General features: G+C 36.2%; 5 protein-coding genes and 1 long non-coding RNA gene across 10 annotated transcripts in view; 3 read left to right on the forward strand and 3 right to left on the reverse strand.

The window, feature by feature from the left end:
• The first annotated feature begins 19000 nt into the window (after positions 1-19000).
• Positions 19001-30212, forward strand: rad21b (RAD21 cohesin complex component b). Of its 4 annotated transcripts, none has more exons than XM_067412321.1 (14): positions 19001-19292; positions 20732-20919; positions 21807-21936; positions 22017-22116; positions 22204-22310; positions 22925-23134; positions 23215-23340; positions 23419-23550; positions 25775-25998; positions 26225-26378; positions 27715-27860; positions 27951-28115; positions 29083-29166; positions 29271-30212. In XM_067412321.1, exons 2-14 carry the CDS (start codon positions 20776-20778, stop codon positions 29460-29462), a joined length of 1914 nt encoding a protein of 637 aa, XP_067268422.1. In that variant the 5' UTR covers positions 19001-19292; positions 20732-20775; the 3' UTR covers positions 29463-30212. The 4 variants fall into 4 exon arrangements, with proteins under 4 accessions (XP_067268422.1, XP_067268425.1, XP_067268424.1 ...); XM_067412324.1 differs by having other exon boundaries at positions 23422-23550; XM_067412323.1 differs by having other exon boundaries at positions 19220-19256.
• A 135-nt stretch (positions 30213-30347) lies between these two features.
• mterf3 (mitochondrial transcription termination factor 3) lies at positions 30348-36365 on the forward strand. 2 transcript variants are annotated; one of them, XM_067412325.1, is made up of 8 exons: positions 30348-30418; positions 33622-33946; positions 34030-34182; positions 34254-34443; positions 35108-35255; positions 35396-35467; positions 35552-35713; positions 35965-36361. In XM_067412325.1, exons 2-8 carry the CDS (start codon positions 33640-33642, stop codon positions 36157-36159), a joined length of 1227 nt encoding a protein of 408 aa, XP_067268426.1. In that variant the 5' UTR covers positions 30348-30418; positions 33622-33639; the 3' UTR covers positions 36160-36361. The 2 variants fall into 2 exon arrangements, with proteins under 2 accessions (XP_067268426.1, XP_067268427.1); XM_067412326.1 differs by having other exon boundaries at positions 30387-30418; positions 33602-33946; positions 35965-36365.
• Positions 36366-37603: 1238 nt separating this feature from the next.
• On the forward strand, positions 37604-41061 carry uqcrb (ubiquinol-cytochrome c reductase binding protein). The gene is made up of 4 exons (XM_067361497.1): positions 37604-37691; positions 38107-38175; positions 38270-38436; positions 40873-41061. The coding sequence occupies exons 1-4, from the start codon at positions 37673-37675 to the stop codon at positions 40948-40950; spliced, it is 333 nt and encodes a 110-aa protein (XP_067217598.1). The 5' UTR covers positions 37604-37672; the 3' UTR covers positions 40951-41061.
• A 229-nt stretch (positions 41062-41290) lies between these two features.
• Positions 41291-47803, reverse strand: lrrc14b (leucine rich repeat containing 14B). The gene is made up of 3 exons (XM_067361496.1): positions 46741-47803; positions 43099-43458; positions 41291-42011 (listed from the first exon to the last, which is right to left on the reverse strand). Exons 1-3 carry the CDS (start codon positions 47643-47645, stop codon positions 41699-41701), a joined length of 1578 nt encoding a protein of 525 aa, XP_067217597.1. The 5' UTR covers positions 47646-47803; the 3' UTR covers positions 41291-41698.
• Positions 47804-51021: 3218 nt separating this feature from the next.
• Positions 51022-55249, reverse strand: LOC137037163 (naked cuticle-like protein 3). The gene is made up of 8 exons (XM_067410980.1): positions 55124-55249; positions 54781-54829; positions 54492-54604; positions 53579-53674; positions 53380-53503; positions 53191-53278; positions 52173-52297; positions 51022-52036 (listed from the first exon to the last, which is right to left on the reverse strand). The coding sequence occupies exons 1-8, from the start codon at positions 55247-55249 to the stop codon at positions 51612-51614; spliced, it is 1146 nt and encodes a 381-aa protein (XP_067267081.1). The 3' UTR covers positions 51022-51611.
• Positions 55250-70139: 14890 nt separating this feature from the next.
• LOC137001962 (uncharacterized) overlaps positions 70140-71893 on the reverse strand; it is a 6533-nt gene continuing 4779 nt past the window's right edge. The window contains exon 3 of the long non-coding RNA XR_010891753.1: positions 70140-71893. This exon is cut by the window's right edge and continues 884 nt beyond it. This is a non-coding gene — a long non-coding RNA (uncharacterized lncRNA).

The raw sequence follows: 71893 nt of genomic DNA on the forward strand, positions 1-71893 counted from the left end.
AAAAGCTTCTTCATGATGGAAAGCATGAAGAGATTCTTCTGCGACCTTATTCACACTCTGTGAGTGCTTCTTCACAGTTGACTGGGTATTTTTTTAGGGGAAAGGGATCTGTAAATCTACTTGCATATATATGAGGAGCATTCACCACCTATATTTTTGTGCTATATATTACCACATGGGAGACGCCAAGAGAGAACGATTCTATCAAGAGTTTATAAAGAGATTCACATCGACCGACACATTACTTTGTACGGTACACAAAGTTTTATTTACAGCTTATTCACAGTCATTCCTTGAGCTTCAGTTCCTAATGTCGCCAGTGATTGGACATTCTGTGACGTGTATGGGAAAACGTGAGAGAAAAAGTGATGTGTTGTTACCTCCTGAGGATTTTTTTCTTAAACAATTGTTATAGATCTTTGATATTAAGTATGTATGTCTGTTGATAAGCACCCATCTTCAGTATGGGCCGTAGGACAGATGTCAGCATTCTGACCTGAAGCCTGCAGATGAATTTCTGGTAACACTTTACTTCAAGGATTAGTTGACTTCAGAATGAAAATGTCCTGATAATTTACTCACCTCCATGTCATCCAAGACTTTCTTTCTTCTGGTGAAAAGAAATTAAGGATTTTGAGGAAAACATTCCAGGATTTTTCTCCATATAGTGGACTACGTCACGCATGACCTTTCCAACATGATTACGTAATGCGTGGCACATCGCAGAGCAGTGCAAGATGAGCATTTTTTTTTTTTTTTATTGACCAATGGTTTCTCTAGATCAGACTCTTATTCCTCGTCTGGGATCATGTAGAGCTCTTTGAAGCTGCACTGAAACCTTCAACCCCAGTGAAGTCCACTATATGGAGAAAAATCCTGGAATGTTTTCCTCAAAAACCATAATTTCTTTTCGACTGAAGAAAGAAAGACATGAACATCTTGGATGACATGAAGGTGAGAAAATTATCAGGAAATTTGAATTCTGAAGTGAACTAATCCTTTAAAGCCTTTATATATAACGCATTAGAAGTATTTGGTAACACTTTACTTGAAGGGGTGTGCATAAGACTGACATAACACCTTCATAATCATGACATGAGACATGTCATGAATATGAAGGAGGTTTTATGAATGTTTATGACAACTGTCATTAAGTGTCATTCGCTCAGTTATGTCATTTTTAATGCAAAGATGACATTGTTTGAGATGTCCGAGTTATGACAACTTGACATAAACCAATACATCATAACCTGTCAGTGTCTTTGTCATGACAACTTGACATCATTTAGCTTTATGGGTTAACATTACATTAAACTGTCATGTGGTTGGTTTTGACATTGGCTGTCATGAGGCCATTGTAATAGTGTCATGAATATGTATCTTGAGCTCAAGTACAGTGGTACAAATTGAACTTGTCATTAAAATGTCATTAAGTGACAAAACTCTGACAAATAATTTTATAACAGCGTCATTTCATGTTTTTTTTGTTTTTGTTTTTTATTTTTTTAAGTTTCCTCCAACAGAAGGTCAGATAATAGACAATTTCAAATTTCGTAAAAAAGATGACACTGTTATAAAATAATGGTAACACTTTATTTTAGGGTCTTTTAACTAGTTGCTTATTACTATTAGCATTCATATGGCTAAAATATTGGCTATTTATTAGTACTTATACAACACACATATATGACACATATTAATGCCTTATTATGCATGATCTTATTCTACATTCCTAATCCTACCCAATACCTAAACCTAACAATTAACTATAATAAGCAGTAAATTAAGAGTTTATTGAGGGAAAAGTCATAGTTAATCGTTTATATGTGTGTTCCCTATACTGAAATGTTACCAAAATAATGTAATGTAATGTTAACCCATAAAGCTAAGTAGTTTTTTAAGTTTGATAATTAATCTGCTATGTCATGTTTATGACAGGTTATGATGTTTTGCTAGTGTCAAGTTGTCGTAACAAAGACATCTCAAACAATGTCATCTTTGCATTAAAAGTGACATAACTGAGCGAATGACATTTAATGACAGTTGTCATAAACATTCATAAAACCTCCTTCATATTCATGACATGTGTCATGTCAAGATTATGAAGGTGTCATGTCAGTCTTATGCACACCCCTTCAAGTAAAGTGTAACCAAGTATTTTTATAATCTTATAATGCACTGTACGGTCTCATGCATAATTGTAACCACATTTAGAAAGTATAATTCAATAAAACACATGATGACAAACAATTGGTATAACAAGGAATCTGCAAATATTATAATGCATTTTAACTTTTATTTATGAAAAGATATAATGTGCATTATGAAAACCTTTATAATGCATTATACATGAAGGCTTTCAGGGTTACCGAACTTATCTTATTGATTTTTTTCCAGTGAAGAAGTTTCATTGAGCTCCATTTGTATTTGGTAGACGAATTTGATATGATAATTTGGTCATTATAACAACTTGCCATTCTTATTATATATATATATATATAAAAAGAATTTGTATAAAATGAAATGCACTTGACATTTATACAGTATACTTTTATATAAATCTCAGATTACATAAGACAAATGCATGTTTCTTAAATATGGTATATTGATATATGGTGGCAACAATATGATCATATCTATCGTGTACATATGGCCAACGAAACACATTTCCAGTTATGTCTGACCTTGTGTCATACGCCAAACACGTACATACAATCGTAAGTCGAGGATAATGCATATGATGACCTTAAAAAAGTGGGTTTGGTTAACCTTAATCAAACAAAGCTCTCATACAGAAAATTGTAGACGCATGAGAGATGCACTAAAAGTGTGGTACGAGATGAAATTACAAACATTTTTAGTCATAACAAGCAGGGTCGGACACTGTTGGTCATGTGTTTCCAGGCCTGCAAGCTGTGAGATTCATTCCAGTGCCTTCTAAAGTACTCACCACCACATGTTTCTAAACAGGCCATATGAAAGGATAGTGAAAATGACTACGTGTCGGTAGAACGAGTGAGATGTCACAGTCCAGGTACGCTCTGTTGTGTGTCGCAGACTTCAGGAGGTTATGCTGACATCATTGTCCTGGAGTTCCAAAATCTAACAAACCAACCTGTGATATTTTTTGCATTCATTTTTGCACTCAGCCATAGGGATTTGCAGTCTTGCACGCCATTGACTGATTTACTTTGTTTTATTATTTATCTATGGGATTTTTAAAAAAATACATGGCAGATTTTTTACACAGTGCCTACCAAAAACCATGTGACCCAGGTCTGCTGCTTCCTCACTTCCTCTAGCTCATTCTTCACCTCTGCCACATTTGGTTCATTATTTTAATTCCTCCCTGCCAGTGAAACGTGTGGTTCAGAAGTTCAGTTTTATCCAGCGCCGCAGCCCGTTCCAGACATTTTGAGTTCCTCTGCCAATCTGAACTTATTTGCCAACAACAGCTTTTGCTATAACTGACTGCAATAAAAGAGAAAACACACATTTATGATAAAAAAAGGACACTTTTTGATCAAACAGATGAATATGTGCAGTACAGCTGGGTACTCCTCCCATGTTAATGCATTCAAAAGAGATATAAAAAGAGGGTAAAAAAAAGAATAAAAAAAAAAGTTTTGTAAAGAAATATATTTTTATGAAGAAATTATTTGTAAAATGTATGAAACTATTATGTACATTTTCAATGCAATGTAAGATTAAAAAGGCTAATTCCTTTTGTAATGAGTGTTGTGTCTTTTCATAGTTTCAGGGTTTTTCTTGTGGATTCAGTAACACAAGCTGCAAAGATAAGCCAAAATCAACAGACCAAAGATATTGTCATGTTTTAAAGGCTTTAAATAATCCATCAGATCCTTCTCATAAGCTCAGTGTGAGCATTGTTCTGCTCACAACATGACTGATTAGGATTTCACAATTAAACATTGCTGTTTACCCCCTGCTTAAATGTCACACTTGTTGTCTTCAGTCACATTTGTGTTGCTATGCGACCGCTTGATTGACACCTTCTATCACAATTTGATGCATTGAGTGCAGGAGTTCGAAGCTGCAGAAATCCCTGTAGGGTGGACCAATCTCATTTCCCCTTTGACACTGTCTTTAATTGCAGCAGCAGTCTGCAAATTAATAAACTCCGCCCATGACAGCTGGGATTGACACATCCATCAAGTGACTGGCTGCGTCCGAAATCGCATACTCTCTTAAGAAGGCACTTATTTTGAATAAGTATTTACTATGCCAATACATTCATTGCCCTTATCATGTGACCTACCAGCATCAGTTACTTCGCTTCACTGCCATTCACAAATCTTCTCCCATGGCCTCATGGGATAGTAAAGTGTCCATCGTATGCACACTTTAGGATCAGAATGATAGGTCATCCGGTTACTTTTTGCCTACTCATTTATGAGTACTGTAAATTCGGAAATACTTCTTTTGTCACATACTGTTTTTTGCCTACTATATGGTAGGGAAGTATGTGATTTGGGATGCAGCCAATGTTGCAGAGTTCATGACTTTGTGGGAAAATCATACTAACAAGGAAGCAAACATATATATATGCAGTCAGAAGCAGTGAAGCAGTGTTATTTTAATTTTTATTTTAGTTTATTATTGTTTTATAAATATTTTTAAATTAACTTTTTCTATTTAATTAAATTTTAGTTTAATCTTTATTAATTTCAAGTGCTTTTTCCATTTCATTCTTTTTTTAAATATTGCTATATATGGTTTAATATATTTTTATTTTAGTTTTAGTTTATATTTATTTCCAGTTAATCATTTTAATGTTTCAACTTAAAGGGGTGGTTGATTATGATTCAACTTTTTTAACTTTAGTTACAACATCTGCAAAGTTACGACACTCAAAGTTCAATGCAAAGGGAGAATTCTCTGTTTAAGGACTACAACAGACGGCTGGTAGGGACTACAACAAGCTTCTTCCTGGGTTGGTGACATCATTAACCCTAAAATTTACATAAACCCCGCCCCTGAGAACACAAAACAAAGGGGGCGAGGCCATGTTGGGCTGCTTTAGAGAAGAGGAAGAGTTGTTGTAGTCGAGTGTTGTTGTCGTCATGTTACGCCGGACTGCTTCACAAACGAGGGTCAATTCAACACTGGATTTGAACAAAAGATTAACATGACGGCACATGCTGGATGCACAGCATCTACATCAATTTATCCACTAATCATTCAGAAACGTCCAGTTTCACTCTAAAAGTTGTAACTTCTTCCTGAGTCTCTCCATCAGTGTCGACTCCGGTCTGAACAATGTAAGGCTGAACACCGTCGTCATTTTGGCTGCGTGAGATTCTCCAGCTTTGTTGTTGTTGAGCTGTTAAAGCTCCGCCCTCTTCTGGAAAGCACCCCAGCTCATTTGCATTTAAAGGGGACACACACAAAAACAGCATGGTTTTGCTCACACCCAAATAGGGGCAAATTTGACAAGCTATAATGATAATAACCCTGGTCAGAAGATCCAGCCACAAAATTCTAGTGGCCCTTGAATGTGAATCAAGGTATATTGGTTTTGTACCTTTTTTAAAACATGAATGTTGTTTGCAAAAATTTTGTCAGAAAACATAGCTTCGAAAGGCAGTAAATGGAAAAACAATTTACTGTTGAAGCTAACCGGCCAAATGACCCCAACCAAAGTCATGAAGATCCATCTTTAAGGTGTTAAAAGTCTGAAATGGACTTGCATGTGATTAATGAACATGAAATAAATCTTCCTCGTCTTTGTGCTCAACTGCATCATGGGTCTGGATGATAGGCTACTCATTTGTGTATGAAAATTCAAAAGATGTTCATAAAATTGTCCCTATGTTTGAGTGCAATTCACTCCTTTGTTAGTGCTACAGTATTATTATATAGGAGGAAAAAAACAAATGAATCAAGGAATATAGATTTACCCTGCTGTCTGAAAGGAAGATGAAAGAGAATAGATGAAACAAACTCACGCTCTTTTCTTGAAAGTGTACATTCCCGACAGACCTAGAGATACTAAAACTTATGCAGTGATGAATGTAGGGCCAATCCCAGTTTGGCAAGAATTCAAACAAGGTGAAACACTGCTGAGGTGCAACTCTGTGAAGGAGCAAGACAATTTGTCCGTGCCAATGTTTTATGGTTATTGTAATTAAAGCATACTGTTGACTAATATGATTAACAATGTTTCCTGAAGAAGAAAAATGTAGAAAAATGTTTTAACTCACCTAAACACATTCTATAGCCTACATATGAGATTAATCAGATATATGCACATAAACATCATAAGAGCACAAAATGCGAAGTCACGTTACTTAATAAAGCAACAAGCCCCGTGAAGTGAATTTATAACAGCTAAGGGCGTTTTAGGCACTCGGCTCCCCGTCGTGCCTGACAATTAACGCCCCTTAGCTGTTATAAATTCACTGTAAACCACAGCTTCACAGGGCTTATTACTTTTATAAAATGATTACCACACAATACAAATATTAAAGCCAACAAAATATGTATCAACGCAACTATCATGAAGTAAAATCACTAAAAAAACGTACTTCCGCTGGAAAAACTAGTCCCTGACCGTGAACTGCAAAAGAAGTTACATTATTACGCCATTAGATGGCAGCAATGACCGTCTTTATAAGCGAGTCAGTCAGTAGCGAAGACTTTTAAATTGAAAGGACTAAAACTTGTGAACGCGACACAACTGGCAAATGCTTTGACTAGCGCTGTCAGTGTCAGGGCATTAACTGTTAAAAGACAAGATATTGCAGTGGACATTCAAACAGATTTTTTATTATGAAAATAGGACTGACCTTAAGTAAACCGCTATATCTAAATTTAGGCATCGCTCACTCGATCTCTCTCTCACAATACTGTACTATAATACTTCAATGAACAATATCAATGAGAAACATTTAGCTACTAAGAGTGGTTGCTAAGGGTGTTGTATAGTGATACCACAGTCAGCTACTGAACAATCAGAATCGAGAACTGGAACTAAGCGTTTTATAACAATGCATTTAAACATAGTCAACATAGATTTCATGTGTTTTTGAAGTAAATTTTGATTTACATGTTGTCAACTAAACTTAGATGACATTTTAGTGACTAATATTAATGTGAAATGGAGAAATATTGGATACATTTAAGGGGTATTTTCTTCAAAAGACAAAACACGACTTAAAGGCATGCTGAAGTGTCTTGGAAGGCGCAGCATTTTTCAGGAAACAGGAAAACAAGGCGATATATCGAACTGCCCTGCCCCTTTTTTAAAATAGCCAATAGCGTTTCGTTTATCACAGCTCGGCCAAAGCCATTAAACTCAGTAAAACCTCTGTTTCCTTTTAATATCTAACCATTTCTCCTCCTAATCTCCTCTAAATCACTTTAAAATACAGCGTTCTGTGCAGAATTTAAATGGGTCCCATACCTTTCGTGGTCTGAGCCGACTCGCAGATATGATCCGCTCTGTGCTCTCGTGTCACTGGGCCAGAGCAGACTGTGCTCGTGCTGTGGCAGTTCACGTGACACTAACACGAAAACAGACTTCATTCGCATCAATGGAAAGCATATTTACACTGTCTGAATCGTTCCTTATCCTCTATATATGTGAAAACCACCATATAGAAACTAGTAAACGTGTGAACAAATGACCAATTTCAGCCTTCAGCATCTGTTTATAGTGCAGGAGGGGGGCGGGACTTCAGATTCTAGAGAGCATTTGATTGGACAGAAAATTTGATGAGAAGCTGAAGTGCGATGTGATGTCATGAAAATCTGTGATCCATTTAGCGGAAGTGAGAGAATGCTTATATCTCCTAAATGCGAATTTTGTCACTGTTTTGGAACACACCAGCTTATTCATAACACTAAGGCTAACATATTCCTACTAAAAGCTAAAAAACTTAATTTTTCGATTTCAGGGGGACTTTAAAAATGAACACTGTCATTCAGTGGCAGACACATGCAATGTATTCATCATCACCACCAGATTTTATTGTTCCCTCACCTCCAAAATCCCAATTTAACACCTCGAGTATAAACATCCTTTATTTTAATCTCCAACCTAACAGAAGCCACTTCAGAACACAAAGATGCAGTAGTATAATAATGAAGTCTAATGCTTATCCGTCTGTCACAGTAGAGCTGAGGTTCTCTTTCATCTCACCGCGGCCATGTTTTATAGCAACAGCTTCAAGCGTATTCTCTTCTAGACGAACCAGCAATTTTCCTCTTTCTACATCATTTCACGCCAATAGTGAGATCAAGGTTACTAGTAAAAGTTCTCCTTTGCCACGGTAAACCGGGAGATGACACCGCAGCATTTTGTAGTGCTCCTAGCATACTTTAAACCCGGATACTGAATGGGATACAGAATCACAGGCAGAGAGAGAGCAATGATGCTAACCAAGACAGGCTTGAGTACTTACTTACTTTCACACTTAAATCACGTTTCATCCACCCTTTCTAGCACATTTTGCCTTGGCGTGAACGATTTGTTCTACTGAGTCGAATCTTTTCAAAGAATCAGTTGATCTGCCTCACAAAACAAGTCTAACCTTCCCAAGAGCATCGTGAGTCTATGTTGATCGAGAAAACCATTTGTTTCACAAATTGGTTTTCATTCGTTCATGAATCCTCTGATTCTTTTCTGTAACTCAATACAATAACTGCTCACTGAATGGGAGATTTATCATTGAAGAATGACTTTAATATGGGTCTGTTCACGATAACAGTTTGATACTTTTATGGAGCTTCTTAAAGAGATCTTCAAATGAAAATCTTGGTGAATCCATATAATGCAAGTGGATAACCCAAAACTCGGCTCTTCAAAAACCACACAAAGCGAACTAGTGGATGCATCAATGTCTTAAAGCAAAGCAATGTGTGTGTGAGAAAAATGCTGATATTCTAAACTTTGAAATGTGAAAAGGCGCTATCCAAACGTAAATGGTTGTAATTCGTGACTGCTTTGGAAATATAGACCTAAGGTTGGTGAAAGTCACTCTCACAAACACACACACTATAATATGCTGTTATACTCCATATAACTCCATATAAAAGCTGGGAACTAAGCTTTTTTTGCACAGGCCTATCTAAAGGGTTAATGGTGCCACCAGGTGATCAACTGTAAAAATGACAAATTTTACCTCTTCCCAACAGGGAAAACCACCATCAATCAAGAATGCATGATTATATGGTGTCATGGCTTTTTAATCAAAAAATGTTGTTATAATGGAAGTCAATGGGGCCCAAGCAGCCACGAACAGTATATGAGGGAGAAAAAATTAAAATCTGAGGCTGCACAAAAACTAACAATGCATCAAAACCAATGTTGTTACTAATCTTTCACAAGCCCAAGACTGTGATAAAAAAAAAATCCAGTCCACAATCACCTTTTATATTGAAAATAAGTCATTTTGTGTGTTTTTTCCCCTCAAATCAATGCCATCATTTACAAACTTGGCAATAAAAGAGTAAAATTCCTGGATTTTTCAAAAAAGATTTAGTAGTTTTGATCAGGACTGAGGTTGATTAACAGATTTATGCAAAAAAAAAATTGAAAAAAAGATTTATCTGATATTTTTTACAGCAGTTTAATTTAGTGGATGTTTTCATCCACAAACATAACGAAAGGGTAGTAAATTTGAACAATACACAAGGGTTAAATTTGATATCACAAAGATTTATTTTGTTTAGGTGTAATACCAAAAATAGCCACCGGGTGACATCCACAAAAAAATGTATGCGTTCTCCTGATAATAAATCTCTGTCACAGTATCACTTCTATCACAAAACAATCCACAAATATGGAACCTTGAGTTTCATACCTTTCCAATGACGTGTTTTGTCAAGATTTGAAAAAAATTGATTATAAAAGGGTTAAAATAAGTTTTGTAATACAAAACATGACACTGTCCACTAGGGGGAGTAGCCTGCTAAAAGGATTTACAGTACAGTTTCTATGGTAACACAATGTCTGATTTTAAAACATTTTCACATTTTGAGTTTTTAAGCTTTCGAATACCTAATTTATGATGATAGTAAAAAAAAGAGCGCCAGGTGACAGTTAAGGAGTTAAACTATAACCATCGCTTCCAGCCAACATGTGTGTCAATGTGCGTATGACAGTTGACCGAAAGTAATGGTTTATAGTTTAAAAGTTTAAAATATTAGATTTCCCTCACACACACACACGCACCTATCGTTCCGCTTCTGAAGACAGTGATTCATCCACTGGGGTCATATGGATTACCGTCATGTTCGCTTTGCGTGGTTTTTGAAGCATCAACTTTTGGGCATTATTATATTCACAAAGATGGATTATTTTCATCTCTTCATTTGTGTTCATCAGAAGGAAGAAAGTCATAGGACAGAATGAGGTTGAGTAAATGATGAGAGACTATTCAATTTTGGCTGAAGTGTCCCTTTAATGAAGCTTGAGCTTCAGGCCCCAATTCATTGTACATGCATGGAAAGAGTGACCAGCACCATCTTTATATTTACTCTTTTCATGGTCCACAGAGGACTGAAAGTCTGGTTTAGAACAAGATGAGGGTGAGTAATTTTCATTTTGGGGGGTGAACTGTCCCTTTAACACCTTACCCTTGCTGTACTGTGTAGAAGTAATCACTCAGTCATGAGTTTTCATCTCTGACATGCCTCGCGATATCCATTCCTGCACGTCTACAGCAGATCCCATACTGTTGTTCTCATTTCCCACTGGCTGCAGATTCAGATTGCAAATGCACTCATGGTTACTCAAGAGAGCGAGTGCAGATGTCTCCGCTGTGTTTCTGTCTTTCGTCTGCATCTGCCTGCATCCGTGCGCTAATGAGATTCTTAGAGGCCTGATTAAACACACTGCGCTCGAACCTCAGCTGTGACAATGACAGGCCTATCCAGCGCCGGTGGAGGACATGACCTGAGAAAGGCCGGTGAAAAGACTGATCAAGAAGGATGGGCAGAGACTTGGTGAACGAGAGAGAAGTTTCACTTCCATTGTTGCTCAAGGTCACTTTCCTTTCCGCTCGCTGAAGAACAAGTGTCTCCTGCCCTGAGACTTGATGGATGTCTCATTCTGGGATGACACTGTGGGCACCATATGAGAATGAATGCATGACAAAGCCCCCCACAGTAAAGCTCACAAGAGAGTTATGATCATTTCCAATTAAAAGTAAGCAATTCGGTTGTCATGGGGGAGTAATGGAAATTCATATTCTCAGACTCGGAAACCCCTCACCCTAAAGGTAATATGCTGGAAATTACTGTCCCTATTCATTCCTCAAAGCGCCCGTGATTTATGCAAAATACTTTAAGAGGTGGCGCTATTGTCATTAAAAGCAAAGGACAATGTAAGGGCATCATGCATGGCTCATATGCACCAAACAGCAGAACACATTTACCTTAGGTTCACTCTACATGTAGATGTTCGGCTCTGTAGAATATGTATTTGTTACTAAAATGCATTAAAATATATATACAGTGTGTATACATTTATTTAAATAATTGATTTGCTTGTTAATTTTTCCAGATGAATGCAAGAAAGCCGTGCATAACATGCATATAACATCAAATTTAGGCTTGCGTAACCCCTCCTGTTCGAACCGCCCACTCTAAGTGGGACTCGAACCCGGGTCCACCGGCATGGGAGTCAGGTGCTCTAAAGTCAATCACTAGAGCGCCTCTTGAGATCAGAGGAGTGAGATTTACATGCACAGCTCTTACTGGCCTACAACCGCACTCCCAATCGGGTCACGGCACCAATGTAAACCCTCCTATTCGAATCGCCTACTCTAAGCGGGACTCGAACCCGGGTCCACCGGCATGGGAGTCGGGCGCTCTAACAAGGAGGCTAAAGACTTGCGTCACTAGCTTCAGTCGCTAGAGTCACTTTACACGCACAGCTCTGGCCTACGACAGTTACACTTGCAATACAATTATTTTACATATTTTAAACAAATTATTATTTGCAGGACAATTAACTCATATTCCAACAGTTAAAATCATTATCTTTAATCAAAATAACTTCCCCTCCCTCTTGCAGTGACTTCTCTGATGATGTGTTTACTGGTGGGAGGGCGGGGCAACCTGTCACTCACATGAGATCAACCAATAAAAATCCATCCAATCATTTCCCCATGGACAAAATCAAGTTTTTTCTTGTTCAAGGAGCAGACATCCATCACAATAAGGGCAAAAACCTGTCGCAATTTACGTTCATGTCAACTTTAATGACTTGAAGAAAGCATGACAAGAGTCACGGTAAGTTTTGTTTACCACCAATTTAGGGGAAAAGGAGTACATGTATAAGAATTCCAAAGATCTCCAGAAGTAACAGGCGATCAATATGCATCAAGCTCATCTTTATTCTGTTCTTTATTCATCCATCCAGGAGGTGCATAGCACAGGTAGATCTTTAATCTGGAAAACATCTGTTGTGTACAAACTAACATCTGATAAACATCCTAGAAAAAGCAGTTTTACATACATTATAATCATAAACATCTTAAAGACATTTTCTAAATGTCTATTTAACATCTGACAGGAAATGTCTTACTGCATTTGAGCAAACACTAAAAAATACATCTTGCAGATGTAAATGCAGACATCAAATAGACATCTCTGATGTATGTGTGCTATCAGGGACAGTAGTGTGAGGCTATGCAGCATTAAACTGCAATGTTACTTAGGATGGAGTGCGAGCACCATCTGGTGGATTTAAACTATGATTTTCTGGACATTAAAGGGATAGTTCACCTATTTACTCACCCTCAAGTTGCATCAAACCTGTATGAGTTTCTTTCTTCTGCCGAACACAAAAGAGATATTTTGAAGAATGTTGGTAACCAGACAGTTGACGGTAGCCATTGACTTCCATTGTATTTTTCTTTTTTTCTACAGTGGAAGTCGATGTCTGTTTGATTACCAACATTCTTCAAAATATCTTCTTTTGTGTTCTACAGAAGAAAGAAACTCATACAGGTTTGGACAACATAAGGGTGAGTAGGCCTAAATGATGACAGAATTTCATTTTTGGGTGAACTCAATTTTGTGAAAATTGAATTTTAAAAATTGATGCAGACTTCCATTTTAAAGTGAATTTTCTCATTGTACTGCGGGTTTATATTTTATTTTCAGTGCTTGTGATTTAAAGTCCATAACACTGCAAACTGTAGATTTCCTGTATGGAAGTAAAATAATGCCAAATGTTTTTGAAATAAAAAGCTTGTTGAATTGCACTATTTGAAAAAAAATATGCATTACATTAGCTGTGCTTGCATTTAGATGCACTGTATTTTTAAGGCTTGCATTTTTATGGGCTGAAATACAACATGGTCGTATATTTAAGCTGTAAATATTTCAATTAAAAATATTTCACACACATTTTCATTATTAAAAATTCAATAATTCATATTCACCTTTTAGATTTCACTTCCAAAATATTCATTCTGTTTAAAAATACAACCTATAAAATTCGACTAGCAATTTTCAGTCCATTTTATTTCGCTTTACAAATTCGCTTCCACAAATTCAGTGGCTCAAATTCGGCAGAAAATTCAACATTTCACATCCGGGAACTGCAGGAAGAGCAGTAGAGTGCCGATGCATCATCTCTATCTGCTGTTAGTCTTCTTCACCAGCAGGTGTCGCTAGCGGCTGTTTAGGAAGACCAAAGCAACGCTAGTAAGTCATCATTCATTCATAAAAACGGATTTACAGAAATGGAGCAAGTGGTAAGTGAATGTGTGATGATTATCAGGGCCAGTATAAATGCAGAAAAGCTGATAAAGACACAAAAGCTGCATTTATGTTTAATTCAGTGTATTTACGCTTACTTTCCCTGTGTAGCTACAGCTTTCTCTCCAGTGAACAAGATAACGTTATTGCCCGATGCTGGTGTACAGATCAAACGTTAAATCTGAGATATACATATATTTCTCTCTGTTGATAAGTTTCCTTAACTTTATATCGCAGCGCGGTGTTGTAATAATAGGGTTTCCCTCATCCGTCATAGGATTCCCCTGCCATCAGGACATATAAAACTCTTAACACAGCTTAATGGACTCGTACAGTGATATAAAAGACCAAACTCGCACCTCATTTGTGATGTAGGTTAGACTATATAGGCTCCAAGAAAGCAGATACTGGCATTAAGTTGATTTGACGCTGAACGTTTGATTATAATATTCGCAAATTTAGGGACCGTCTCTAAAGTTACGACATTCTGTATTCACGTTTCTACCTTCAATAGCATTTAAAGAGAATGACTTAGTCACAAAACCAACTCTAAAGTGTTTATCTAGGTGTCAGGTATAATGCAAACCTTTTAGATTATTGATGTTTATTAAAATAAAAGGTAACACTTTATATTAAATAGTTGATATGAACGAACAATGAACTGCACTTCTACAGCACTTACTAATCTTTGTTAATGTTAATTCCAGCATTTACTAATACATTATTAAAATCAAGAGTTGTATTTGTCAACTTTAGTTAATGCATAGTGAAGTAACATGAACAATGAACGCTGTATTTTTATTAACGTTAACAAAGATGAACAAATACAACAACAAATGTGTTGCTCATGGATAGTTCACATTAGTTAATACATTATGAACCTTACTGTAAAGTGTTTCCAAATAAACTGTCAAGTAATATGTAAAGATTGCTATGTATTTCACTACTGTATTGGATAATTAGAAGCTCAATAACATTTGATGAGAATGATTTACAATCACCAAAACTACCTGTGAAGTGTTCATCTATAGGTGCCAGGTCGAAGAGTGATGCACCCTTCTCTCTCTCTCTCTCTCTCTCTCTCTCTCTCTCTCTCTCTCTCTCACACACACACACACACACACACACACACACACACACACACACACATTCAAACACACTCAACTCAAAGTACATGCACATATACTTTTTCTTTTTTTTACACATTCATCACACAATTAGTTCTACTTTGTTAATTTTATTTCTAAATTTTATTTAAAATTTGTATAAGCAGGATAATCTATGATCAGGTAAAATAAAAAAATGAACAAAGTAAAAAAAATTGTGTGATGAACATGTAAAAAAAAAAAAAAAAAAAAGAAATAGTATATATGCATGTGCTTTGAGTGAGGTGTGTTTGAATATGTATATGTGCATGTGTGTCTACAAGATTTTGGTAGAAGGTAGAAACGTGAATACCAAATGTCGTAACTTTAGAGACGGTCCCTAAATTTGCGAATATCATAATCAAACGTTCAGCGTCAAATCAACTTAATGCCAGTATCTGCTTTCTTGGAGCCTATATAGTCTAACCTACATCACAAATGAGGTGCGAGTTTGGTCTTTTATATCACTGTACGAGTCCATTAAGCTGTGTTAAGAGTTTTATATGTCCTGATGGCAGGGGAATCCTATGACGGATGAGGGAAACCCTATTATTACAACACCGCGCTGCATATAAATTTAAGGAAACTTATCAACAGAGAGAAATATATGTATATCTCAGATTTAACGTTTGATCTGTACACCAGCATCGGGCAATAACGTTATCTTGTTCACTGGAGAGAAAGCTGTAGCTACACAGGGAAAGTAAGCGTAAATACACTGAATTAAACATAAATGCAGCTTTTGTGTCTTTATCAGCTTTTCTGCATTTATACTGGCCCTGATAATCATCACACATTCACTTACCACTTGCTCCATTTCTGTAAATCCGTTTTTATGAATGAATGATGACTTACTAGCGTTGCTTTGGTCTTCCTAAACAGCCGCTAGCGACACCTGCTGGTGAAGAAGACTAACAGCAGATAGAGATGATGCATCGGCACTCTACTGCTCTTCCTGCAGTTCCCGGATGTGAAATGTTGAATTTTCTGCCGAATTTGAGCCACTGAATTTGTGGAAGCGAATTTGTTAAGCGAAATAAAATGGACTGAAAATTTCTAGTCGAATTTTATAGGTTGTATTTTTAAACAGAATAAATATCTTGGAAGTGAAATTTGAAATGTGAATATGAATTATTTAATTTTTAATAATGAAAATGTGTGTGAAATATTTTTAATTGAAATATTTACAGCTTAAATATACGACTGTGTTGAATTTCATCCCATAAAAATGCAAGCCTTAAAAATACAGTGCATCTAAATGCAAGTACAGCTAATGTAATGCATATTTTTTTTCATTTAGAGCAATTCAACAAGCTTTTTATTTCAAAAACATTTGGCATTAATTTACTTCCATATTCCTGTTTATTTGACTATTCCAGTGTAAATTAAATACTATAGTAATTTATAGTAAATAATATAGTGTTCCCAATGAAAAAATACTATAGTAATTTATAATAAATACTGTAGTAAAGTACTTGAATTAATTTGTTGTGGTAATTCTATAGTTGCTGTGATAATATAACAACTATAGTAATATAATCAAATTACTTTCCCCAAGTTTTCTACAACTATAGGGTATATTATACTACTATAAATACACTACTACAGTTTACTGTAGTAACATTATTTATTACAGTTTATCAGTTCACTATAGGTAATACAGTATGCTGTAGCGTTCATTAACAAAGCATTGTAAATACTATAATATATACAGTATACTACAATTTACTATGGTTCAAAAACAGTATAGTATTTACTATAGTAGTTTTTCACCTGGGTTTTTTAACCATACTATAGTAAATTGTAGTATACTGTATATATTATAGTATTTACAATACTTTGTTAATGAATGCTACCTGTAGTGAACTGATAAACTGTAATACTGTAGTATACTTTAGTTTTTACTACAGTAAACTGTAGTGTATTTATTGTAGTATAATATAGCTGTAGAAAACTTGGGTAAAGTAATTTGTTAATATTACTATAGTTGTTATATTACCACAGCAAGTATAGAATTACCACAACAAATTAATTCAAGTACTTTACTATAGTATGGTTCAAGAACACTATAGTATTTACTATAAATTATCACTAGCCTAAAGTATTTTGACCTGTTTTGTCATAAACCCAATCATTTCTGTAGCTACTTTCCATGTAAAAAATACAACTTTTATTTTTCTGAACGTGTCACAGTTCCAAGAATAGACCTAGAGATAAAGCAAGTCCTTTCTATAATCATAATTCTCTGTTATTAACTTAAAAATAGCAACTTGTTCTTCCTGAGAAAACTGTGCCTTATTCAATATAGAGCCCATCATTGAGTCTAACGTTAGCTCAACCGATATTACATAAATTAATGATAGCCTAATTCATAGAAAAATTAATGAGACATTAATTTGTTTTCTCTGTATTTTTCATTCTCTACATGAACTGTGTTTTTCTGTCATTCATGCAGCAGAAACATGCAGGAGGGAGGGGGCGTCGCCATTTTGTTTGTTTTAGTGAAACTGCACGGTGGGAGGAGGGTGAGAAAGGTACCCTAGATACGGTTGCTAAATACGGAAAGCTACGATAGGACCGTTCCGCGTAAGTACTTTCGGCGAAAGCATAACTAAAAATGCATTTAAGTGCATGCATTGGAATCATCACCATTCGTTTTCGTCATGAATCTTACTAGAAAAATCCCATTCTCCCTCCCTACCCCAGCGACAAGTGACAGACGCTGTGCAGCATCAGCTCTTCATGTTATCACAAAATTTACCTTAACGCTAAAATGACAATGTGAAGAATGCGTTTGACGCCTTTGCGCGTGCAAAATCCGCACATGGCGCGAGCCGCAGCACAAATTCCAGGCAGATGTTGATTGTTAGCTTGTTAGCTCTTCTTTTAGCCATATAAAACAGTTGTCCTTACATTATTAACGCTAATTAAATCCAACATACATTTCATAGACTATTACAACCCAGGAATAAAGCCATTAAGAGTTTAAATAATAAAAGTGCAGGGTGTGCATCACACAGGCCCGCCATCACTTACAGTCACACACCCATCTCTGTGCTGATGGGGAGATCTTTATTTTATTGCAAAAACTATATAATTAGAATTTATAAATATGAATGAATATGTGTACTTTCAGCTTGCATCAAACATCCAAGTAGTATATAATTACATTACACTCTTAAAATGTAAAGGTAATCTATAATGTCACCATTTTTGTTTACATTTTTGATAAAGCAGGCACTTAAATAACTAGCAACTTATTACAATTAAAAACGAATTGATTACTAGCTACTAATTACATCTTCAACAGTGTAGTTGGATTACTTTACTAACAACTCTCTCTAAAAAGTATTGGATTACTTGTTACTAATTACTTTATAATTCCCATATCAACCTTGACCAGTTCAGACATGAACCGGCTCTTTTCTTTCAAATAAACAATATACAATTGCATAAATTATTCTTGAGCTTTGACCAAAACATTTAAAAGGAGAATGTTACATTATAAACATGCATTTTAACATTAGATGTTAAATTTTGATGCTAAATACGGAAAGTTATGATAGGACCGTTCTGTAGTACTTTCTGCGAAAACATAATTAAAAATGCAGTAAAGTGCATGCATTGGAATCAGATAAATATGGAATCGTGGTATAAATGGAAACCTGGACCAAAAAAACAGTCATAAGGGAAACATTTGTAAAAATTGAGATATATGTATAATCTGAAAGCTGAATAAATAAGCTTTCCATTTATGTATGGTTGGTTATGATAGGACAAGATTTTGAAAATATGGAATCTGAGGGTGCAAAAAAATCTAAATATTGAGAAAATCACCTTTAAAGATTTCCAAATGAAGTCCTTAGCAATGCATATCCACTCACAAAAAATACATTTTTGATATATTTATGATAGGAAATTTACAAAATATCTTCATGGAACATGATCATTACTTAATGATTTTTGGCATAAAAGAAACATCGATAATTTTTTTGACCCATACAATGTATTGTTGGCTATTGCTACAAATAGAGTGCCCCAGGGATGACGCGTTTTTGTAGGCAAAACCAGGAAGTGAGTTAGCATTTTAGGACTTCCGGTTCCAACGCCGTAAAGTCTATGGGTTTTTTGAATGGGTTTTTGCTAAATCGCCTGAAATAAGGTATGTGGTTAACAAAGCCACTAAATACTTTCACGTTTTGATCTATGACATAAAACATACCAGTTATAACCCACTTGTGATTTTTTAAACTTTTACTGTGTCTTAAATTCGGCGGTTGCTAACAAATTGCTAAAAGGGACTACTTCCTTTGGCAGGGACTTTAGACGTCATCATGACAAACAGGACATTTGGACAGCATTTCTCATGAAAAAGTGGATAAGTATTCATACACAGCGCATATATAATCAGTGAGCATGTTTTTAAATAGAGTTGTTTTCTAAATAAAGTTTGAAGATGCTTGGTGGTGACGACGTTGATCCGCGACCATGGTGTTCTGTAGTCCGTTTATAGCCTACTGTTAGCCTTTTATATCTTTTAAATCTATAAATGTTGTGTTAACTTGTAAAGATTATCTTGATATACAAAACGTGTAAGTGTCATAACCCTTTGTTAAACACAGAGCTTATTTTCTGCGATTTTCCAAAAGTCTGTGGGAAAAATGAATAGGCTTTTAGTCGAGGGAACCCGTGCGCTGCTAACTTCCGGGTTGGCCTACAAAAACGCGTCATCCCTGGGGCACTCTATATAACTGTGCGACTTATGACTGGTTTTGTGGTCCAGGGTCACATATATGTGTATTATATAGAATTTTTCTGTAGTCTATACCGTATTGAATGCAATTACATCAGAAGTAAATGTAATTAAAGTACAGAAAAATAAGAGTAATCCTTTACTTTTTCAAGGGAAAAGTAATTAGATTACTTAGTAATTTATTACAACCAACACTGCTTATAACTAGCACTCACAAATAACTAGTGATGTCCGTCCGATCTACGAATGCTTCATTCCTCTGAATTGAATCTTTTGGCACACATACTGTATGAAAGCGAGTTAGATTTAGTAATTTATTACTTTAGCATTTTATTAAAACGTGCAAAAACATGCTTAATCAATAGTGATGTAAATGCAAACTGCAGAAGGCTCTAGATCACTTTTTTTAAATGTGCTGCAGCAAACGAACATGGATACTAAGGCTGCACAACGATTAATCGTTTGCAAAATAAAAGTCTGTGTAACGTATTATATGTGTGTGTTCTGTGTATAATAATTATGTATATATAAATACATGCACATACATGTATAAATTTAAGAAAAAAATTATATTTATATATAAAATATTTATAAATATGTATATTTATTTACACATGTATATATTTCTTAAATTTATACATGTATGTGCATGTATTTATATATACATAATTATTATACACAGAACACACACATATATTACGTTACACAGACTTTTATTTTGCAAACGATTAATCGTTGTGCAGCCCTAATGGATACATAAAATTACAGAAACCAAATTGAATGTTGACTTTTTAGAGCATGTAACTTGCTATGCCAGGAGGTGATGAAGTACGTCATGTCTTCCATTGTTTGGTCAGACTGACACGACGACAATCCGGTATAACCTCAAACAAACAGCAATGTTTTGATACCGCCACAGTATTTACACTTTTCAAGGGCATCAAACTACACATGGCTTGGTTAAAGTTATCTCTACATATTATGCTGGGACAGAGGAAAGTTTTAACATAAACAATTACACATATCCCCTTTAAGAAATCAGTAATTAATTATGATGTAGTGTTAAACCTAACACCAGTGCTATTTTATTCTGCAGGTTCAGCGTCCCCCTCCACCTCAGTGTGAGAAGGTGCAGGGACGATGTTCTACGCCCACTTTGTCCTCAGCAAACGTGGGCCGCTGGCCAAAATCTGGTTGGCGGCCCACTGGGATAAGAAGCTGACCAAAGCACATGTGTTTGAGTGCAATCTGGAGAGCAGCGTAGAGAGCATCATCTCTCCAAAGGTTAATGGATTCTCTTGAAATCACGCTGTTTAGGTTTTTTGTGGATTCCATTTTTGGTTTGTGTTGTTTTGAAATGTATTTCAGACCTATTTAGAGTAATATTACTAGTGAGTTTTAGTCCTAAGACCCAAACACATTTGAGGTATGACTGGGTATGTTTACATGCACAAATTTTAATTCAGAATTTTGCTGATTCTGAAAGTTCTGTTTATATGAAGCCTAAATGCATGCATGTAATGCGATGCACATATTCATTTACATATGCATTGTTATTATGTGTGTGATCAGGACTAAACTTCATAGTGCACGTTCAGCACTGGAGCCACAATGAGTACAGATGTCATTTTTGCCTTGATAACATCTATAAAGAAAACTGACTGACAGCCATGTCAGAAGAGCTTTTTTTTTTTACAAATATTTAGTAAATATTCAGTCTCATCCAACGGCCAGACATTATATGCGAAACATGCACATGTTCTTGTGAGTAACATACGCATTTTGAATCTGAATCCGAGAAAATAGTCAGATTCCTGTGTTTACATGCTTAATTTTTTTCCTGTTGATCTGATTATTTCAAGTCTACAACCACCCCTTTCAGTTCGATCAAAATTTCATTTGGATCGATCGAAGTGTTTACATGAAGGCTTTTCAGCGCAGTTGAGACATAAACCCAATTATAAACAGATTATTTGGGTGCATGTAAACGTTGCTATTGTCATCTATGTTTAGAACAAACCGTGAAATCTCTTTTAGTAATGTTCACAGACTTTTACTCATAAATCAAAAACCGTTCTAAAATCACATTAGATATTCCCTCTGGGATGCTTGCAAATTGACATCATGACTGAGCCACTCCATTTACTTCTAATATGTGCTTAATTTGATAGGTAAAAATGGCTCTCCGTACATCTGGTCACTTACTCCTGGGCGTGGTGAGGATCTACCATAGAAAAGCCAAGTACCTGCTGGCAGACTGCAATGAGGCTTTTATTAAGATTAAAATGGCTTTTCGCCCAGGTAAAGTTGTGTCTGGACTACATAAGAAGTTGATCCCTTTGCACTGCAAGAGATAATATATTGTGTATTGTTTGACACAGGTGTGGTCGACCTGCCTGAGGAGAACCGTGAAGCTGCCTACAACGCCATTACATTACCCGAGGAATTTCATGACTTTGATCAGCCTCTTCCGGACTTGGAGTAAGTGCAACTTTAACTTGCTGATATCATATAACTGTAGTAGTTGCTGTCAGTGTTGACCCTTCTTCCCTGTGTTGTGGATTGCAGCGACATTGACGTTGCACAACAGTTCACCCTGAATCAGTCCCGTGTGGAGGAGATCACCATGCGAGAAGAAGTGGGAAACCTCAGTCTACTGCAAGAGAATGATTTTGGTATGGCATAAAAAGCATCCTCTTTTCCTCTTTAGAGCTGTTTGTGTTATTCATACTGTTTATGTAGTGATATTTTTGAATAATTTAAAGGGGTCCTATTCTGCTTTCAGCTTTCTTTAGTGTGTTATGTTGCTGTTTAAGCATGTGTCAAAATATCTGCAAAGTCCCTCCAGCAGGAGTTATTCTCCGAATCAGTGTCACTGTTTCTGAACTCCCTGAAACGCCTCCATTGTAGTCTTGAGTTTTCTTCCAGGAACAATATTCCTCATTTAAATAATTCCCGCCAAAGACATATGCAAAATAAGGGGGCGGGGCCTGGTTGAGTTAGTAGTGTGTTGAAACTCATGGTTATGGTAAGGGGCAGAACATTTCCCAAACATGCTCGAAGCGCTTGACCAATCACAACACACTGGTCCAGCCAACCAATCAGAGCACATTGTGCTTTTCAGAAGGAGGGGCTTCACAGAGACAGCAACTAAACAGTGAAAAAGCTTGAAAAACTATCCTAGTAGAGCCCAAAAAACAAAAAAGGGCATAATAGATCCCCTTTGAAATGATTATGCACCCACATTGCAGTCAACCTCAAACCATAGCCAACACATTTTCCTCGACAGCTGATTTTGGGATGGATGACCGAGAGATGATGCGAGAGGAAGGTGCATTTGAAGTGGACATCATCCACGGGGCGTCCGCATCTAACCTGCTGCTGGAGTCAGAGTCAAGTAGCGTGCAGATGGCTGACAAGCCCAATCACCTAGAGTACGACCAATACAAGGACGACTTTGGAGACAACCCTATGGAGAGCACAGAGGGAGGCATGCTGGGTAAGAGAGACATTCATAAGCACAAAGCTGCATTTAATAGCATCCGTTGAGACTGAGCTGTCTGCTTGCTGTACTTACAGTGGACAAGCTTCTCAGTAACGAGGATGGAGGTGGTATTTTTGACGACCCTCCTGCCATCGCTGAGGGTGTGATGATGCCCCAAGACCACGGTGGTGATGATGATGATGATTTTGACAACCTTTCACGTAAGAAAGCATGTGATATCATTAACATCTATATTACATGTTTGCATAATAATAGAAATGTTGTATTTTGTCCAATAGCAGCAGGAGGTCCAGACAGTCCTGATTCTGGTCCTGTTGAGCAGCTGCCCACCATGACAGACCAGACTGAACAGACCACCCTGGTCCATAATGAGGAGGAGGCTTTTGCTTTGGAGCCCATCGACATCACAGGTCAGCCAGAACAGATAAATAGTAGTGCAGTAATACAGGGCTCAACCACCACCATATCTTGCGTTCACTGATCCTATAGTTTCTGCTGATTTAAATATGTCACCAAGATAAAGTTATGTAGCTGACTGACATGAACCACATTTTGTAGGTATGTAACGATACACTCATGTCACGATTCAATACATATCTCACAAAACAATATTAGTGTGATACTTCAAGACATATGGTAAAAGGTTAACAAAAAATTAACTATTGATTAAATGCTAGATTTGGTATTACATTGGGGGTTGAAATGAATAGACCTGCACTTGTTGCTGGTAACCCAATGCACAGGACAGTGTTGATACCAAAATAAAAAAATATTCATGATCCTGAAGCTGAAAATACAGAAAAATATGAATATGCTTGTACTCTCTGATTGACTAGATATATTTAAAATAATGTAGGCCTCATTTTACTGGTAACACAAGACATCATGACCCACAAATATTCCCCCATTGCATTATTATACATTATATTCAACATTATATAGTGGCATGAAAAAGTATGTGAACCCCTTGCAGAATCTGTGAAAATGAGAATTATTTTAATAAAATAAGAGGGATAATAAAAAAAAAAATGCATGTTATTTTTTGTTTAGTACTGTCCTGAGTAAGATATTTTACATAAAAGATGTTTGCATTTAGACAAAACAATAGCTGAATTTATTAAAATAACCCCATTCATAAGTATGTGAAGCATTGATTCTCAATACTGTGTGTGGTCACCTGATGATCCACGACTGTTTTTGTGTTTTGTGATGGTTGTTCATGAGTCTCTTGTTTGTCCTGAGCAGTTCTCAAAATCATCCAGCCACTGCTGGAAAGGGTTCAAATATGCAAAAATGCTTGAAAACTGAAATTTCTGCAAGACCTGGAGGATTTTTCTGAAGAACAGAGCTCAGTTTAACTGCTCAGGACAAACAAGAGACTCATGAACAACCATCACAAAACACAAAAACAGTCGTGGATCATCAGGTAACCACACACAGTATTGAGAATCAATGCTTCACATACTTATGAATGGGGTTATTTTAATAAATTCAGCTATTGTTTTGTCTTGTGAACTAAATGCAAACATCTTTTATGTAAAATATCTTACTCAGGACAGTACTAAATAAAAAATAACATGCATTTTTTATTATCCCTCTTATTTTATTAAAATAATTCTCATTTTCACAGATTCTGCAAGGGGTTCACATACTTTTTCATGCCACTGTATATAGGTAGTTTAATGTAGTCCTGACACTTTGTAAACTCTGTAAAAATTAATTTTTTCTCACTCAGTAATTTTTATTTTGGGTGAACTATATACAATACATATCATCACTATCCACGATACGATATTGTTGCATTTTTGTATTGCGATATATTGTGACACCCCTAACATTTTGTCAAAAAATTATAAACAAGTTTTATTGTGTAGTATATTATTTTATATTCATATATTATCAATATTCCATATAACATTATCAATATATACATGTAATAATCTGGTTTATATTTTCTAATTATTAAATTAATTAAATTTAATTATGATTATCCAATTACATTTAAAATGATAATGCCAGTATTTTCCAACAAATGTATGTTTTTAGCTGATTTTTTAGTTATTTGTATATTTTTATAGGTGTACAATTTGCTTTGTCTTTTTTTTATAGTGTTTCTGACATATAATTTGATAAAAATAAAAACTTGATAAAAATACAATGTAAATGTTTGTAATTGTTTATTAAAGGGACAGTTCAGTCAAAAATGAAAATTATGTAATAATTTACTCACTCTCATGTTGTTCCAAACATGTTCTTTCTTCTGTGGAACATAAAAAAAGAAATTTTGAAGAATGTTGGTAACCAAAGAGTTGACTTCCATTGTATTTTTTCATATAATAGATGTCAATGGGAACCAGAACAGTTTAGTTACCAACTTATCTCCTTTTACGTTCCAAGAAGAAAGAAAATCATACAGGTTTGTAACAGCATGAGGGTGAATAAATAATGACAGAATTTTCATAGAATTTTCCTATCCCTTTAACAAAAACAAAACAAATAATTGATTAGGTTGTGAAACAATAAAAAAAGTTAGTTATTTAACAGCATTTTGTGCCAATGCACCTGAAGTTCTCTTGCAAACAAATTGTAATCATCTTAGATGTCTTTCATCATGCCATACTCTTATATTACCAGTGAAAGAAACCAAAGCAAAAAGAAAGAGGAAGCTGATTGTGGACAGTGTGAAGGAGCTGGACAGTAAGACCATCCGTGCCCAGCTGAGCGACTACTCCGACATTGTCACCACTCTGGATCTGGCTCCCCCTACCAAGAAGCTGATGATGTGGAAGGAAACAGGAGGAGTGGAGAAGCTGTTTTCTCTGCCAGCTCAACCCCTCTGGAACAGCAGACTGCTCAAGGTCAGGACAGATCCCTGGAACAAGCTGTGAGACATTAACACAGGCCTTAATGCAACAAAATACATAAGTATCCTTGGATATGTCTGTTTCTGGCACTATCTCGCTCATTATTATACACAGAAATCTGTTAAAACAACTTATTTGGACAGTGTTTCTGCAGTCTTGCCATCAAACAGTGTAGTTACACAATGAATTGCTTCAAAAAGAGCTGTACCCCTCTTTGCAGATGTTCACACGCTGCCTGACCCCTCTGGTGCCCGATGAGCTGAGGAAGAGGAGGAAGGGTGGAGAAGCAGACAGCTTGGACGAGTTCCTCAAAGACCTGGAGAACCCCGAGGTTCCTCGAGAAGAGGCTCTGTCTCAGCAGAGAGACATCATTGGTAAGAATGGCTGACTCATGCTGCTAACTACTAGAGCTGCACAATTTATCGTTAAAAGATTGAAACACCCATGTGATCTTATTCCAAAATGACACATTCGGCTAGATGTCTATTTGACAAGCAAACATTCAGATCTGCGTTCTGACCCAGAGAGAGCTGTTGTCATGTTTAGTCATGAAACAGCTTCACAAACAGTCTTTTCAACTACACAGTATTATTATTTGTATTACAATAATTCAAAGTAGTACTGAGATAAAAGTTTATATATCGGATATAAACACTGATGTCTATGGTAGCGATCAAAATAGAGAAAATCAACTTTTGGAGTAACTTGATACTTCAAATAAAGGTTGTATCAATTACATGTGATGTGACTGTTAAAAAAAAATATTTAATTTTTTTTTGTAATTTTCAAATTATTGTTTATAAAATATCTGTAACTTTGCAATTATTGTTGATAACACTTTATAGATATCGTTTTTTCCTTCTGTATGTTGTAACACACTTATTTTTATATTTTATTTTGTTTTTTTTGTTCGAAATTAAAGAAAGAAAGAAAGAAAGAATCATTCATTCAAGAGATTCGTTCAAGATCGCTGATTCATCCAGTAATGTAACAAGTGAAGTCTTTATGAGTGAGTCATTGAATCATTCATTCAGACTGATTTTTATTAAAAAAAAAAAAAAAATTAATTCAAATTAATTAAATGTTTTAAATAGACTGCAGCAATTAACACCTTGTCAGAACCTCTAGTAAATTACATGTTTATTTATGTATTATATTTAGAATCTAGGGAGAATCATGATCTCTGTTTGGAAAAGGAAAAAAGAATGGTTTTGATTCCCAATTTATCCAGAATTGTGCAGCTCTACTAACTACTAATTGGATCAATAGGCATGTGATACCTGACTGTAAATCCAACCGTAACTGATAGACTTTTCTTTTGATGTTCAAAAGATTGGGAACAGTAATCCTGAAAAAAAAAATTATCACAGTTTTCACACAAATCTTAAGCAGCACAACTGGTTTCAACATTGATAATAATCATAAATGTTTCTTGAGCAGCAAATCATCATATTAGAATGATTTCTGAAGGATCATGTGACACTGAAGACTGCTGAAAATTCAGCTTTGATCACAAGAATAAATTACATTTTACAATATTACATATAAAACAGCAATTTTAAATTGTAATAATATTTCATATTGTATCAGATAAATGCAGCCTGACTGAATTGATTATTTCAAAAAAGTTTCAAAAACTTTTACTAACCCTAAACTTTTGAACAGTAGTTCTCTAGTTTGTGACTAATGCCCATGTTTGGCTTTTTGCAGACCAGACCATCTTGGAGGAGCCCAGTGTTCTGCAGGCTTCAGCCATGGAGGGTAGTCGCACAACGCTCGACGAATCAGTCATGCCTCCTCCATCTGGACACCGTGGACAAAAGCGCAAAGCTCTGGACACAGAGCCTGCCTTACCTGTGAGATTTTGAACCGCAGGTTTTCAATGTGGCTTTTGACCCCAGTGTATGTGGTTTTCTAATTCTGTGCTCTCACCTATTTTCCTACAGATGCTCGAGGATGATCGCTCCTCCATTGTTTCCACGCGTCACGTGAACATGCAGCAGGTGGACCTTCCCCCTGAGGAACCAACCAGCATCTCACAGCTCATCCCTGAGCTCGACCTGATAGGAGAGAAGAGCAAAGAGAAGAAGGATGATGATGAGGAGGAGGAGGTGAGGAAGCTTTAACATCCACAAATCAAGGGATTAAAAGAGGAAAAACTGATATCATTCTTACTTTTTTTAATAAGCAAACCTGTTTAGTACAGCCAAACATTCTGCAGTCACTTTTAAAGGATTAGTTCAGTTCAGAATTCAAATTTCCTGATAATTTACTCACACCCATGTCATCCAAGATGGTCATGTCTTTCTTTCTTCAGTCAGAAAGAAATTTTTGAGGAAAACATTCCAGGATTTTTCTCCATATAGTGGACTTCAACAGGGACCAACGGGTTGAAGGTCCAAATGTCAGTTTCAGTGCAGCTTCAAAGAGCTCTACATGATCCCAGATGAGGAATAAGAGTCTTATCTAGAGAAACAATCGTCCATTTTCAAAAAAAAAAAAAAAAAATTATATACTTTTTAACCACAAATGCTCATCTTGCAATAGCTCAGCTATGCGCCACGCGATCATGTTGGAAAGGTCACGCATGACGTAGACAGAAAAGTATTCTCTATATCAACGTGCACTGCTTCTGAACTCCCTGAAACGCCTCCATTGTAGTTAGAGTTTTCTTCCAGGAAGGAACGGATCATAATATTCCTCATTTAAATAATTCATACGCAGAATAAAGGGGTGTGGCCTGTTTGAGTTAGTTAATAGTGTGTTGAAACTGGTGGTTATGGAAAGGGGCGGGACATTTCCCAAACACGCTCGAAGCGGTTGACCAATCACAACACACTGCTCCAGCCGACCAATCAGAGCACATTGTGCTCTTCAGAAGGAGGGGCTTCATAGAGACAGGAACTAAACAGAGCGTTACTGACAGACTGGGAAGAGAGGAGCTGCAACAATGCAGAATATGTGAAAAAATAAGGAGTTTTTTGAATATTTAAGCATGAAAATCTGTTAGATCTGTTAATCTAGTAGAGTGCAAAAACAAAATCAAGACTTTGTAAAATGTTCCCTTTTGTTTTAAAGGAGGAGGAGGGTCAGAGCGGAGACCAGGATCAGGAAGAGAGGAGGTGGAACAAGAGAACACAGCAGATGCTGCACGGTTTACAGGTTTGGCAGAATTGAAACATTCAGTTTAATAAGAAGCATAAACTGATTTTACATCAATAAATACCCTTTTTATTCCTCTGACTGCGTCCTCTTGTGTTCTACAGAGAGTCATTGCTAAGACTGGAGCAGAATCGATCAGCTTGCTGGAACTGTGCAGAAACAACAACAAGAAACAAGCAGCTGCCAAGTTCTACAGCTTTCTGGTGCTAAAGAAACAGCAGGCAGTGGAGCTCAGGCAGGACGAGCCCTACAGCGACATCATCGCCACCCCTGGCCCCAGATTTCACATCATATAGACTCTTAAAGCTCAACACTGGCAGATTGTATTCTTTTTAATGGTTTTGTTTGTATATGATGTGTTATGTATATCTGTGCATGTGCATACTACATGTGCTCTCTGTCTGACTGACATGCGAAAAAAGTGCTTCTTATAGCGACTTGCAAAGGCTTTGAGCCTTCAGCTGGTTCTCTTTAATCATGTTTTACAGATGCTTCGGTTTCATTTTATTTAATGAGTCTTATTGTTTTGCATGCTTTGAATTACATGTTGACATGCAACATAATTGTTTACTTTCATGAAAGTGTTTTCGTTGTTAAAAGAGTAACATTTTAGCTGCTCCAAAGATAAACAATTAAAAGTTTATAGTTTTTATGTGTGGAAAAAAATACAATGAAAGGTCAATGAAAGCTACTACAGTAACAGTACTATTTCCTTAAAGTCTCAGTGTTGTGAACATTCACCCGAAAGCAGCTGTAGTTTTGCTTGTCAGCCAGACAAATTAAAGCAAATGTTATATATTGGTTAAAATAATATTGTGCCATTTGTTGTAAAGATGAATTTTGTAATTGTGCAAGCACTTTTTAAAACAGTCTCACAGACTTTGGTTTTATCGATGTTAGACTCAGTTTTGTATGTCACAGTAATTAAACACTATCTGTTAAAGTGCAGTACAGTCCTTTATTTAAATGCCTCGGAAACTGCTTGTTTTATTCATATTGGTATAAAAACAGGTTATATAATTATAATCTTACACATTTGCCTGTAGCCCTGACTTGGTACGACTGTGTTGCGTAATTTTTGTAATAAACCGTAATTAATGAATCTCTTTGTCCCCTGACTGAATTGATTATTGTATGAATCATCCGTGCATTAGGGGGCGCTGTGACTCACCAGCGAAGAGCAAAGACTGAAAACAGCATGTGAACTCGCACCAGTGAAGACTGAAGAGGTTTGTCCTGCTACAGAAAACAGGTAATGTCTAATTTTTTGGAGATGTCAGTGATATTTACAGTATGCGCTGTAACAATGCTTTAATATAAACTGCATAATTTGTCCCAGTTTTCACCTTCTCTAGAGATATAGAGTAGTAATGATGACATTGGAGTCATTCACATCTAATGCCCACTGACGCATGCGTTATTTAATCAAATATATATTTTCACAATATCCTAATGAGACCCAGATTACTTTTTTTCTTCTGTAGAGGACATTTATAATTTAGCGAATTTCACTGAGACCATAATATCACTGTTTTAAAGGGTTAGTTCACCCAAAAATGAAAATTCTGTCATTAATTACTCACCCTCATGTCGTCCAAATCCGTAAGACTTTAGTTCATGTTCGGAACACAAATTAAGATCTTTTTAATGTAATCTGAGACCTTTCTGTCCCTCCTTTGACCCTTTTCACACATTGTGATGGCGCGTTTTGACTGTCATCAATATCGTATATATATATAACGTTATGTATATTAATTATGTACATTCATAAAACAATACTTAGTATTATATTATAAAAAATATATAAATAGATAAAGGTACAATATGTAATATTTTTGCAGTAAAATATCCAAAAACCACTAGGCCATTGTTATATATTTTGTTCACTTGAGTACTTGCAATATCTCAAATGTTTCCAACTATTTTTAAAGCGTGAGAAAATTGCAATTATAACCAATGCTCCGGGACGTGTGAGGAGTCGCCTGTCAATTGCGTCATACCCGCGTTACCCTCGGTTTCCGGTTTTATTTTGTGGAAACCATGGAAACAAAAAAAAGACGCTTTAATATATTATATGTTTTAATAGACAAGGGAACAACTGTTTTGATATATTTATAGAAAGAAAACGATTATTTTTATATAGCTTGACATGTTTACTCTTATTGTTTAAATAAATTTTCTTGATTTTTTTGCGAGTACCATGCTTTACCATGCCTCCGAGAAAAACACTATTTTGTGAAGTAGCTAACGTAGCATAATCAGATGCAGCTTTATTTTTAGTAACAGTAATACAGCATTTTCTCCATCATACAATACGTTTTAAAATTAATTGCATGCCATTTATCAACACAAGCATCCAGCATTTAATATGATATTCTAATATCGATCTATCTTACTGCAGTGTGCAACAGTTTCTCACAGCAGCCGCCGAGAGAACGCTCAGAGTAACGTTATAACATTTTAAACACACTCAAATGTATCTAATAATAAAACAGAAAAAGCGGAAGCTGCGCTGGCGACTGTGTCATAATAAAAGTCTCGCTGCTCGTGAGGCGTGTGTTGATCAATTGCTCCAGCGGCCTCGTTCAGCTCCCACAACACTCGCTCCTGCTCTGCTTCATACTACAGTAACATTAATAATCACATCCATGAACATGATTTCTTCCCGAGTCCAATCCCTATTCTTTTGCACCGTCTGTTGAGATGGAGACCACATTTCCCAAGATTCCACTCTCAAACTTGGCGTCATCAAACTACGCCTTTGTTGTGAATAGGCTTCTAGCGACCTCTAGCGGACAGAAAATATTACATATTGTACCTTTAATGCTGCTGTGAGGGTATTTCTAATCAAAGTCCCTTTAAGACAAGTCATTTCACTCGGCGGCCATCTTTGAAACGCCTCTCGGCCATTCGCCTATCTCTTTGAATGGGGAAACATCAAATTCTCTAAAGTTGTTTGCCAAGCTTTCGATTCAATTTCATATATGAAATCACCAATGAAATCTGACATCAATTGTGTCATAAATTTTGTTTCTAAACGCTCAAATCTTGACAAAAAACTGTATTTTTCAGGCTGGTTCAAGCTAATGCGCAGTCCTAAATGCGCGTCTCTTGTGCCTCATTTCGGACGCGCGCGTCTGACTGTTTCTATAGAAACCGGAGCTTCGGCTGCTGCAGTGACGCGATGACTTTACCCAAAAACTAGGGACTTTGCTTTACCAATCGGCGATTGGCCCTTATTTAGAAGGCGGGCCTTATTCTGCCATATTGCGTGTTGCACTTTCTCCCATTCAAAACAATACGAGTGACGCGTCTTGTGTTATTCTATAGTCTTTAGTCTTTGTTCTAATAAAACTATGGAAGTGACAGTAAAAATTACATATTTCTCTCTTCTGACTGCCGTTATCAATCGCTCTCTATATTTTCCCTCTTTTTGAAAGTTATGAAATCACTATTGTGGAGTTTTTCTTTTGCTATTTGTGCAAATGGAAACACAAAAAATATATTTAACAAAGTCTCTCATTCACCGCTATAAAAGTTTACCCAACTATGACGACTTCCGCTTCTCAGGAACCCGGAAATGTGAAAATGGTCTATTTACGCATCTACCAATTTCAAGCCCCAGAAAGGTAGTAAATGCATCATAAAAGTAATCATGTGACTCCAGTGGTTTAACCTTAATTTTATTAAGTGACGCGAGTGCATTGTTTGCACACACAAAAAAACATAATTTACCACTTTATTTACAAAATATTAATCTCCAACACGTCCATGAGAGCACGATGATGCATGCGTGTTGTGTTGACGCAACAGATGTTGTTGCATGAACGCGCAATATAATGTTTTGTAATTATTATTTAAATCTGATTATCTTTAAAATTGTTTGTCAGTAAAAGTTATGGGGTTTCAAATCAGAACATCAATTTCACACATGTCCTCTGTAGAAGACACCAATACATTTCAATCAGGCATTTTGGGTGAATAGGGAAAGAAATTATATATCAATATTCCAATGATATATGTGATGTTCTTATTTCTCCCATTATTACACTTCTTTTTTCGTTACATGTTGCCCCAAGAACACAATATAGATTGCATATTATGCACCCATTTATGGCCATTTTACACACATATTGCATAAAGTAAAATTGCATATCAAATCATTCTATTATATCTTTCATAACAGTTTAGAATCACCTTTTATACAAAGTTTTGTTAAACATAAGCCTGATACCTAAAAATTGATTGGTAAATGTTGTATGTCATTTTATTTTTTAATAACAGAAGACATAGCATAAAACATGAATGAAATATCTTTTATTCACATTTCTCCGTTTGTTTCTTATGCTCCAAACAATGTAATGACATAAAAATAAAAAATAAAACCACAAAAAAAAAAAAAATCTGGTTCTTAGGAGGATCTATAATCATGTAGCGCAATCTTATTCCTCCCAGGAAAACGCTTGAGTCGTCATGCATCTTTGTCGGCGATGTGTGAGTTTGTTGCTCTCGAGGCCCTTATCTGCAGCTCTCCAGCCGTCGACACACGCACTGCATCAGCGCTCGCATCACATCCTGCTGCAGCACAGCCGCGGACAGCCGTCCATCCGCAGTCTCACACAGAGACACAGTAGAGAGACATGGACATCGTGTGGAAGGAGAAACTTAACGGACCACCAGGCTGCTTCCCCAGAGGTCTATAATAACAAGACTGATCTCGCTCAGAGAGAGGTTGGAAAACATATTGTGCATCAAAGCCAAGCGTCTCTTACGGATATAGGTATACCCTATATATACCCTATATATAGTTATACATGCATGTGAATCCCTGATACTTAAATTGTCATGCTAACTATACTATAGGCTTGGAAGCAGCTGTGCGTCCTTCTCCGCTTCAGAAAATCAGTGAGGAGGAAGCAGTCCAGATCCAAGTACCTTCCGCCCTTCCGCCAGACTCTTTCACACTCAGACCTTATGTGGATAAATCAGAAACTCTCAGCAAACTTGTTCAGCTTGGTATGTCTCATATCTTTAGTATGTTATGTTGGATTATTTTGGATTTGTCTAATCTTTTGGTCAATTTCCAGGTGTCAACCTGTGGGAACTGGAGCGGAGACCCAATGTGGGCTCCATGCTGGTTAGGCTTGACTTCCATGCTGATGTTGCGCCCAAACTACTCTTCCTCAAAGATCTGGGAGTTGAGGAGTCTAAATTGGGAACACTGCTCACTAAGAACCCCTTCATCCTCACAGAAAGCCTGGACAACCTTGAAGCCAGGTTAGAGAGAGAATTTAAAGGACCTATTATGCTTTTTTGCATGTTCATCTTTCTTTAGCATGAAAAATGAAATGAAAACAGTCTCTCCAGCGGGAGTTATTCTCTATATCAGTGTCACTGTTTCCGAACTCCCTGAAACGCCTCCATTGTAGTCTTGAGTTTTCTTCCTGGAACAAACATGTCACAATATTCCTTATTTAAATAATTACCGCCCAAGGAAAATGCAAAATAAAGGGGCGGGGCCTGGTTGAGATAGTTAGTAGTGTGTTGAAACTCACGGTTGTGGTAAGGGCATTTCTCGAAGCACTTGACCAATCAAAACACACTGCTCCAGCCGACCAATCAGAGCACATTGTGCTTTTCAGAAGGAGGGGCTTCATAGAGACAGGAACTAAACAGAGCGTTACTGACAGACTGGGAAGAGAGGAGCTGCAACAGTGAAGAATATGGGAAAAATTAGGTGTTTTTGAACATTCATGTAAGATAACCTATGATAAAAACAAAATCAAGGCTCCACTAAAAAAAAAAGTACGAAATAAACTAACTTGCAGCATTTAGCAAGCGATTTGAGCCTTGACTTGGGCATTGAAACACTTGACGTGTGTCCGACTGCTTCATTTGTTGATCATTTTCTTCTAAATGTTACCTTCTTGTTCGTTTTAAGGGTGTCCTATTTGAAAACAAAGAAGTTCAGTCAGGAGTCTGTGGCCGCCATGGTGAGCAAAGCTCCATACCTGCTTAACTTCAGTGTTGAGAGGCTCGACAACCGCCTTGGATTTTTTCAGCAGCATTTGGGACTCAGTGCTGAGAAGGTGAAGTTGAATTGCATATATTTTGATCCCTTTTTCTAATACTGAAATAGAATTAAATTAGAATTTACATGATTTTCATACTGATCTTTAGCATTTGCAGAAGGGCTACATTGACCATTGATAATGATTTATGCTTTCAGATCCGAAATGTTGTGACTCGTCTACCCAAACTACTGTGTGGAAGTTTAGAGCCAATTAAGGAGAACCTAAAGGTCTGACACTTTATTGGTCTTGCTTAATTTTTTTAAATCGTAATATTGTGACAGATATTCATTTTTTTTTTTTCTCCCTTCCAGGTTTGTGAACTGGAGTTTGGATTTCGTGGAAATGAACTCCAACACATTGTCACCACTGTTCCTAAAGTTCTAATCGCCAATAAAAGAAAACTCACTCAAATATTTGACTTTGTTCACAACACCATGGATGTTCCACACTCACTTATTGCAAAGTTCCCACAGGTGCATATTATTTAATCCTTTCATACACAAATTATAATCACAAATTTAAAGCCGTGATAGGCATTTTGCATGGTATTTCTATTGCATGTAATGCATGGTTTTGTATACTGTAATTTTTATATAAATTGCTTTTTCAAAGAGAAATAATTAGTCTGTTCTGCTGAATTAAATGATAAATAATGTCTTTGTTCTATGTAGCGTGAGGTTACTTTGTTGTTCGACATGCTAATTATTTTTTTGACTTCTCAAAGGTCCTTAATGCCAAATTCCTTCGCATCCGAGAGCGGCACTTGTTTCTGGAGTATTTGGGCCGGGCTCAGTACCAACCGTCTCAACCCAACTACATCTCTTTGGATCGCTTGGTGTTCCTGCCTGATGATGTTTTCTGCTCAGAAGTAGCATTAGCCACTCTTGAAGACTTTGAAAGATTTCAGAAAACATTGTAGATGTACAAAATTAAATTAAATTACTTTTTTATAGTTGGGTTGTTTGATCATAGTTTTATAAATAAACATTTAACGTCGGCATGAAACTGAAGTTGCGATAGTCTTTTCTTCTCTATTGTGATGTCTATCCGAGTGAAACTGCTTCTCAAACAAGAACAAATGTAGGGTGGGGCTTGATTTTGTCCATGGAGAATTGATTAGATTGTTCTGTTTTGCTATTGGTGGATCTCATGTGAGTGACAGGTTGCCCCGCCCTCGCCCCAGTAAACGCGTCATCATCAGTGAAGAGATGTTGCTGCAAGAGGGAAGGGAAGTTATTATAATTAAAGATTATGAGGGCACATGGGTTACACAAAAATATACAAATACTGCAATATTCCATTAAGAAACATGATTTCATGGTGAGTTTAAAAGTTGACCTACCCTTGTGCACACCTGGACATGCCACCTGTTCATCTCTTATTATATATTCCGGTTTAATTGGAGGTTCATGATTACCCTTGGTGCACTTGTGTAAGTTCAGGGTTAGTGGTTGCACTTTATTTTACAGAATGTCCACTTACACAATAAAGTAAGATAAGGGAACTACATGGGTTAATGTTAGATTTAGGGGAAGGTCCAGGGTTAGTATCTAGTTATTACGCAGCTATACTATACTAAGTATATAGTTTGTACATTCATTACATGAAAATACATTTCTACCAGCCTATTTAGAAACAGCTAAAACTATATTACTCATGAACAATTTTGTCCCTAAAGTTTCTTGCATTTAAATATGTGGGGGGAAAATGAAGAAAACTGCATAATAAATATGAATCTTTGTATTGTGTGTCATTTACAATCAAACTCCAGTTTTGTCAAACTTTGCACTAAGTGTGAATTGTGTATATTTAATATAAATAAAATTATAGCTAAAGAGTTACCTAGATTGATCAAGAAAAACTATAAAATTTGTGGCAGCCAATGACAACCAATCACATGCTGAGAGAAGAAGATTGTGTAATCACATATTAAATCATGATGATATGGAAAGAATGAAGGTAAATCATTAATTATAAGCAACATTAACAATTCAGGTAATAGAGAACATTACAATATAAAAAACCAAAACAAAGCATTTCTAAGTAGAAATAGAAATCTATTCAAGACTATGGTTAGGACATACAATACTTAAAACGTTAAACAGATTTGCAAATGCAAAGAAAAGGTAAATGCATTTAAAATGTAATAGTGGGAAATTTAGGGGGGGAAAAAGGAATCTTAAAGAATGCATTATTGAACTAGGAAGGAAATGGGATATATTAATGGTATATTAGGAATAGATAATTCTCAGTTTAATGAGTTTAATTTAATGCTTTAAATTAGGTTTTTGTAGGAAAGTAGAAGTCATGAAGCCATGATTTTGCACACTCCAATGCAGTAGGTGGCGGTATACCCGCCATAAAACTAAACGAAGAAGAAAAAAAGACGTCACATATCCCACAATACTGTGCAACTTTGCTAGTGAACAGAAATGGCGTCGAGGGCACCAGGTAAAATGTGTTTTTGTGTGAGATTTTTTAAATTGCGAGGTTATGAATTTGTTGTCATCATTTTAAGGAGTTATTTTAGAGCCTGCCTCCATTCTGTGCTGTTAGAATGACTGTTAGTTGACGCAGTTGTTGGTTTTGTCTTGTGAAGCTCTGATGTCCTCTACTGTGTCCCCGTCTGGACCAGTCCAAATGTGTTTATATTCCCTCATCGCTTATAATAACTGTTTTTGTGTGTGTGTGTTCTTTGTATTAGAGATAAATAAATGATCCGTGATTCACTCTCTGATAGTACAGACCGTTAACTGAATCTCCTGTCAGCTGTGACAGTGATTTTTCTGCTATAATAACCCAAACAACACTTAAAAGTCTCCATAAACGCCACATTATTAAGTCATTTGTTCCTGTTTTTGTACAGCTGCAACCGGCAGGCTCCTGGTGGGCTTCAGAAAGTGGTATTACAATGCATGCGGTTTCAACAAACTCGGTAAGCAGTGCCATTGCTGACAGTGCAAAGTGTGACCTTCATGCAGTAACAATATATAGTGTGCAAATGTACCAATTTCTGCCCTGTCATATAGGTTTGATGCGGGATGACACCATCTATGAGGACAGTGATGTGAAAGAGGCCGTTCGTCGGCTCCCAGAACCGGTTTACAACGACAGGATGTTCCGCATCAAGAGAGCTCTGGATCTCACCATGAAGCAACAGATTCTTCCCAAGAACCAGTGGACTAAATATGAGGAGGTGAGAGAGAACCGGGGGTGAATAACATGCTCAATTATACTTAAAGGGTTAGTTCACCCAAAAATGACAATGTAATTTATTACTCTCCCTCAAGACCTTCGTTAATCTTCAGAACATAAATTAAGATATTTTTTGATGAAATCCGATGGCTCCGTGAGGCCTCCATATCCAGCAATGACATTTCCTCTCTCAAGATCCATTAATGTATTATAAAGCCACGAGAATATTTTTGGTGCGCCAAAAAAACAAAATAACAACTTATATAGTGATGGCAGATTTCAAAACACTGCTTCAGGAAGATTCAGAGCGTTATGAATCTTTTGTGTCGAATTAGAGCACCAAAGTCACGTGATTTCAGCAGTTTGACATGCGATTCGAATCATGATTCGACACAAAAGATTCATAACGCTCCGAATCTTCCTGAAGCAGTGTTTTGAAATCTGCCATCACTATTTAAGTCGTTATTTTGTTTTTTTGGCGCAAAAATATTCTCATCGCTTTATAATATTAATATTGAACCACTGTACTCACATGAACTGATTTAAATATGTTTTTAGTACATTAATGAATCTTGAGAGAGGAAATGTCATTGCTGGCTATGAAGGCCTCACTGAATCATCGGATTTCAACAAAAATATCTTAATTTGTGTTCTGAAGATGAACTAAGGTCTTACAGGTATGGAACGGCATGAGTAATTAATAACATTATTTTCATTTTTGGGTGAACTTACCCTTTAAGTGAAAGTACAGATACTGTAAGTATCTGGCTAAAAACATACTTGAGTAACTTTACATTGTACTCCTAAAGGGTTAGTTCACCCAAAAATGAAAATAATGTCATTAATTATTCACCCTCATGCTGTTCCACACCCGTAAGACCTTCATTCATCTTTGGAACACACATTAAGATATTTTTGATAAAATTTTATGGCTCAGTGACGCCTGCATTTACAGCAAGATAATTAACACTTTCAGATGCCCAGAAAGCTACTAAAGACATATTTAAATCAGTTCATGTGACTACAGTGGTTCAACCTTAATGTTATGAATCGACGAGAATACTTTTTGTGTGCCAGAAAACAAAATAACGACTTTATTCAACAATATCTAGTGATGGGCGATTTCAAAACACTGCTTCATGAAGCTTTACGAATCTTTTGTTTCGAATCAGTGGTTCAGAGCACGTATCAAACTGCCAAAGTCACGTGAACCATTGAAATTTTGAAACGCTTATGACGTAACAAAGCCTCGTTTACTGAAATCACGTGACTTTGGCAATTTGATAAATCACTAGATATTGTTGAATATTTTTTTTTTCTAGATTTTTTTTTTTTTTTTGGCGCACAAAAAGTATTCTTGTCGCTTCATAACATTAAGATTGAACTACTGTAGTCACATGGACTGTTTTAAATATGTCTTCAGTAGCTTTCTGGGCATTTGAGAGTGTTAATTATCTTGCTGTCAATGGAGGCCTCACTGAGCCATCGGATTTTATCAAAAATATCTTAATTTGTGTTCCGAAGATGAACGGAGGTCTTGTTTTGTCAAATTGACATACAAAGGTTTGGTTAAAGGAAGAAAACAATGCAATGTCACAGGTCAAACACCTCTATCTACTGCATTCAACAACAATTTAAATGCAGCACAGTAGAACCTCATGCCATCCCATGAAGCAATTTCTTCAGATGAACACAATCCATCTCTCTGCATATTAATGTTGATGCCACAATTTTGGCTCAAAGCAATCATGGCACCAAAATATAAATTTTTGCACTGATTTTATTTGTAATCGATCTTGAGCATTCAGCCAAAATACTACATAGACGGCTAATGGCTTTGCTACCCCAGTATGATTCCTCAGATTTGACGGCGAACTTTTGAAGCCAGAAACTTCCCTGATGAAAGTTAAAACTGAAGCTGAAACGTGTTTGCTTGATTCACGAAAACAAAGTTCATTGGTTCTCACGGTTTACCATAAGAAAATAAAATTGAAAAAAAATGTAATCAAGTAAAAGTACTAGTATTCAGTTTAAAATAGTTGAGTAATTTTACTTGAGTATTATTTTACTCAAGTATTTTACATCCCTGGAAAGAAGATTGTCTCGGGGAATTACTAAAGTTTCATATACTTAGATTTCAGTTTATTATCGTGGTATAATAAATATGTATTTGTATGTCCCAAACATGCATCTCAAAATTAAATGTGTATTAAATTTGTAGAATGGAACATAAGTTTCATTATGCAAGAGATTTTAAGATTTTTTGTTGATGATTAATTAAATTTGGTCTGTTTCTCATGCAAATTGTGTATATATTGTTACATATATGCATTTGACATGAGGGTGAGTAAATAACAGAATATTATTTTTTTTTTGTTAACTAATTTAAGCATCTTTCAGATAGTTGTTTTCAACTACTGTTCATTGTATCTCGTAGGATGTTCCTTACCTTGAGCCATATCTGGATGAGGTTGTGCGTGAAAAGAAGGAAAAAGAGGAGTGGGCGAAGAAGTAGGATGAGGCTGAAGCTCTGCTTTGATGTGATGTCTGGTGTCTTGTATTTAAGAGAAAATGTATTATGTGAAAAGTCCCTATACTTATTAAAATGTCCTTTCTGACAAAAGTCTTCAAATGCCTGAAGGTTGTTTTCCTTTGGGGAAAAAAATGTCATGGTAATGTTTTGTCTATTCAAATAATGTTTAATGTTAAATTCCAAAGATAAAGCCATTTGTTTAAATACAAAGTCTTACCTTAAACATACAAAAAATGACAAGCACAATTTCATAACTACAATTAACCTAAACAATGTTTACTCTTCATCAGTTGAGCTGAAGCACAATCACAAATGAGTCCTGTTATGGATAGTTAAAAATATTTTCTTTATTGCACATCTGAATATACATTATTACATGTCTATGTATTATTTGCAGACACTGAACTGTTATTTATATATGCTCACAAAAACACTCAACGTTCAACATTTTTAACACTTCAAACAGCATAAAATGTTTCTGACAGTCCCGTGCTCAAGGCTGCATTTATTTGATTGTAAAAAAAAAAACAGCAATATTGAGAAATATTACAATTTAAAATATTTTAAAATGTAATTTATTTCTGTGATCAAAGCTGAATTTTCAGCATCATTACTCCAGTGTCACACGATCCTTCAGAAATCAGTCTAATATACTGATATATTGCTCAAGAAACATTTATTATAAATGTTGAAAACATAAGTTCTCGTTCATTGTGAACGTCTCACTCACTCATTGTGAACTCTGCTCTCTCCGTTGGGCGACACTACTGACTGTGTCCATGAAGTTGCCTACGACACTGCTGAACGACTGCAACATGGAGACTCCCAGCTCATTGCTCGTCTCGTTGATGTCGGGATCATAGGCTCCAAATAATGGCGTGCAGACTTCTATGTGTCTTTTCCCCTCCCTCTCTAGGATGCCAACAAGTTCAGTCCTGGCTTGCTGGAACTTCTCCCTGTCATAATTTATCAGTGTCGTATCATTCAGCGGGTAGGCTGCACCTTCAGGATAACAATCGCGAGGGACGGGCAGCTCAACATATCTGTGGGACGATACATAACACAATCAAGTAAACATTTAAAAAGCTAAAACATTAAAGAAGACATATTTATACCTTTTTACAAAGTCTTAGAACAAGTTTTCATGCTTGAATGTTCAAAACACATTATTTTCCTCATATTCTCCATTGTTGAAGCTCTGTTCCCAGTCTGTCAGTAACGCTCTGTTTAGTTCCTGTTGTGATTGGTCAACTGCTTCAAGTGTGTTTGGGAAATGTCCTGCCCTTTACCATAACTGTGAGTTTCAACACACTACTAACCAGGGGTGTGAATCTTTGGATAGACAGTGAATTAGGTTTTCAATTCAGAATGATTCAATAGGATTCACAATAAAATGTGATGCAATTTGATTCTGCATTTGTTTTTAAGTGCATTGATAGGTTAAGTTAAATCCTTTCCTAATGTGTCTTGAATACTATTTAAGATGGCGAATTGGCACCAAAGTCCCTTTCTATCTATTGTCTTTGTTGGTACGCAGCGAGGGAGTTCAGAAACAGTGCGTACTGATTTAGAAAACTCAAATGGATGCACGATATCAGCCACAATATAGGTATCGACCAATTTTTAATTAATTTTTTATTTTAATTTTTAATGTTATCATTATCGGCCCAATAAGAAAATTTGGCCGGTATATTAAAGCTGAAAAATAATGCATCATTTCCTTCAGCTGAGACACTTTAGATGCACACTGTTCACCATGATGGTTATCAAATGCTTGAAATATGACACTTCTAAAAGGAAAATGCAGTTAAGTTCAACTTGCAGCACAAGTCTGTCATATAGACTACTTAAAATTATAATGCGAACATTATAATTGTGTGCTTTAAATGGTGAGACTTTTGTTTTTGTAATCAGGCTCTCAAAAATGATATAAAAATTTGGATTTAGATTTACATCCAATATATCGGTTTTTGGCTTTCAAATATAAAGAATTATCGGTTATCGGTCAAAATTGTCATATCACCCTTTGGAGTGACTTTGTGTTTTGGAAGTTTGCAGACCTTATTCATGCTCAAACAGCAACATTACACACTAAAGAAAGCATAATCCAAATGAATGCATAGTTTTTACCTCAAAGCAGGAAAACCCAGAGCCAGTGTGTTAAAGAGACGGCGCAGGGCAGCTGTGCTCAGTGGATTACCCAGGATCTTCAGTTCCTGTAGCGCGTGACAGGGTCTCAGCGCTTGGGTGAGCGTATCCAGGGTCTCATCGTCCAGTCCACACTCCTCCAGACCCAGGCTAGTGAGTGTGGCAGAACAGCGATGCAGAAGCTTCCGGAAGGTGTTGGGGAAGACGTCCGCTACCGCATGACCGCTCAGGTCCAGCTTCACTATGTGCTCACTGTGCAGGCTGTTGGCGAAGTAGGCCATGTCCACTGCATTGAGACTACAGTTCGCTAACTCGACATACTGCAGAGGAGTGTTTAGTGGACTGGTAAAACAAACAGATTAAAGTTACTCCAAAGTGTTTAGAAATGATCCCAAATAAGATAACAGGATAATGAGATTTAAAGCTTGTAATAATAATAATAGATTTACATAGTATTAAAACTATTAAAATAAAAAAATAAAAATATTTAAAACTAATTTGACAAAACGCGGCATTGAAATCTCTGGAAAATCATTCGAGTGATTGACTAAAAAATACAGTTTTGTGCTACTCCAAATGATCTGATTGCATTTGAAAAAACAGTAAAATAATATTGCGAAATATTATTACAATTTAAAATAGTTTTATATTTATAATGTTTAATAATGGGGTTTTCTTTTTGAATATATTGTAGAATGTAATTTATTTCTGTGATCAAAGCTGAATTTTCAGCATCATTTCTCCAGTCTTCAGCTCCTTCACAAATCATTCTAAAATGTGACCCTGGACCACAAAACCAGTCATAAGTCGCACGGGTATATTTGTAGAAATAGCCAACAATACATTGTGTGGGTCATAATTATCAATTTTTCTTTTATGCCAAAAATCATTAGGATGCTAAGTAAAGATCACATTCTATTAAGATGTTTTGTAAATTTTCTACCATAAATATATCAAGAATGTATTTTTATGAGTGCACATGCATTGCTAATTTGGACATAAAGTTGTCATTTGGACAACTTTAAAGGTTAATTTCTCAATATTTAGATTTTTTTTGCACCCCAGGATTTGCACGATGACTGGTGATCTTTTATATGTAAATGACATTAATTAGGTGTCGTTTACAACATGGAGATCTGAAACCATTCAGCTGTGCAAGTTCAAGATCATTTGCGATTTATAGATTTCACATCTAAAAGAGGCGTATTTCAAAAATTGACCCTTATGACTGGTTTTGTGCTTGAGGGTCACATATGCTGATTTGCTAATCAAGACACATTTGTGTTATTTCTACTTTTTCTATTATCAATGCTGAACCGTTGCATTGCTTAACTGTGGAAACTTTTTCAGGATTCTTTGAAGAATATAACATTCAAAAGAACAGCATTTATTTAAAATATTTTATAACATTAAAAAAGTCACTTCAATTTATTGCATCTTTGTTATATATGTGTACATATATCGGAGGAATATATTTAGGAGGAAGAGTGCTGTTTACAGAAGATTATATATATGGAAAAAAAAAATATATATATATATATATATATATATATATATATTATATATATATATATATATATATATATATATATATATATATATTATATATATATATATATATATATATATATTATATATATATATATATATTTATTTATTTATATATATAAAATCTTCTTCTGTAAACAGCACTGAGGAAACTTCATGATGAAATCCATATATAGTCTCAGATGTATATAATTAAACATGCTACATAAGCTACTGTGGTGAATTAATATCATGGGTCAGAGAGTGTTTTGGCACACGAGTGACACGTGATGTTTTGACTGTTATAAGACACTTGAACTGCTATTTACAGTGAATGTAGAACGTACTGTTTTGCCAGAGTCATGTCCTGGCCTACTTAGAGTTTACAACGGGACAGCTGTCTGCAGTAACACAACAAACAGGGAGCTATTTCAACAACAACAAATTAGACTGTAAACCCTCCAATAAGATTCTCAGATCTTACATTTAAGTAAACTAAAGTAGTACACTACTGTTCAAATGTTTGGGGCCAGTAAAAAAAAAGTGTGCATCACTGTTTCCACAAAAACATGAAGCAGCACAAGTGATTTCAACATTGATAATAATCAGAAATGTTTCTGGAGCGGCAAACCAGCATATTAGAATGATTTCTGAATGATCATGTGACACTGAAGACAGGAGTAATGATGCTGAAAGTTCATTGTTTTAAATTTCACAATATTACAGTGTTATTGTATTTTGATCAAATAGATGCAGAAGAGACTTCTTTCAAAAAAAGAAATAATCGAACCGACCCTAAAACATTTTAGCAATATAGTGTCGGCCCAGATCCGGCCCACAACTGGCCCACATGGAATCCACACGTACCAGATGTGGGCCGGATCTGTGGCAACACTAAGTTGCTGTCTGGGGTGTGATCTACACACTTTCACTCACCAACACAGTCATTTATGAGATTAGAGTGTCACATTTAAAACATTCCAAGATCCAACAATCACCGATTCAACGTTAAATCTCCAAAAGCGAGAGTCTTAACGTATGGCAACAGACTCCATCAGGGTTCAGACAAAACCCAACATTATCTGTTGCCGTCTGTCTGTGTCTGTCAGTGCAGTGTGAATTGGTCTTAAAGAACCCTTTGTGCAATGGAAAGTTTCCATGGATGTTAAAGGTTCTTAATGGAACCATAGATGTCAAAAAAGAACCTTTGTTTTTAAGGATGTATGTGTAGGAGTTTAAATACCAGCTGTGGTCACATTGTGGTTTTAAAGGGATAGTTCACTCAAAAATGAAAATTATCATATAATTTACTCACCTTCAAGCCATCCTAGGTGTATATGACTTTCATCTTTCAGCCGAACACAATCAGAGTTATATTAATAAATATCCTGGCTCTTCCCAGCTTTGCAATGGCACTGAACCCGAGAAGCTCCAAAAAATGCATCCATCCATCATAAAAGTAAACCAATACGACTCCACCCTGACAGCAACATAGTGTCGGGCCAGATCCGGCCCACATCTGGTCCGTGTGTAATCCACATGTACCAGATGTGGGCTGGATCTGGCCCGACACTATGTTGCTGTCTGGAAGTGTGTTAATAAATGCCTTCTGAAGTGAAGCAATAGGTTTTTGTAAGAAAAATATCCATATTAAGACTTTATAAACTATAATAACAGTCTTCCTCTGCACTTCCGCATTCGTCAATTCTCACTCTCACATCATACGTCGGGTCAGAGGTCACCTTTCTGCCGGAACTCGACTCTCTCATGAACGCATGTATGGTCGTCGCAAGAAGCCAGTGATTGTAGTTTTTAAAGTTATAAATATGGATATTTTTCTTACAAAAACCCATCGCTTTGCTTCAGAAGGCATTTATTAACCCACTGGAGTCATATGGATTACTTTTATGATGTATGGATGCACTTCAAAAACTCTATTCAATGCCATTACAAAGCTGGGAAGAGCCAGGATATTATTTAATGTAACTCCTGATTGTGCTCGGCTGAAAGAAGAAAATCCACCTAGAATGGCTCGAGGGTGAGTAAATAACACACTCATTTTCATTTTTTGGTGACCTGTTCCTTTAAAGTCTTTACCTCAGCAGTCTCCTCAGATGTCCAGTAAGAGTGGAGAACCCCAGAGAGAGCTCTCTCAGCTCCGTCAGTTTGCTCATCAGCTCACCCAGAACTCCTATGAGTCCCTCGTCATCCGGGCCCAACCTGTGCACATTCAAAGCCTGTGCAGGAAACGTGATCGAGCGCAGCTGGGGGAACTTCAGCTGGGAGAGCATTACCTCAATGTGTGGAGCCTCCAGATGTACGTTGTGCACCACTTCCAGCTTCTGCAGGCCGTGTGACTCCACCAGCTTCAGGAGGAAGAAGAGGTTCCTGAGGCTCAACGAATCCACACGCAGGCCGACGAAGTATAGTTTTAACGGGCAATGTCTGCGTAGCAACAGAGCCTGAGCCACCACCTCGTTGTTCCGTCCGGTAACAAAAGCATCCAAGCGGACATCGATCTCCACGTGAAACGCCGATGGCGCCGCCTGACCGGTCTGCATGTACTCCATAGTCTCGTAGCACACGCGGGTTAGCAGCTCGGTTCGTGCCCAACGCCCGAGGGTCCGTCTGCAGGGACAGACCTGGTGTTCAGTGTCTTGCAGACCGACTATATCCACCACACGGAGCTTTTTTGTATACATGCTTGGAGCTTGAAACACATAGTCCTTCAAACCTGTGAGAAAGGCCTCCAGACAGAGCCTGCAGGTGCGGGACGTGAGATCATCTGGACAGTCCACGGTCGGGCCTAACAGTTTGCGCAAGTTGATCTCCGTCAGAGGCCACGTCTGGACCAGGTCATGGAGCATTGTGGCCTCCTCACACAGATAGCTGGCCTTGAAGAGGATTGGGTAGAGATTGCAAGACAAGCAGTGGAGGTTCTTGCACGCGTTTGGTCCGGTTTGGACGAAGCCCTCGGCTGCTAGGAACTTCAAGCTCTTCATGGCTGTGTTTGTCAGCTCCCAAGATCAAGGAAACTTCTCAGAGCTGTCAGCCTTTTAGGAGTCGTGGTGTGTTTCTTCTGCCGTCTTTCAGCCAACATATACATGTGCTGAGCGAGAGCATGAGGGGGGAGAGAGTTGAGAAGGGGTTAGTTATTTTTAGAAGCAGCTGTCTCATACTTTCATGGGTAACAGGCAGAGGTTAAACAGCAATTAGATTTTGGACGGCTGCTAAAAAAAAGAGAAGTCTCTTACCTGTGCTTATTGACCATCAATAGAGACGACAGTTGGTACAATCACATTCTGTGGCTGTAGAAAAATCTGGTATTTTCTGGGTTAACCATTGTAAAAAGAAGATATATTCTTAAAGTGTGGCAAAAAGGTCTACGGAGTCACTTTAAAATCACCATGAAATAAAAATTGATAATTCTTATTTTTTATGGAATATTGCTGCATTATAAATGATTTATCCACGCACATTGTTTCATAATCAATCATTAATCAAAATAACCTCCCCTCCCTCTTGCAGTGACATCTCTTCTCTGTTGTCTTGTTTACTGACGTGAGGGAGAGGCAACCTGTCACTCAAATGTGATCGACCAATAGCAAACCACAACTATGCAATCAATCCCAATGGACAAAATTAAGTCCCGCCCTACATGTTCCTACATGTTTTCATCACATACAGTATATGTCACAATCAAGAGTGCCACGAGTCCTTAAAAGTGAAGCCAAAGCATCTTGATCGCCCCCAGGTGGCTGGAAGCAGTATAGGTCATAAACCCCGCCCTCCATGTAAAGTAATGGGACGTGAGCAGTCACTGTATAGACGTTAGACAATCTAAACAATCAAATTACACGTCAAATATTTTTTTCTAAAGATGGTTTATATAATTTTAGGCAGTTTTTATCATGCTGAAGTGTTCATTCTTTAAAGATTAGAGCAATAATAACTGACATGATCCATGATATGATATTTTTAGTGATATTTGTAAATTGTCTTTCTAAATGTTTCGTTAGCATGTTGCTAATGTACTGTTAAATGTGGTTAAAGTCACCATCGTTTCTTACTGTATTCACGGAGACAAGAGCCGTCGCTATTTTCATTTTTAAACACTTGCAGTCTGTATAATTCATAAACATAACTTCATTCTTTATAAATCTCTCCAACAGTGTAGAATTAACCGTTAGCCACAGAACACAGCCTCAAACTCATTCAGAATCAAATGTAAACATCCAAATAAATACCATACTTACGTAATTAGACATGCTGCATGATGAACACTTTGTAAAGATCCATTTTGAGGGTTATATTAGCCGTGTGAACTTTGTTTATGCTTAGAGTGTTAGAGTGGAGAGCTCGGGAGGGGGCGGAGAGTGCAAGATTTAAAGGGGACGCAGCCTGAATCAGTGCATAGTTAATGATGCCCCAAAATAGGCAGTTAAAAAATTGATTTAAAAAAATCTATGGGGTATTTTGAGCTGAAACTTCACAGACACATTCAGGGGACACCTTAGACATATATTACATCTTGTAAAAAAAACGTTTGATGGCATCTTTAAATAAGTTTTAGTTAGTTATTTGATGCTATAAAAATGCGGGTTTTGCCATCATGATTGATTGAGCGGAGTCACTGAAGCACTAACAGACTTTTTTTCTGGATCTTCAGGATTAGACTGGAGTTTTAACTTTAATTTCTACATTTCCAGAACTTATTTCACTCCGACATAATGAGTTGATCTGCAGTAAACTGTATTAACCGATTCCGCCGGAGTGTGGGCGGTGCCTTGATGTCGTGGCTCCATTTCACATTCACTACTGAGCAGACTCAAGATGTCAGCGCAATATTGGCACACTGGCGGCTACAGAGTCATTCCACAAAACTGGTATGATTTGGACTTAGACATTTTTTGATTTTTTACCAAAATGCATTACTTTTCTGAACACCCCACAACATTAATGACATATTTAACTTCCAGAAAAACATATTTTCCCATCTCAGGCATCAAATCCCTATTATTATTGGTCATTATTTTAAATTATGGACACTACAGGAGCTCTCTGAATATTATTATAAAATGTATTTGTGATAAAATCAACATTTTCTTATTAATCAGATGTGCCTCACACTAATTCAGTAATTGCAAATATAAAAGTTACATAAAATGTCACACTTTTTCTGTACTAAAGCCTGAAATGGCACTATTTGTGACAGAAACTTCATCATTTCTGATCAAAACTTCAGAATTTGAATTAAAATGTTTTCTTATGATTGCTCTGAACATTTCAGACCGATTTCAACTAACTTTAAAGTACTTTTTCATAAACTTAAAAAAAAATTAAAAATAATAATAAAAGTGTAGGTGTGATAGGGTTGAGTGTGACGGGGTTGTGATTTTTTGCCCAAATTGTCCACTGCTCTAAATCTAGTGAATAAATGGAGAGCACATGGCATGCATGATATTAAGAAATCATGAATAATGTTGAAATAACAAAGATATTTTTCACAAGTAATAGTTTTCTATCTTTAACTGATGTAACGGGGTTGAGTCGTTATGCCTGACCATCACAATTTCACAACATAATTTAGTTATAATTATTAAAGAAGGTGCAACTTGCCTGTGTCTGCTCCCAATGTTGTTCAGAAGACTTCTATGATGTCACTTCCTATTAATGATGTCACATAAGTATCAGTTCATTATGGTTTGTGTAACGGAGTTTGAGGGGTTACTGAGGTGCAGAGCTAAATAATGTGATTTTAATGAATAATCATGAATATGAACATTACTAGAAAAAAAGCACAGATGGATATTTATGGGAATGGCAAAATGTGTGGACTTTTTCTCATTTTATTATTCATATCCCAAGTACACTTTCATAGAAGGCCTTGACGGACGTGACAAAATAGGTGGTGTCAACTGAAAAAAAACAAAATAATTTCTAATATAAAGATAAAATGTATGTCATGTTTTTAAAGGAGACATTTTAATAGGAATCCACATGATCAGGAGTTTTGCGTGAAGGTGAAAAAGTTCCCCGCAAAGATTCCGCTTCTGGTCAAATTGGTCAAGCAACTTCGCCATGTTGACCAAGAGGAAGTTGCTTGGTTTTAATGTGATTTCACTGTTGACAATGGACTATAGAAATTTCATTAATATGATCACACCAATCACGTGGATTTCTATCAGAGTGAGGATTTCGCCTATGAAAATGTGCAGAGCAATGCTAAATGAGACTAATTTAAGTAATTATAATTGTACTCCGAAGACATTCATTTAATGTGACATTTTTTTGCTTGCTTGTCTCATACTCCCTACTTTTAAAAAGTGAATGTGCAGTTTCCCTTATTTAATTTAATCTTTTATTTTGTTTGGTACATTGTGTGTTTTAAAGTACCATGATGTCAACAGTAAAACATGCCATTTTCTAATATAATACTACCAACCCTAATCAGAACATAAACATGCAATATAGTTGTAAAGACTTTGGTTTTAAAAAACACTGATTGCAATCAATGTATTATAATAAGCAAGTTGAATCAAAACTACATAAATGAGAACAATACTATATGTAATAACATACAATAAAAGTGGTCATATAGTCTATAAAACACATTCCTGAGGAAAAAATTGTGTTGCACCTCACAAATGTTGCAATCATTAAGCATTTACTAACATGGCACATTTTCCAAATCACAAGAAAAGTCCGCCAAATGCATTATAATCAAATTAGGAGCTACGAATTCCGTTCATAACCACAAGAGGGAGCTGCACACCAGCATTATGAATGCAGATTCTTTTCTACTGAATTTTTATGAGCAGGTGCGGTTCTCATATCATGGACAACAGTGGTTCAGTCCCTATAATTATAGAAATGTTCAAGTTTTGTCTGTTTGGCCAATGAACCACCTGCATCTTTAATTTTACAGAAAAAATAACTCTGATTATGAGAGTTTGCTACTCAGACATTCAGGAGGATTTCAGAACTCTTACGCAGGGGTGATGATGGTGATGATGATGATGGTGATGCTCATGGTGATGATGGTGTTCATGTCTTTGAGGAACAGGCATAAAGCCCCTGGGGTGTACATCTCTGTCATGGTTGCTTCTGGAAGGTGATGCCGTCTCACGGGCTCTGGCACGGATGCGTTTGCTGGAGCTGTGCAGCAGAGGTTGCTGTTGGGATGGGTGGCACCAGGTCATAGGGTGATGCCCATGGAGCTTGCTGGGTTTGGCTGTGGCTCCACTATAACCGACAGACTTGCTGCGGCTGCGGAGTGACCTGAGGAAAGGAATGGATTTCCCAGAGGACTCCACAGGGCTGAGAGGTTGAGAGCGACGGTGAAGGCCACACGCCGCAGGGCTGTCCCGAGGCTGCTCCTCAGCTGATGTTTCTGAGTAGAATAACTTATATTTAAGAAACATCTAGTAGCAATTTAAGCCTTCATAAAACTGAGCTATCTCCACAGTCCACACGCCTTAATGACAAATATCTTGCAGAAAAGCAAAGGATAAATGTCAAGCCATCACCTTCAAATCGAGAAGCGTAGTTTTCAATTCCAGCCAGATCCAGATAGTGGTTCCTACGTTCTGTGTTTTCATCTACGGAGTAGTGCTTCTTCTCCAGAACACCCAACTGATCCGAGTTCAGTCCTCTGACGGATAAAATGTTAGGATAGAAGACATATTGTATTATTGTTTCATAGTATTAGTAAGTGTTGTTACTGTTAACTAAAACTATTAAAAAATGTTACGTTAATTAAAATAAAGTTGTAATAAAATATAAACATCAGATGAAAAAAAGTAAAATTTCAGTTATGTTGCCTTAGTAAAATACTGAAATAAAATATGTTTAAGTACTGAAATGACTAAAACTGAAATAAAAATAAATTAAAGCTAAACAAATTATAAAAATGGCATGCACAGAACAAAAAAAAATAGTTTAAATTTAATTTAATAAATATTAAAATGAAAACTGAAAACATAAAAATAAACCTTTTTTAATAAAATATAAACGTTTTTAATAATAAAAAAATATTAAAATACTATAATAAAACAATGCTGGTAACTATAATTTTATTACTTTTGTTATCATTTTGTTCCACTGGATAAATAATATATACACTCTATTAGTATATAAATACTAAAATTATACTGGTGGTGACTATAATTTTATTCCATTTTGTTATAATTTTGTTCCACTGGATAAATAATTCAAATATTTCTAATTTTGTAAAAATACACTTTTTATTTTTTTTTCTTAATATTTTTAAAACATATTTTTTTTAAAATACTATAATAGTATATAAATACTAAAATAATACTGTTTGGTAACAATAATTTTATTACATTTTGTTATAATTTTGTTCACACTGGGTAAAAGATTTTAATATTTCTAAATTTGTTTCACAGGGTAAATAATTCTAATATTTCTAAATTTGTTTCACTGGGTAAATAATTCTAATATTTCTAAATTTGTTTCACTGGGTAAATAATTCTAATTTTCACATGTCTCATTCATACACCACACCACAGACTACAAAAGCACCTGATCTGAGAATGATGGCTCTCTACACACCGCACTGCCTCCTTTATCTGATCCCGCTCATTCACAGACTGCATCCCAGCATCCCGATCTCAAGAAGGACAAAAGGTAAATTATATCATAAATATTTGTGATGAAGTAGTGCCTCCACCAAACAGGCCATTTGATCATCATGCTAGGTTCAGCCTTCACCTTTTCTGCTGGATAATGGAGTGACGCTCAGCTTCACTCGCAGGCTTGTGCCATTGCTGAGCACCAGCTGTTTGACTGATGCCTCGACCGCCTCATAGATCGTCTGCATCAAGCTCAACATATTCTGCAACAATCACAACCAGAGAAACTCACCAAAAGCTAAATGATTTGTTTATTTGCTTGTCGATCTGAGCTTTACCTCTCTGGTTATTTTCCCATTGTTGTCCAAATTGTACAACGTAATCATCCACTCTCGACGATTTTCATCCATGACAGACACGTTACACTCCTTATCCTAATATCAATGGCAGAGGAAAGATGTGCAATCATTTCTGTATTAGCATGACATAGTTTATTAATCAACCCACAATTCAGAAAACAAAGTTTTTAGCAAACCATTCTACATTACCATTGAAAAGACTTTTTTTTTTAAAGAAATTATGCATCAAACTGATCAAAAGGGACAGTAAAAACATTTACACTGTTACCAAAAGATTTCTGTTTAAAATAAATGCTGTTCTTTTGAACTTTCTATTCACCAAACGAATAATCACAACTTCTTGAGCAGCAAATCAGCATATTAGAATGATTTGTGAAGGATCATGTGACACTGAAGACTGGAGTAATGATGCTGAAAATTCAGCTTTGATCACAGGAATAACTAATAAATAGGCAGATCTCTGTATGTTGTTAGGATGACAAAAAGTTACATTTTTAGTCTGGTCTGCCTCGGCGGTCTAACAGCGCTCATAAACGTCAAAAAGAGTCAGATGGCCAATCAAATCAAAATAGGTGGGTTTACTGTTCACAGAAGCAGAGCGTGAATTCCAGTGCAAAGTGTCAGTTTAATGTTGAAACTAGGTAAGATATAAGTAGCGAAACATTTAATAGTGTTAAATGACTGACGGTAACATTCAGTGATGCAAATTATTATTTCTCAACTAGATTTTCCTTCACTGATCTATTTCTTTATGCTTCATAAAAAATTGGTCACCCCCATCCCATGTTCAAGACATGGTTACGGCCTTGGCGCAGTGTGAAACGTCCATTTTAGGTTAGGCCACATTATGTTATTCTTTGTATATGTAGTTTTGTGAATGGCAGACACTTACATCACTCTTCCCATTTCTCCTCGGTGCATCTTTGAGTGGATGCTGCCTTCCATTTTCAGGAGAAGAAAGCAAAGATTTGGAATTCTCCATTACTCTCTCTGGTGGCAGTGTTACTACAAATGACAGATAATATCTTACAAAGACTGAGACTGAGAAAAAACACTTTTTTTTTTTCTTTTTTTTAAGAAAAAAATCCAACTTGACAGAATATTTGACAAAATGACAGATTACTTTTTCTTCAAACAGAGGCACTGTTTGTGAACGAGTTTCCATTCAAAGCTCGACTTACCTTGCAGCGCACAGTAATGATCTACTTTTGGATCTCTACCACACAGATCCTAGAGTTAAACAGGCAAAACAAATCATTAAAACTTTGGACATCCAACAAAAACAATGGACTGCAGAGCAGCTAGTGCGTGCAGTAAAAGATAAACCCACGGGACGACAGAACTAGACAACATTAAAAAGCATGCTAGTATCTGTGGAGGGTGAACATCTGTGAAATGATAGATTGACAAACATCATCTATGAGCCAGTTTGGTTTAGAAAACCTGTTTTTGAGCTGGAAAAACCATGCAGCCCCCATAATGAATTCACCAGGAACAAGAAAAAAATCACTTCATTCTTTGCACTCCTGTGGTCTTAAGCTCAATTGTTTCCAGACACATTGCACTGCTGCTTTCTGAGAAAGTGAAATGCCCTCCATGACAAAACAGCTCAACATCATCTGTGGTCCTTCCTGACACAACTCCGTCCATCTTATCCTAGCAAAAACACAACTGCGCGTATGTGCGCTGAACAAACCAGAACATCTGACTATCAACTGCTTGATATTCCAAGATTTGCATTTAAAGTTGCATTTTTAATTTAATGTTACGCAAGTTTGATTGTGACATTTGAAAATGGGAAAGCAACTTACAATATATTTAATTATATACAGAATATTACGAATCACCATAAAAAAAGTTACAATTTGAATTTTAAAGACATCCATGACAGATATTCTAGTGCATTTTCATTACTGAACTTAGTAGAATATCATATTATTTTAATATTGCATGAAAGACTGAATGCTTTGTTCATATAATAACAAAACCTTTATATCTTTTTCAAAAAGATGACTATGAATATGAACAGAACTCCCTCTCAGACAGGGCATGATGTCGACACTGTTACTCATGGCAGCTTTGACATCATCCGCAACTATATATCCAGATATTAACTCACAAACTCATTAAGTGTTACACCCACAGTGTGAGAGCAGATGTGAGATGCACATGGTTCTCCACAAACGCACACAACTACCTTGTTTTATGAGCCAGAAGAACCATGAATCTATCTGGAGAAAACGTCTTACAAGAACATACGATCAGCTTCCTCTGCGAGTGAGCTTTTTATATTTATTATCTTGTATTGGCTGATTAAAACAATAAAAAACAGCCAATACAAGATAATAAATATATTAGGAATGAACTGATATAAAATTCTGACCAAACAGCAAATAATTATTTTCATGTCATGTAACATCCATAATTGGTCATATTTAGGGCTGCCCTCAACTAGTAGTTGTTCATTTAAGCATTTAGTTGACTAATTGCATGCCTATATTAATGAGCCATAAATCATAAAAAAGAGCTGTTAATGCCTGCAAAGCATAATCAGCGATCAAGCACACACATGAAGCTTGCTACAGCGCGCCTGCAAACATAATGATTAAGAGTGTGATGTGAAAAAACAGAAGGAAACCGTCTAAATATATTAATAATTTTTTGATAATGTTTCCTGTATTTTCAGCTGCAGAGATTAACTTAACAACGCTGACTCGTCATTTTTGCAGTATTGGACGTGCCTATATGCATGTTTCATATGGATTACATAATCTGAGAATATTTATTTTCCATTTGAATTGGTTAGTTTAAAAGTAGACATTTCAAGCTTTCTATGGATGCATTTCTCATTTCTGTGAGGCAAGTATACGCTGAGTTTCAGTTCTTTTTGTTACGTGCTCAAGTTCACCGAGACCGCAGATATCGCATCCTGATTATTTTCATTATTTTACAAAAGCACATCGTTTTGCTGTTATTGTGAGTTTACAGAAATAAAAGTGGACCCTTTATAGTGTGATGGAATTTTTGAACTAATTAATAATGAACTAACATTTCTTTTCTTCTACAGGCCTAATAATAATAATCTAACTTAGAAATAGAGAAACAGTCACTAGGACTGAGTGTTGTGATTCAGAAACATTCTGCTGTGCTGGCTAGACAGCATCCTTCTGGAGATAAAAAATAGTCTTTGAGAGGTTGTTTTAACCTATTGAGTAATCTGAACTATTAACCCTGAGACATTTTTTGATGATCTTGTGATTTAGTTGTTCTAATCTAAATTTACTCCGGCAGTAAGCGGGACAGAGGAACTGAGATGTTTTTCTTAAATCTAAACCAATCACATTGAGACTGATGATAATGAGTAATAGATCATACCATACTGACTATGAAGTGTACCTGAAATCCTATAAAACCTGTTGTATTCCTTTGTTCGGAGAGAGATTCTCTGGAATGATGAGAACTCTCCCGGCCGTGATTAAAGCATATTCTGAGGCATAGACTGGAGTCTGTTTGGTTTTTAGGCTGCAGCAAACAACTAAGCACTAGAGAACTCTTTCTATACTATAGTGATAGTGTTTAGTGGTGAGGAGCACTAAAGAGCTTAGTATCAGGTGATAGGCCCCCAAAACAGGCCGAGACGTCGTTCAGGTACTGAAGTACGCTCAGTAGAGTATAAATGTTTGTTTATGGTGTCAGGGACACCCAGATTTAACTAAGTCAGGTGCGTAGGGAAAAATCTACCACAATAGTTTGCATTACTCTTATCTTTATGACCAAAATTACCAAGTATTTTAAGTTAAATGCAAGTGATTGCACCAGTTTTAGATGCTACAAGTGAATATTATAATGTACAGCATGAAAAATAGACATTAATTTTGAGACTTGCAATATTTATACAATATATGCAATATGCAATATAATGCTTACAAGATTAAAGATTTATTAAAGTGAATCATTATTAAACTATGCGTATTTTTGAAGATTACTTTTAAGTGAGTGCAAGATGACAGGAAAGATAAAAAATTGTAAAAATCTAAAAATAAAGGAAAAGAGCAGGAACACTTAAAATCTAATATTGATTAACACACACTGTAAAAATGTTTGTAATGTAGTTGTATTGTAGTTACTACATATACAAAAAAACTGTAAAAAACTGTAAATTGTTTAACATTGCATTATATGTAATTTTACTGTAAAATACTGTAAAATGTATGGGTTTTGCAAATAAAAATTGTGTTAAAATGAATTACAGTACAATTTGCGATTAAAATTTTTTTCCAGAAGTCTTTGCTTTACACATATTATTACATTTTATAAAGATATCTTTTTCACATTTTTGTTGCCTTGCATTACATTTTCTGTTATAAAATATACAGGCACCAATATGCCATTCATGTACTATATATATATTCAATAAATAAATGAAATATTGGAAATATTGATATATTGTGCATCCTTAAAATAAATAAACTTATTCCATCTACTAAATCTCATCTTTTGCAAGCAAACACAAGCAAATGTGCAACCATAAACCACTGCATGACGCTGCTGAAAGCAGAACCTGCAGTCTGACAGAAGACCAAGACCCAAGAGAAGTGTGATGAGTGATCTATCGGCCCACCAATGATTTGTCCCATCATCATGGCCAAGCCTCTGCCACGCTCTGCCTGCTCGAGTGTCTTTGATGTGGGCTCAGATTACCAGCTCAGACTGGGTGTCACTCGGTCAGACACCCACTATCCAACAGCCACTCACACTGCTGTCTGTGCCTCTCATGAACAATACCTGGCTTTGTTTGCCCTCACTTCCTGTCACCAAACACCTGGATGGAACCCTTATTACAAGGTGAGAGAGAGGGACAGAAACAGCATGTCGTTTGATCTTCAGTGAGCTGAGGTGGGTTGGAGTATGAACACAGCTCAAGGTACTACACTCCGAGAAGAAAAGCTTCTATATAGATCCTTAACTCTTTCCCCGCCAAAGACGAGTTTTTCGAGATGGTCCTTACTGCAGAACATGAGATCCAGGGGATCCATGGCAATCTATGGTTTCACTGCTATATGGTAGAGGGCGCTGTTACACATATTCTGAAAAAGTACAGCACCTCCGGATCCAAAAACAAGCAAAGAAGAAGATCTGCATAAACCAGAAGGAGTGGATAGAAGTTGCTTAGGTACAAGTAAGCTAAAGTGATCATCAAATATTCAACAGCATATAAATGACTAATGTTAACAGATCCGGCCCCCATCTGGTCGGATATGGACCACACTTGTGGAATCCGTGATTACCAGATGTGGGCCGGATCTGGGCCGACACTATGTTGCTGTCAGGGATACAACAAGCCATGTAACAAGTTGCGCCTGTGTCGACCCACACCTAATGAGCATCAGCTCTGCTTATTTACAACCCAACGCTAATTTGAACTGCTCTTGTTAGATTGCGTTGGTCATTATGTAAATTATTTGACTGTGTTGTGGCAAAAAATCAACTCCGACTCTACTGCATAAGAGACAAACACGTCCAATTGTCTTTAAAGCTTTTATTTCTTGCAAGAAAGGTCAGACAGGTCATACAGAAACACAAGTAGCTGCAGAGTGTAAGACAAAGAACGAAAGCTTCCCCTCACTTTTATATCTCTAACCTCCAAGGCCGAAGCCTCTGTCCTTTTACCATATTAGGAACATCTCTTAGTGGCTGTAACTTTCCACACATTGTTAGCACAGACATGTTTTTAACATACATCTTGCATTTCCCCATACCATATCTTGCTCTTTCTATTTCCAACATCTATGTTAAACATTACCAATGAAGCCAACATCATATCATGTTCCATAAGCATCATATTTCACAAGAATACAGGTAAAAAGCATATGAAAAATTTCCACAACAACTGCGTCTGTGTTCTTTAATTTGCACTTCAGCAGTAGATCACGTGCAAAACTTGCCACTCCCATCTGCGCATTTGTGGATTTGCACTCTCACACTAATTTGCCCCGTTTAGTAAATCTGGCCCAAAGTGTTCTGTCATGTGCTTCATACTCTCTAAATAATGCTGGGTTAAAACAACCCAAGTTGGGTTGAAAATGGACAAACCCAGCGGTTGGGTTAAATGTTTGCCCAAACTGCTGGGTAGTTTTATTTAACTCAACTATTGTTTAAAAATTACTGTATTGCTTAATTAAAATTAACCCAAAATATGTTGAAAATTAACATTTATTAATATATTTAAGAAACAAACATGTATTAATAAGTTTAACTAATAATATTTAAACATAATTAAAGAAATGCTTCACCTTTTGATTATTATTGTTGCCTCTAGTAATTATGTGTCTGATTTTTTATTTTCAACCTATTTTGGGTTAATTTTAAGCCAGACATATAGTTATTTTTAAACAATATTTGAGTTAAATAAAACTGCCCAGCAGGTTGTGCAAACATTTAACCCAACCATCTGGGTTTGTCCATTTTCAATCCAATTTGGGTTGTTTTTAACCCAGCATTTTTTAGTGTGTATATAGAACTTTTTAGGGGTTCCCATCATGGAATAATTTTATGGATTTAGATGTAATTAATTAATTTTTTGTTTTAATAAATTTTTTGTTATTAAACTTTATAAATTAAACAGCTCATAAACATTCTTTAATCACTAAAAAAAGCTGTTAAACATGAAAGTATTGTGCACTCATTTAACATATTTAAACTGGCATACATTATTCTTTAAAATTGAGTCAAGAACACTAGACTTCCCCACTGAACCTTTAGAATATCTAACAGCATTCGCTAAAAAATGTTGAGGCTGAACTTGACTGATTTAATCTTTCGTGGTCTTGGAATAAACTCAAAACAATTCAGCGTCACTGTGTTTAGGCAATCATTCAAGACAGATCTGCATAATGGCTTACAGTTGTAGTATTCCTCTCTAACCCAAACATGATTTTATTAGTATCCAACCACCAATAGCATACAAGTACAACACAGCCTTAGTAAGTACTATAAAAACAGCTCTAGACTAATATCAAACAAATTAGTTGTGCTAGTTGATTATAGGTGCTCATGAAATAAATATCAACACGTTAATGTGGATTTGTTCTTCAAAATAAGGATGTTGGTCAACAGAACAAGGGAAAATTTGTTTCTTCACAGCTTGTATTTTCAGTCCTTTTCCTCTTTTAAATGATTTAAATTTCTTTTGAGAGTTTTACTGATCCAACCAACACATTTTGAGCGTTGGCACCAAATAGACTGAAGTGGTCATACTGCAAGAGTTTGATCATTAAAATTATTTATGACATGCACCCTATTCTAAAGAGACATGGATCACTGCCTCCAGCACACGCTCCCTTCCTTATGTCCTTTGAAGTGGGACAGCGAGGAAAAAGGGTGAAAGAAAGGATTCTTCCTGCCTCTCCAAGACAACACAGACTCTTTTGAGCCCTCTGAGACCAAGACCTCAGTGTCCCTGGCTTTATGACCCTCAGTGAAAGAACACAGTCTTAAATGGACCCGAAACACACTGGAGACAGAAAGCGTACACATGTCCTCATGTAATGTCAAAGATTGATTCAATGTGAACACGTTCTGTGTGTGAGATTTGGGCTACGGATACCCATGTATTGTAAGTCTCACATTTTGGAGACTATTTAGTTTGTGAACATTTGTGGCAACATGCTTTCATCAGGAATCTTAAATTGTTAAAGGGATAGTTCACCCAAAAATGAAAATGTGATGTTTATCTGCTTACCCCCAGTGCATACAAGATGTAGGTGACTTTTTTTCTTCAGTCGAACGCAAATTATGATTTTTAACTGCAATCGCTGCCGTCTGTCAGTCAAATAATAGCAGTAGATGGGAACTTCAACTATAACAGTAAATAAAACTTATTTTTTTTAAAACATGCGGCTCGTGACGACACATTAATGTCCTAAGACACGAAACGATCGGTTTGTGCGAGAAACCGAACATTATTTATATAATTTTTACCTCTAATACACCACTATGTCCAACTTCGTTCAGCTTCCTGTTAGTGAGGTCAAAAAACGCGTTGTGATGACGGAAGTGATGTCTCGCCCATATACTTCAATGAGCGCGAGACATCACTTCCGTTGTCAGAGCGCGATCAGACCTCACTAACCGGAAGCTGAACGAAGTTGGACATAGTGGTGTATTAGAGGTAAAAAATATATAAATAATGTTCAGTTTCTCGCACAAACCGATCGTTTCGTGTCTTAGGACATCAATGTGTCGTCACGAGCCGCAGGGTTTAATTTGGATTTGTCTATGGAAGTTTTTTCGACTCTTATTGTTCAAGTTCCCAATCACTGCTATTATTTGACTGACAGACGGCAGCGGTTGCAGTTAAAAATCATAATTTGTGTTCGACTGAAGAAAAAAAGTCATCTACATCTTGGATGCCCTGGGGGTAAGCAGATAAACATCAAATTTTCATTTTTGGGTGAACTATCCCTTTAATACAACATCTAGCAAAGCCACATGTGATCTAATGAATGCAAGTAACATTTTTTTTATTTTTACATACATTTTCAGCTATTATTTGTCTGGCACAATAGACCTTAGTAAGGGCATGTTGAATTGTATTTGTATAAGGCTGTGCGAGATAATCATAACCCCTTAACTGTCACTCACATTTTTGGGGAAAAGACCCCAACTGTTTTAAATCTTAAATACTTTTGAGCACAGACTTAAGTTTGGTCTCCTTATAAAGGGGACACTTGGCAGGTTATTTTAGAAGTGAAAGAAAAAATATGAAAGTGAAATTTAAAAAAAATAGTAAATTTGTATTTTGTAATGTGATTTATATAGAATATATATTTTACAAAACTGTTCCACTGTAAAACTGTAAGAAAATCAAAACCAAAATCTAAAATCTAATCAAGTTGTTTCAAATTTTAGGATGATTTCTGAAAAATTGAGCTTTCAGTAAGATTTTGTTTGGGTGCAGTACCAAACTTTTCCACTAGAGACAATCCAAGCTCCACTGGTGACCGCATAAGGACTCTTCCATTTCCATATAGCCTATGGTTTGAGTGACCTAAACCATTTATTTCCATAATGTTCATACAATTTATGAAATTGACATCCTATTCAGAAGTAGTATGGACAGAATGGCAGTATTTGGTTTGAATTCAACCTTCAATAAACACACAAAAGACATACAAAAATGAACAAGATTTTTCATTTTCATTGCTATTTCAAAATAAATGTCTGAACATGCCTTATGAGTCTGAAAATATTGTTGTTGCGAATTATTAAATTATTGTTCCTCTGTCATTTGTCTGCACCCATAATAAATATGAAAACTACTATTTGTAAGCTTTCAAATGATATATAGGTTGTTAATATTATTTTAGGTTTAGGCTAAGATGTTACTGTTTTAATAACGGCAAACGTTCTGCTAGCGGGACGGTAACAGTTAAGGGGTTACAAGCCTTTCACACCGAGGACGATAACTAATCGTTCTAAATATAAAAGAATATCAGAGTCCAAACCACAACTATAACAATAACAACAAAGAGAAACAATATCATTGGAATCACTTTCTGAATGATTTTTCCAGCTTTTTTTCCAGGAAGGATCAGAATCCATCCTGCTTTAAGAACTTGAGCATTTAAAGCAGCAGACGACAAAACTGCAGCACGCACTTAGAATAAAAAGAACGATATTGTGAGTTGGTGTGAACACTAATACAGTTATCATTATAGTAATCTTTAGTCATTCTAAATTTGACGTTCGAAGCATTGCACAGCATCACTACAACAATCCAAGTCCTTTAGCTGAACCACTCATCTACATTGTGTCTGCAGCAGCCTTTATCATAGCACTCCTCCCATTAACTACACCTACTTTCCCTCCTCAAACCACTTCCCCCCATTTTCCCATCACAGCCTCCCTCTGTTTTCAAAACTAATAACAGATGTGCGGTGGGGCTGCGCTCAAAGACCCTGCTGTTCTGGCTGCCGGCCATATGCATTTCACACAGTGATGAAGGCTCCAGGCTCCACTGAGAGAATGAGAGCAAAGGAAAAAGAGGGAAGAGACCCAACACCGATTAAATACAATGCTGAGAAGTAGAGTGTAGTGTGGTGAGGACCGCTCAGTGCTTGGTTTCAAAAACTGGCAGTCTAAAATGTGAAAATGACTCACATTTCTTCACTTCAGTCCTAACAGTGCAAGTTAGCTATGCAATTTTTCGGTTCCTAGGGAATCAAACCCATGACTTGACAGTGCAAGCACTACTACTTAAACAATTAGGAACACTATTGTCCACTATTATATAATCTAATTGTTTATCTAAAAATGTATTGGTACTTCAGAGAAATCAAGTTTAAAATAAAGATAAACCTAAAGTGCCGATTACTATGGAAGCCCGTTTCCGCCACAAAAAAAAAAAAAGCCACTAAAAAAAAAAATTAAATGAAAAATTAAAAAATGAATTGCGACTTTTTATCTCAGAATTCTGACTTTTTAACTCACAATTGCGAGTTTATATCTCACAATTGTGTGATATAAAGTCAGAATTCTGAGATATAGTCGCAATTGCGTGATATAAAGTCAGAATTGTGAGATATAAAGTCGTAATTGCGAGTTATAAAGTCAGAATTCTGAGATATAAAGTCGTAATTGCGAGTTATAAAGTCAGAATTCTGATATAAAGTCGCAATTGTGTGATATAAAGTCAGAATTGCGAGATATAGTCGTAATTGCGAGTTATAAAGTCAGAATTCTGAGATATAAAGTCGCAATTGCAAATGATTAAGTCAGAATTCTGAGATATAAAGTCACAAATTGCGTGATAAAAAGTCAGAATTCTGAGATATAAAGTCGCAATTGCGAGTTATAAAGTCAGAATTCTGAGATATAGTCAGAATTGCGTGATAAAAAGTCAGAATTCTGAGATATAAAGTCACAATTGCGTGATAAAAAGTCAGAATTCTGAGATATAAAGTCACAATTGCGTGATAAAAAGTCAGAATTCTGAGATATAAAGTCACAATTGCGTGATAAAAAGTCAGAATTCTGAGATATAAAGTCACAATTGCGTGATAAAAAGTCAGAATTCTGAGATATAAAGTCACAATTGCGTGATAAACAGTCAGAATTCTGAGATATAAAGTCACAATTGCGTGATAAAAAGTCAGAATTCTGAGATATAAAGTCACAATTGCGTGATAAACAGTCAGAATTCTGAGATATAAAGTCACAATTGCGTGATAAAAAGTCAGAATTCTGAGATATAAAGTCACAATTGCGTGATAAAAAGTCAGAATTCTGAGATATAAAGTCACAATTGCGTGATAAACAGTCAGAATTCTGAGATATAAAGTCACAATTGCGTGATAAACAGTCAGAATTCTGAGATATAAAGTCACAATTGCGTGATAAAAAGTCAGAATTCTGAGATATAAAGTCACAATTGCGTGATAAAAAGTCAGAATTCTGAGATATAAAGTCACAATTGCGTGATAAAAAGTCAGAATTCTGAGATATAAAGTCACAATTGCGTGATAAAAAGTCAGAATTCTGAGATATAAAGTCACAATTGCGTGATAAACAGTCAGAATTCTGAGATATAAAGTCACAATTGCGTGATAAACAGTCAGAATTCTGAGATATAAAGTCACAATTGCGTGATAAAAAGTCAGAATTCTGAGATATAAAGTCGCAATTGTGAGTTATAGTCAGAATTGCATGATAAAAAGTCAGAATTCTGAGATATAAAGTCACAATTGCGTGATAAAAAGTCAGAATTCTGAGATATAAAGTCACAATTGCGAGTTATAGTCAGAATTGCATGATAAAAAGTCAGAATTCTGAGATATAAAGTCACAATTGCGTGATAAAAAGTCAGAATTCTGAGATATAAAGTCGCAATTGCGAGTTATAGTCAGAATTGCATGATAAAAAGTCAGAATTCTGAGATATAAAGTCACAATTGCGTGATAAAAAGTCAGAATTCTGAGATATAAAGTCGCAATTGCTAGTTATAGTCAGAATTGCATGATAAAAAGTCAGAATTCTGAGATATAAAGTCACAATTGCATGATAAAAAGTCAGAATTCTGAGATATAAAGTCACAATTGCGTAATAAAAAGTCAGAATTCTGAGATATAAAGTCACAATTGCGTAATAAAAAGTCAGAATTCTGAGATATAAAGTCGCAATTGCGAGTTATAAAGTCAGAATTCTGAGATATAAAGTCGCAATTGCGAGTTATAAAGTCAGAATTCTGAGATATAAAGTCGCAATTGCGAGTTATAAAGTCAGAATTCTGAGATATAAAGTCGCAATTGCGTGATAAAAAGTCAGAATTCTGAGATATAAAGTCGCAATTGCGTGATAAAAAGTCAGAATTCTGAGATATAAAGTCGCAATTGCGTGATAAAAGTCAGAATTCTGAGATATAAAGTCGCAATTGCGTGATAAAAAGTCAGAATTCTGAGATATTAAGTCGCAATTGCGTGATAAAAAGTCAGAATTGTGAGATATAAAGTCGTAATTGCGAGTTATAAAGTCAGAATTCTGAGATATAAAGTCGCAATTGCGAGTTATAAAGTCAGAATTCTGAGATATAACGTCACAATTGCGTGATAAAAAGTCGCAATTCATCTTATTTTTATTTATTTTTTAGTGGCTTTTTTTTTTTTTTGTGGCGGAAACAGGCTTCCATAGATAACAGAATGTACAAATGTAACATTTTACAGCAACATTCCAGTTGAAAAAAAATTCCATAATGTACTTAAAGTGCTCTATTTTCGCACACTAATTTTGTACTTAATATACTAAAGATTCTTCGGCAACACTTTATTTTATTGTCATTGTTACATATGTTACATGTAGTTAGTGTAGCACTAATAACTAGAAATTATGCAGAATTACATGCAATTAACCCTAAACCAAACCCTCATCCTAACCCTGTAGTAAGTACCTGAAGTTATTTGTCATTGAACACATCTTTCATACACTTTCTTTTCATACACAGGTTCAAGTGTACTACAATTGGTAACTAAATAAATTTTTTTAATACAGAGATAGTGTGTTAAAACCACATTTTAGTTCATATTTCATGGTGTCTCAAAATAGCACAGTTGAGTACACTTAAGCCTTGTTTACACTGCACACGTCTGCGGCACGTCGCGGCTCTGGCGAGGTTTTGTTCCGTCCTCTAAGCGGTGCCAACTCAAACCAGGAGCGTTTTAGGAGCGAAGCGACAGGATTCGTGAGACTGCGTGATTTGCCTGTCCTGCGTTGTCTTTCTCGATTTTTTTTGTGTTCTAACATGGTTAAGTTAAATATTTGTTTTATCCAGTTTAATTTTGTTTTTTAGTTGTTTTTGCTATCCCACATGACTCTGCATGGGGTTTATTTTGAAATTGACAGGATTTTGGACTTTTATTTTGTATTTACTGCGAGGCGCCTATCTTTAGCGAAGTGGAAAATTGAATTTATCTTGGCATAGTTAAATAACAAGAGTTCAGTACATGGAAATGACATACAGTAAGTCTCAAACACCATTGTTTCCTCCTTCTATATTGCGAAAAATGGCAGATGGAGCAATAATAACTGACATGATCCATGATATCATGATATTTTTAGTGATATTTGTAAATTGTCTTTCTAAATGTTTCGTTAGCATGTTGCTAATGTACTGTTAAATGTGGTTAAAGTTACCATCATTTATTACTGTATTCACGGAGAGAAGAATGTCGTTATTTTCATTTTTAAACACTTGTAGTCTGTATAATTCATAAACACAACTTCATTCTTTATAAATCTCTCCAACAGTGTGTAATGTTAGCTTTAGCCACGGAGCACTATCAAACTCATTCAGAATCAAATGTAAACATCCAAATAAATACCATACTTACGCGATTAGACATACTGCATGACGAACACTTTGTAAAGATCCATTTTGAGGGTTATATTAGCTGTGTGAACTTTTTATGCTGGTTAAAGCAAGCGTGAGCTCCGGGGGAGGGGAGCAGGAGATTTAAAGGGGCCGCAGCCTGAATCGGCACATATTTAATGATGCCCCAAAATAGGCAATTCAAAAAATGAATTTAAAAAAAATCTATGGGATATTTTGAGCTGAAAATTCACAGACACATTCAGGGGATACTTAGACTTATATTACATCTTTTAAAAAGACGTTGTACAGCACCTTTAAAGGGTTCACACAAAAATTAAATTTCTGACATTAATTACTCACCCTCATGTCGTTCCACGCCTGTAAGACCTTCTTTCATCTTCAGAACACAAATTAAGCAACGAAATTACCACATTCAGTGTCCAGAAAAGTAGTAAAAACAGTGTTAAAATAGTCAGCGTGACTCGTTATCGTACTTGTAAAAATCATTATTTTTGTTTTTGCACACAGAAAGTATTCTCGATGCTTCATAACATTAAGGTTGAACCACTGCAGTCATGTCGACTGTTTTAACAAAGTGTTTAGTACCTTTCTGGACCTTGAATGTGGTAAATGCATTGCTTTCAATGGAGGATAAAAAAAACTCTGATTTCATCAAAATATCTTAATTTATTGTTCGGAAGATTAACGAAGGTCTTACAGGTGTGGGACGACATGAGGGTGAATAATAAATGACAGAAATTTCATTTTTGGGTGAACTAACCCTTTATTAGTGTGTGAAAATAGAGCACTTCTGGGAACTCGCCTCTCATTACATAATGCTAAGCAGATCAGTAGCCTATTTCATGTGCATTAAAACAAATACAGTGTAGATGACAATACCTACATGACCTATAATTTATTAAACATTAAGTTGTAATGTTTCATAACGGTTTATTAAAAGTTGTGATTAAGTGTTACCAATGGCAGTTGTACTCAACCAATTAAAATCATAAACATGCACTTTTTTAACTCATCCGTGCTGAATATTAAGAATGAACTGTACCTTTACCAGCTTGTTTCTGTCCACTTCACTGATACACTCAAGCTCCTTAAAAGCATCTCCTATCGCAACACAAACCTCCATTTAGTAATCCTTTTTATGTGTCTATGTAAAAGCTACATGGCAGAAATAATGAAGATACACACTCACCCTCTGGATTTTCTCTCCGTTTACATGCTAGAAAAAATAAAACTACAATCAGCATGAATTATCTTGATGTTGCAGCGTCTGTTATTCGCAAAGTGTCTCACCATGTTTCGATTGCAGTTTTCCCATGTTGATTCCTCTTATGGAATAAACAAACCAGTCATTTCAGGAACAACTGCGACATCTGTGGCATAAATTAAGTGGGGCAAGATATGCATGTTTCCATTTAAATTACTGAGGTGAAGTTTGAGGAACTCTTCAGTGAGGATTTTCCACACACTCGTTCCTCGTGGATGAAGCGCAACTCTCTCCCTCCCTGCCTTTGATGATGTGCGCATCCTTCAGTTTTAGCCCAGTTTCTTCATCGGACAGCCTAGTAAAATGTGCATGAGAATCCAAGCCTCTGCTGTATTCCTAACTAAAACGATTTAGGTTTTCGTGTCTCAGAAAGGAAGTAAAGGAATAACCTTTACTTAGAGATTAGCTTTGCTAACTGCCGATTGTTTTTCAGATTGAACATAACAAAATATTAAGCCAAATATATATTTTAGCATTGAGATACCTCCATCTAACACTATTTCAGTATTAGAGGGGGAAAAGTTAACTTTACAGCATTTGTTTGTACAATAATGCAACGCATTTCATCAATCAAATAGCAATTCAATTGTAGCGCCCTCTGGTGATGTGTTGAAATACAACAAGATGATCCTTTTTTTCTCTGCAGCGTTTATGTACTCCAAAAAATTATCATGACAATCACAAAAATAACTTTACTTTATAAGCTTCTTTGTCAGCTTAATCTACATATGTAACCGTGGACCACAAAACCAGTCATAATGGTCAATTCTTTTCAATCATCCTGTTAAATCGGTTCGCAAATCACATCAAACAATTCATTCGAGTCAACAACTCACTGATTCAATGATCCGTTCAGTCTCCAGTGGACTGAATTTACAAATCTGACTGAAAATTAGCCAAGAACTGAGCGCGTGCGACTGATGGCAAAAAGTAAGTTACTAATGTTGACTTTTAGGATTAATTATTGTAACTGAAAATCTAAAAACCTAAATCATATTTAGGTCTAAATGTGAACTAAATCTGCGATCTGTTTAAGCCCTCTGAAATTATTTAACGCGTGTCTGCAAATTATCACAGAAGTACTGCGATAAAAGTTTATAGTTTGGATATAAACACGGAAGTCTACGTTAGCGAGCAAATCACCTTTTAAAACGAACTTGGCGCTTCAAAAAACGGTTGTGTCGATTACATCGTTACACCACTAGGAGGCGACAAGCGACTGTTAAAAATGTATTTGATATTGAATGATTCATTCAAAAGATTCGTTCAAAAACATTGATTCATCCAGTAATGAAACAAGTGAAGTATGAGTGAGTCATTGAATTTTTTTAAAAATTTAATTGATTTAAATATTTTTAAATAGACTGCAGCAATTAAGATATTGTCCTCTAGTAAATAATTAAAAGTTATTTTATTTAGTTGTCTGTTCAGAATTGTGGGAGATCTCATTTTATCCAAAATCATGCAGCTCTAACACGAATGAAAATAACACATGCACATTCATCTTGCCCACTTAAAATGTGACGCATATTAGCCTTTTATATTGTTTGTCAAGACACATTACATAGGCATCCACTAATCTTCCATACTGACTAGTGCTGCAATTGGATTATATAAAATACTAATAAAATATAAAATTAAATTATATAAGTGGCATAAAATTACAAAAAATAAACATTCATCAATCAGTGAATACATTCAAAATCAAGTACTTTTGTACTTTCACTCAAATAAATTTGAAAAGTAGTGCTAAATATTACTTTCACTTGAGTAATATTTTAATACACGTATCTGTACTTTTACTCAAGTACTCAAGCACTAGAGCACTGTCGTCGCCGCACTTGTGGAGATTGAACAGCTCCTTAAGGACTTAGGTGAAGCAATAGACACAATGGGAATCAGGACAAGGACAGGATGGAGGAGATCTGGCGGACCCAACAGCACCACGTTGAATGCAACCAGCTTTACAGAAAGGTAGGGCAGGTGAACAAAGGGTGGGTAATCCTGCCTCTGCACGTGGCTCAACATCCCTGGAGTCCTTCCACCTGCACCTTAATCATTTTGTCCCAGGTATGCATGTTTCCTTAACAATCCAGTTGTGCTTTTCATGGTGCTAACTTCTTTCTGCCTGCTTTTCTAGGTACAAGTGCCACTCCTAGCCCCTTTCTAAACCTGATGCCTTCTTTCACAGCAGGCTGTTTCTCTGGGTTCCTTGTTGTATGTGGGCATACTGCCATCGCCTTGGCATCCAGCTAACGGGTTATGGCATGTACAAGACCATCCGAAGGGTCTTCGACCTAAATGGGTGGTATTTTATGGCAACCAAGTACACTGAATGTCGGTCCAGCCTGGTCACAAGACATCCTGGACCAGTTAGATCCCAGCCACCGTAATCAATTTCCTGCAGTCCTAACCTACAGGTATGAGTGTTTTTAAATCTCTTAACATAAAATACACTTACATAATAGTCTGACATTGTGCTTTGGTCCTTTTTACTTCATGTAGGTTGTCCTGTGATAAGGAGGTGGTGAGACTGATTCGGAGGCACACGCTGGGGACCAGAGCCACAGCTCTGTACAGACACCTGTGCGTCAGGCACAAAGAGCATTGGCTTGGACAGTCAACAATGTACTTCTCTGTGCTGAGGAATTTTGTGACCCAGGACACTGATCCCACCCGTCTCATTGCCCCGCTGCCTTGTCCATCTTGGCTGCTGTCAGTATATGCCAAAGATGTACTGACACTTCTTCCTGAACTAAAATAAAACTCTGTTTATGGCTCCATCCTAAAGAATGACTCCGCCAAAAAGGCAAAGCCTGATTTAGTGTTATTTTTTTATTGTTCCTTTGATTATTAATACTTCTTATCGTCCACTTTAGGTCACCAAGATGCTAGCTGGCGATGTTCTATGGGATATAGATGTGGGGAATGAAATTGGGCAAGTGCTTTCTATGTGTTCTGGGCTTGTGGATCGCTACCGGTGATTCTTCCCCAATTCTTTATGTGGACTGGGACTGCTGCTCTGCAGGAGGTAAAGGCAAGGCGGCAGCGATGTTTAGCGAGTGTGACAGCTGGTGGTGAGGCTGGATTTGTGGCATTTTTTGTGGCGGATCGCAGTCGGGGTCACCACAGACAGCCACCCGCT

The sequence above is a fragment of the Chanodichthys erythropterus genome, chromosome 15, assembly GCF_024489055.1.
Source record: "Chanodichthys erythropterus isolate Z2021 chromosome 15, ASM2448905v1, whole genome shotgun sequence".
Lineage (NCBI taxonomy): Eukaryota > Metazoa > Chordata > Actinopteri > Cypriniformes > Xenocyprididae > Chanodichthys > Chanodichthys erythropterus.

Bases quoted from the DNA above. Each gene is read 5' to 3' on its own strand.
- rad21b (XM_067412321.1), top strand. From the start codon at position 20,776: ATGTTCTACGCCCACTTTGTCCTCAGCAAACGTGGGCCGCTGGCCAAA. The intron at 22,117-22,203 runs GTAAGTGCAACT...TGTGGATTGCAG, and splicing joins CAGCCTCTTCCGGACTTGGA to CGACATTGACGTTGCACAAC. The intron at 23,341-23,418 runs GTAAGAAAGCAT...TTTGTCCAATAG, and splicing joins TGATTTTGACAACCTTTCAC to CAGCAGGAGGTCCAGACAGT.
- mterf3 (XM_067412325.1), top strand. From the start codon at position 33,640: ATGCATCTTTGTCGGCGATGTGTGAGTTTGTTGCTCTCGAGGCCCTTA. The intron at 34,444-35,107 runs GTTAGAGAGAGA...GTTCGTTTTAAG, and splicing joins CTGGACAACCTTGAAGCCAG to GGTGTCCTATTTGAAAACAA. The intron at 35,468-35,551 runs GTCTGACACTTT...TCTCCCTTCCAG, and splicing joins CAATTAAGGAGAACCTAAAG to GTTTGTGAACTGGAGTTTGG.
- uqcrb (XM_067361497.1), top strand. The intron at 38,176-38,269 runs GTAAGCAGTGCC...CCTGTCATATAG, and splicing joins ATGCGGTTTCAACAAACTCG to GTTTGATGCGGGATGACACC. The intron at 38,437-40,872 runs GTGAGAGAGAAC...TGTATCTCGTAG, and splicing joins AGTGGACTAAATATGAGGAG to GATGTTCCTTACCTTGAGCC.
- lrrc14b (XM_067361496.1), bottom strand. From the start codon at position 47,645: ATGAAGAGCTTGAAGTTCCTAGCAGCCGAGGGCTTCGTCCAAACCGGA. The intron at 43,459-46,740 runs GTAAAGACTTTA...TTGTTTTACCAG, and splicing joins CATCTGAGGAGACTGCTGAG to TCCACTAAACACTCCTCTGC. The intron at 42,012-43,098 runs GTAAAAACTATG...ATCGTCCCACAG, and splicing joins CTGGGTTTTCCTGCTTTGAG to ATATGTTGAGCTGCCCGTCC.
- LOC137037163 (XM_067410980.1), bottom strand. From the start codon at position 55,249: ATGGACGGAGTTGTGTCAGGAAGGACCACAGATGATGTTGAGCTGTTT. The intron at 54,830-55,123 runs GTGCAAAGAATG...GTTTAACTCTAG, and splicing joins TTGAGCTTAAGACCACAGGA to GATCTGTGTGGTAGAGATCC. The intron at 52,037-52,172 runs GTGATGGCTTGA...TATTCTACTCAG, and splicing joins CTACGCTTCTCGATTTGAAG to AAACATCAGCTGAGGAGCAG.